The sequence below is a fragment of the Amaranthus tricolor genome, chromosome 3, assembly GCF_026212465.1.
Source record: "Amaranthus tricolor cultivar Red isolate AtriRed21 chromosome 3, ASM2621246v1, whole genome shotgun sequence".
NCBI classification, from domain to species: Eukaryota; Viridiplantae; Streptophyta; class Magnoliopsida; order Caryophyllales; family Amaranthaceae; genus Amaranthus; species Amaranthus tricolor.
This window is the reverse complement of record NC_080049.1, coordinates 5,384,889-5,456,977: the sequence shown is the minus strand read 5'-3', so window position 1 is coordinate 5,456,977 and position 72,089 is coordinate 5,384,889. Positions and strand designations below refer to the sequence as shown.

The 72,089-nt window shown below is 31.2% G+C and overlaps 4 protein-coding genes across 6 annotated transcripts; 1 reads left to right on the top strand and 3 right to left on the bottom strand.

The window, feature by feature from the left end:
• Positions 1-9,420: 9,420 nt before the first annotated feature.
• LOC130808746 (uncharacterized) lies at positions 9,421-11,060 on the bottom strand. Its single transcript, XM_057674225.1, has 3 exons — positions 10,659-11,060; positions 10,286-10,396; positions 9,421-9,801 (listed from the first exon to the last, which is right to left on the bottom strand). The coding sequence occupies exons 1-3, from the start codon at positions 10,983-10,985 to the stop codon at positions 9,676-9,678; spliced, it is 564 nt and encodes a 187-aa protein (XP_057530208.1). The 5' UTR covers positions 10,986-11,060; the 3' UTR covers positions 9,421-9,675.
• An 8,156-nt stretch (positions 11,061-19,216) lies between these two features.
• Positions 19,217-33,796, bottom strand: LOC130807846 (uncharacterized). Of its 3 annotated transcripts, XM_057673207.1 has the most exons (16): positions 33,474-33,796; positions 33,255-33,395; positions 31,207-31,298; positions 27,595-27,691; positions 26,638-26,681; positions 25,768-25,856; positions 24,581-24,672; positions 24,345-24,491; positions 21,790-21,937; positions 21,573-21,649; positions 21,124-21,195; positions 20,933-20,980; positions 20,717-20,847; positions 20,449-20,632; positions 20,032-20,242; positions 19,217-19,847 (listed from the first exon to the last, which is right to left on the bottom strand). In XM_057673207.1, exons 1-16 carry the CDS (start codon positions 33,573-33,575, stop codon positions 19,798-19,800), a joined length of 1,725 nt encoding a protein of 574 aa, XP_057529190.1. In that variant the 5' UTR covers positions 33,576-33,796; the 3' UTR covers positions 19,217-19,797. The 3 variants fall into 3 exon arrangements, with proteins under 3 accessions (XP_057529190.1, XP_057529191.1, XP_057529192.1); XM_057673208.1 differs by lacking the exon at positions 31,207-31,298 and having other exon boundaries at positions 33,307-33,395; XM_057673209.1 differs by lacking the exon at positions 31,207-31,298 and having other exon boundaries at positions 33,474-33,533.
• Positions 33,797-41,818: 8,022 nt separating this feature from the next.
• LOC130808191 (tryptophan synthase beta chain 1) lies at positions 41,819-47,110 on the top strand. Its single transcript, XM_057673661.1, has 5 exons — positions 41,819-42,306; positions 45,244-45,600; positions 45,698-46,140; positions 46,259-46,353; positions 46,789-47,110. The coding sequence occupies exons 1-5, from the start codon at positions 41,992-41,994 to the stop codon at positions 46,962-46,964; spliced, it is 1,386 nt and encodes a 461-aa protein (XP_057529644.1). The 5' UTR covers positions 41,819-41,991; the 3' UTR covers positions 46,965-47,110.
• Positions 47,111-56,601: 9,491 nt separating this feature from the next.
• On the bottom strand, positions 56,602-62,655 carry LOC130808147 (glucose-6-phosphate/phosphate translocator 2, chloroplastic-like). The gene is made up of 5 exons (XM_057673609.1): positions 61,901-62,655; positions 60,610-60,835; positions 59,597-59,819; positions 58,753-58,966; positions 56,602-57,090 (listed from the first exon to the last, which is right to left on the bottom strand). The coding sequence occupies exons 1-5, from the start codon at positions 62,414-62,416 to the stop codon at positions 57,079-57,081; spliced, it is 1,191 nt and encodes a 396-aa protein (XP_057529592.1). The 5' UTR covers positions 62,417-62,655; the 3' UTR covers positions 56,602-57,078.
• Between the last annotated feature and the right edge of the window lie 9,434 nt (positions 62,656-72,089).

The following is a 72,089-nucleotide window of genomic DNA, read 5'->3' as shown; positions in this document are numbered from 1 at the left end:
TAATGTAATTAAACATTTTATTGCAAGAAATATAAAAAGTACAATGTAAACCCATCCCATGCATGGTAACACGGTTAGATAAGTGTTAAGTAGCACGGAATTAAGGTTTAGGCAAAAAGTTTTTGATTAATTTTCAACATTAAAACTAACAACATTTTTGTTTGGTATGTTTACAAGAAGGTTTCAGTTAATGTAATTTAGTAATATAGAGATTGGAACTAAACAGAGTCCTTTCTGCCTAAGTTGTGTGTCTTGGCCATGGCTTTTCATGTCTATGCCTTCTTTTGTTTGTGGTGCAACATTCAGTCCATTTTCCTGCGCAGCAATTGTTAGAATATATAATAAATTATGAGGCTTCAACCATCAATTTAAACTTTTGGTCAAGTCGTTGGTTGTTTGACATCGTATCCTAAGCCAGCGTGACCTGAGGTCACGAGTTCCAATTTCAACCATCTTTCATAAAGTGGAATATTTAGCTCCAAGAATGAAAAAGGCATGTGCTGCATCCACACTTCTAACTCAAAAGTATCTTGTATGAGCGGATGTATTAAAATATATAACAAATCCTAAGACCTCAACCATTAGCTTAATCTTCTAGTTAAATTGGTTCCTTGACAAGAAATAAAGATATATGATGTTTTATTCAAACTTTTCATACCAAATAGGTGCATATGAACATTATGTCTATCGGATAGGCCGAACATTATTATCACTACATGTGTGTTGCAGTTGAACTAACTTGATTGTTATTTTTATATGTTATATGGTAATTACCTGGAGAAAACTGTTGCAGTTATCTTTGACTTCCTCTTGGAAGCACTTTGAATCATGCGCCTGTAATGTTACCATTTTGTCAATTATGCAACTTCATCGTAACTGTGCATTCTTCTGTTTTTTCATAGATTTATATAACAACACCAATATTTAAAATGAAGAATTAAGAGAAATAAAAATTGTTAAAATAATACTCCCTCCTATTCTCATTTGACTTTTCAGGGTTAAAGGTGGAACCCTAAGAGTAGAAAAGAGAGTAGTATTATGAGTTTTTAATATAAGGAAGGAAAATTCGTATGGATAATGGAGGGTATAATTGAAAATAGTATAAAACTACTAAGAGCATAAAAATCAAAAACCCATACCAAAAATAAAAATGAGACAATTAAGGTGACTTGACCATAAAAGAAAATAAGACACATATACTGAATAGGAGAGAGTAGTAGGTAACTGCGAGGGTTTTAATAATTGTATTTATTAGGCTGAACTTTAAAGTTAGTTTTTATCGAAGAGATTACTTGATCAATGACCTAAACAAAATGTATTTTTTTAAACGTTAATGATCATTTTAAAGAAAAAGAAAAAACTACATCTAAAAATAAATTTGAACAAATAAATTGTATTCTTCTCAAACTCACATCATCCCCTTTAATCTGCATTCATCAACATGATTTTCTATAACAATCCGAGAAAATGTGATTTTAGCGTTAGAATCACTTTTCACTACTTTCCACAAATTTCTAGCCCTTAGACTAGTCTTCATTTTGACACTTGAAAAATCATGATTCACTTTGTTAACAACAGAAATTATTGTAGAAAAGTAGAATATTATATTTTATATTTTATATTTTATATTATTTTGATTTAGTTTTCATAAGTTTAATACATCGTAATATTTTGTATTCTTATTAAATGGTCAAATTATGTATAAATAGAGGTGTTTTTCTCATTGATAAATCAATACAAACTAAGTATTCAGATCTTAGTCTTAATTTCTTCATGGTATTAGAGCTGATGGTGTTTTCCGGGGACCAGTGATCGGCCACGACGTTCATCATTTACCAGGAAATATCAAAAACCAAACTAAACTCGAAAAAAAAAAACAGATCAAAATCAAACCAAAACCAGAACAAAAATTAAACCAAACCCGAAAAAGATGATTTCCTTGGAACAAGTGTTCCAAAGCATCCAAACATATAGCTAAAAAATCCATACTTACCTATATGTTTCTGAAAATTTGAATCTTATAAATTACAACAAGTGGTGTAATGAAATTAAACAAGAAATAGCAAATCTATGGTAGCTCAATCATATTATTGTCGCCCCTCCAGAAAATAAAGATCATCAATGGATCCAAAACGATGCTCAAGTGATGTCATGGATATTTTACACCCTTGACACCACCATTATCAATGTTGTTCTTGACCATACTACTAGTGCCCATGCATTGTGGACATAGATTTTCACCTTTCTTGGGCCCGTCACTGACGAAAGGGGGAGTGAAAAAAGGGAAGAAAGCCGGTCAGAATAAGATAATTCGTCATTCCGGAAAATACTTGATGAGTTCAAAAACGAAAAAGTCGCCTCCAAAGCTCCGGTGAGTTACCAGAACGGTGGCATGACTGCGTTCGTCATTCCTCGTCAAGAAAACCGACAAACAACCCTTCAATTTCCAAAATCTACTTACCCAATTACCCAAAAATAAGCTTACCCAATTTTCTTTACCCATTTTCTCACCCTTTAAAATGTGGTTTTTTTTTATCCAAAACTCGAAAAGTTGAAAATTAATCATGACAAATTTGCCTCAAAAATTATCAAAATGTTATTTGTAAAATCAAAAGATCAACTAGCGGATTTTCTGTTCAAGGCAATTGGCTCAAAAACATTGAAGAATATTTTTGGCAAGTTCGGTCTCGGTGATCCCAAGACCAAACTTGAGGGAAAGTGTAGAAAAGTAGAGTATTAGTAGAATATTATATTTTATATTATTTTGATTTAGTTTCCATAATTTTAATATATCGTAATATTTTGTTTTCTTATTAGGTAGTCAAATTATGTATAAATAGAGGTGTTCCACTCATTGATAAATCAATACAAATCAAGTATTCAGATCTTAGTTTTAATTTCTTCAATTATATTCTGGTCGAAAGTTTGAGATGTTGAAGACTAAGAAGCCATGTGCATGAATTTTGATAAATTTGTCATTAAGTTTGTATAAAACACAATACCCTTATAAGAAGAGAGTTGACTGAATATAAACTCGATGAGATTTCATCTTTAAACCAATTAACATTAGGAAGAGTAGTCCATCAAGTATATATATATTAGTCAATCCTCTCTAATTTATTCAATATGGGATCACAAATGACCATGTGGTTATTTTCTAACAAATTTACTGTGTTTTTGATTTATTTGTGTGAATATATGCGAAGCTAAAGTCTAGAACGATGTATGCCTCATAATACCAATTGTTAATGAGAAGTGGAGACTAAAAGATGTTTATAAGAGAAGATGTTATATAAAATGATGAGTAGAAGATTTACTTTAATAATAGCCTTTCAAATTCCAATCCACCATATCAAAACTAGAAAACAACAAACACTACTCCCACCGTTATATTTTGATTTTTCACTTTGGGTTTTTCACACATACTTTGGGTTTTTCACTACTCCCACCGTTATATTGCTGACATATATTCAATGTCACTAAATATATATTACCAAAAGTTAATTTTGTTGTAGTTTATCGTGATAATGGTGCAACAAAAAATAATTTTTAAATTAAAATTATAATAAAAATAAATTTTAAATAAAATAAAAAAAATATAATCAAAAGAAATTATTATAAGTCTATGCTTTTAAGTCACAACAACTCAAATGCCCTATATAATTTTGGAAGTATTATCAGGAATAATACAATCTTTTGCTTATTTCCCTACAATAATACCAACTTTTATTAATCATGAATAATACCTACTTAAGGGGTGTTTTCCTAAAATATCCCTAACATGTTAAAAATCAAACTATAGGAGGTTATAAGACGAAAAATTGGTAAATTAGTTAATAAACTAAAATTGATATTATTCTAGGAAAAAACCCCTAAGTTGGTGTTATTCATAGTTAATTAAAAATTCGTATTATTATAGAGAAATTAATAAAGGGTTGTATTATTCGCGAAAAAATTTTTTCAATAATTTTTTATCCCCTACATAATGTTTTTTGGTGATGTTACCCTAAATTTTGGCGCCCTTGACTAAAATCCTAAATCCTAAATATAATGTAAAAGAAAATTAATTTTTATTTTGGTGGAAACAAGTACTGCTTTTCTAACATCACTATAAATTCAATTTCCACCTAGTTTTCCGGCCCTCCCCTTTGTTCATTTTCCGGCCCTCCCCTTTGTTCATTCCCTCATTCTATCGTAATGGAGTTTTGTTTTAATTAGAATAATATGTACCACTTTCCTCTTATAATTAATATCATTGGTTTAATTTTCATTTAACTTATTTCTTACCTTAGTCTATCTTTATAAAAGTAAAAAATAATTTGTGATAACTCTTACGGCTTGTTTGGATAAAAGGTATAAAATGATGGGAATAAAAATAATTTATAGTGTAAATTTTTATGATTTGTATTATGTCATTCTCATGGTAATAAAAATTTGATCATAATACAAGTTATTCTTTATAATTTTTCATTAATACCTAACTGTTTAAATGGTAATGTATTGAAATGAATTTATTGAAGAAAATAAGGTTGTGAAAGGAGTATAACCATGGTCATTAAACTTGTCAAGAAATATTTTACTAAATTAGTAAATTATACTAGTTTTTCATTCCCATTAATACTGTTTATTCTAATTAATACTAACGAATAAGCCGTTAGGTTTTTTCACTTACCTCGAAATCATGTCCATTGTACTTGTACTGCTCTATTGATTTCACGTACAAATGCTTTGATTTTTGATTAACCTATAAGGAACAGCTAAGGGAAAAAGTGAAAAACATACACAAAAAATTAAAAAAATAAAAATAAAAAATCATGAAATATAATTAATTAGTATAAAATTTTAGCCAAAAAGAAAACAATGATAAGAATAAAGTGGGTCATACATAATAAGGGCATTTTCCTGGAGAAGGTATAATACTTGTTGCAGTATCCATCAATTCATAATCAACAACTTCCATTGAAGAGGTTTCATCATCCACAGTGTCATCTTTGTTGGTTATGAAATCTTCAAGGTACAAACTCCAACTACTCTCCTTAGAAGATGAAGAAGAATAATTAGATTTATCATAATACAAAGATTTTATTTTCATTTTATTATTATTTGTGGAGCTCAATGAATCATCCATTTTTTCTATAAATGTATGATTCTTGCTGCTATACTGTTATATATATAGCTAGCACCACTACTATATTTATACTTGTCACTTACAAAAGAATAAGAAAAATGTTTGACTAGTAATTCTTCCGTTTAATAAAACATTAAAAACAATGAAATTTACATATAATTTTTTTCTTTTAGAGTATGTGCTGATCCAATTTAGACCGTTTTACAGTGAGATGGTTTCAATAAAGAATTAATATATTTTTTTATTGTTTCATAATATTTGTACTTTTTTCGTTTTTGGCAAAAAACAACTTAGTAATTCTCTATTTTACTCGTATTTTATTCTCACTCATCACATTATTACTTTTTCACCTAACATCTAAAGGGATAAAATAGACAAAAAAATGTATTAAACATGAACCCGTAGCCATCTCGTGTTTTTTTTGTAGTGCTTGTGCCGTCTTTGCAAGTAATTCAGATCGAAGAAAGTACTATTACTTTATTTCACAAAAAAAAAAAAAAATTTTTTTAAAAAATCTCATCCCATGAAAATGATACTTACTCCAACCCAAGACGCTAACCGAGACAAAAGGCAAATTTCTTGCTTAACTGTCTTAAAAACGTCAGAAACAGCTAGCTAGCTCCTGAGAGGTCTATTAATAAGTAGGTCACAAGAAGAAAATATAATTGTATACTGCTAAATATTAGGAGTAATAAGATATCATTAGAATAAGTAGTGGAATTTAATCTCAAGTTTGTTTAGATCATAATTTAGGTTATTTGATTAATTTAGTCTCCAGTTTGTTTAGATCATAATTTAGCTTATTTGATTTTAAAACTAATTATTAACATTGAATTACATGAAAGATAGAAAATAATTTTTATTATTTAATTATAAATATATAATTAATATTTCTTTTGTTCCATTGTACTTGCTACATTTAATTTTATACACAATTTAATACGTAATTTTGATCACTTATATATTAAATTATACACTTCTAAAAATTATAAAAAGCTAATATTATAAAAGTATACGATTATACGATTCAAACAAGATTGTACTTAATAATATTTTTACTTACACATTAACACTAATATATATAAAAAGCTTAAACAATAAATAATGTTAATAACGTGGGCAAACATGGAATTAGATTTGGTTTTCTACTCAATGTACATTCAGAATTTTCATTTGAAAAGTTAAATAGACCACTCAAACAATAAGGACAAATTTCAGTCAATAAGTGAAGTAAGATTTGCCAAATTTTTGTAGTATTTGGTTCATACCAAACTTTTACTGCCTGCACAAAAGCCAAAACTATGACTGAACTAGACATGAAGTCACTCCTATAGTTCTATACAATAGTACTCAATAGTTATGGAATATGATTATCTCATCACATATGATATTTTTTTTTCTAATTGTGGGATTATAATTTAAATAATTTTATACTTTTCCATTATATTATACTTATTACAGATGGTAACATTTTTCCACTAAATATGTCGCTATCAGTAATAAGTATTTCAAAACGAAACTAATACATTATTTGTGTTGTTGCCTTGTTTGTCATTAGGCATCGTAAAGTCTTATTTGAGTTGATAATTCAACTTGGACTTAACCCAAAATAAGTGGTTTTAGGTTGAGATTTTTTAACCTAATTAAAGCAATAGATCTATCTGACCCAATCTTTTTATTAAATGGGTTATATTAAAGTCAAAATTTTAAACTAAAACAAAACTGTATAATTCTTTTATTTAAACGAGTTAAATTTGAGTTAGATTAATATGTATTGGAAAAATTACTTAGAGTAATTTCAATCTTCTTAATTTTTTATTGACCATGAATGATTCTAATTTTCGGGCCACTTACACAATGATATTGTTGCTCAAATGGTGATGGTCTTTACAGATTAATTGCTAAAAAAGAAAATATAAATAAATTAAAAATTATTAAAAATTAAAAGTTGGAATAAAAAATAAACTTAGTTGGGTTCTCTTTTTATTTTTTTATAATTTAACTATATTTATTTAATTTTTTTTATTTTTTATGTGAAATAACTTGTATATGTAAGAGATTACTTTAGTATATTCTTAGCAAGCACCTTTTGTAATTGTGATTACTCATGTTTAATCAAAATTTAGGATTATTGTATAAAAATTAGTAAAAGGTTGAATTATTCTAGGTAATTTATTCACAAGTATAACTGAAATTTAATTTATATAATATTTATTTTATTTTTCATATTAAATACAAAATAAACAAATTATAAATGAAAAGTACATTATGATTGGACAAAGCACAAATGTCTGGTGTGATTATGAGAGTCATTTTTGATTGTTTAGTGAGTGTATCAAATTTTCTTTGTCGCTTTTGTTATTCGCACAACAACAAAGTATGAACAATTGAGAAATTAGATAAACAAGAAAACATGAAATTTAAAATATGGAAGACAAGCAAGCAAACAAAATATTATAATAAAATAAAAAATTAAAGGTTACTTAAGGATTTATAATGGAAACCCACACTTAAACCTCTTTTGTGACTCTCTTAAAACCCCTTTATTGAGCTCCTAAGAATGTCTCTATAGTGTGTTGAAATGAAAGTAATGCATATTTGTACCCATGAAATAAAAAATATTATAACAACTTGAATTTCATTTTCAAATGCTGAATTGATCTAAATATTATGTTTGAGAAATCTTAAATTTGAAAATGTGAAAATAAGTTAGCTCTGTAGAATTTTAATTAACAATATAAACTGGGCCAAATATCAAATTTGAAAATTCTAAGTATATAGGTGTCATTTACAAATCATAAATTTAAATACCAAAATTAAATTCCCTATTTTCAAATAAATTTTACGTTTTCAAACACTACCTAAATTCAATGCCGTGTGCAAAGCATGGTTGCTTGTTTAAGCATATACATAGCTCATTCAAGGAATAGAACTAAAGAAGTCTAGCAGATTAAGGTCGATCAGTAGCTGTGTTGGAAGACATGCTCGCCTGAGCAGGTGGTATACTTGCCTGAGCAGGTGCTGCTGATGACTTTCGGCCTTCCTCTTGCCCCTGCTGCTTGTGCCATGCATTGGCCTCATTTGAGCTTTGTTGATGATTGTCCGAGCATCATTGCCCAACACCTACGAAGCTACGATTAACACCAAACTACAACATAGCTCCAAATTACGACATAGCTCCAATGCATTGAGAACGCTACACACATGCTTCTATTTCAACATACTCGGAGTTGATTGTTGAGGCACACTCACACTTCCAAACTAGAAGACTAACCAAGTCGATACCATTCAATGTCACATGATTCGCTAATCTCCTCGCGAATTGCAAATGAAAAAAGCGAATTATGGTCGATTTTGGGCTATTCTCGGGCAAATTTGAGTGAATCGCGAGTTTAAAAAGCGAATTAGCTAGCGAATCATGTTACACTAATATCATCATCCAAACCTGTGATCAGCATGACCGATAACAATTGTTGCAGGGAGCAAGGAGGAGCAAAAAATGTATACCAAGATGCAGCACAACAAAAGATATATTTGTGCAACTTCAGACTGACTACTCCATTAACTATTACTTAGAATTACAAACATAATTTGTTTACTGAAGCTAAATCTGATTTACAAAGGAATCCATTCCAATAATGAAAACATTTTACAAAAGAATCGACAGAAGTGTTCCAATTTTCGATCGAGAATAAGTATCCCATATCACTGGCATGCCTCAATATGTGTGAAACACGAAGAATGTTCAGCAGGAATTCAAGCAGAGAAGGTCATGGTGATTGATCATCCTAGAGATGAAAGACAACGATCATAAAGCATTTGATAGCCCTAACATATTTCGAATCCTGTGTTGATTATACTCGTTACGTGGTAACGATTGTTACTCCACTGATACAAAATTCTCCATGGGATTCGACATTTTCTCTTATTAGTCTCGTAAACAGTAGCATCGATGTTATTGTGCACCGCATTGCTTATATCAGTTAATGCACATATGACATAGTCTACATATGCTGATATTCCATGGATTTCAGGCTCCAAGTCCAAAGAGGTTGCAATTTTTTTTGTTCAGCTTGGATATTGCTTGTAATTATGCTTGATTACAAGAACAATAACACCCACAAATCATTTTAGTGCTGCTGAGGCATAATAGTCGAGTTACAGAAACTTGCTTCCTTACCTCAACTAGTCGAATACCATTAGATCGCCAAGTCTATTTTAGACCCTTGGTAGTGACGTTTATCTCAACAACAACAATATCAAAACCTTAATCCTAAGGATCTGGATCGACTACATGAATGAATAGATCAACTTTAGTAGTTGCCCACACGAATTCTTTGTCCATAGACAAAAAAGCCGTCATCCCCCTTGAAATTGTGTGGACCGATATCAATATTGCATTAGATTAGTGTTGTTCCCATATCCTGATCAGTTATCAGTATGTAAATCTTTCCCTCTTCCATCTTTGTTCATGAGAAATATCCAATCCAGGGTAGAAAAGATATGGAAGGATTTTGAATAGGTGGGGTGGTAGTTAATAACCAAACCTAGAATAACAAAGAAACTGGGACTAAACACAGTCCCTTTTCCCTTAATCCTGCATTGTTGAATTCTTTCCCAATACAACTTGAATGTATTTGTTCTCCCGTCTGGTTGGAAGTATTTTGTTTCTCCTGAAAAAACCGATGCAAGAGAAATTTAGAACTTCAACTATCAGTTTAAGTTTATTGGATGCTACACAACAGAAGGTCACAGGTTCGAATCATATCCATCACTCATTTGAGAACGGAATAGTTCGCCTTATGTATGAGGCATCCACCCTTCTAACTTAAAGGGTTTTTGTTTGAGGGTGTAATAGAGTATATAACATATATTGAGGATTCAAACATCAATTTAAGATTTTGGTTCAATTGATTACTTGACATTATGACTTAGACAAATTATTGAATGAGACAGTCTCTATTGGCCGACCTCATGTACATTTAGTGTGCTAAAGTGATCACTTACAGCTTTAAACTGATCGATTAGAGAAATGGACTAATTATATGGACTCATCTTATGGTGAGACCATGAATCGGTTTCATACAAGACAAGTTGTATGACTTATTGATGTTGGCAAAGAAATTAGAAACAATTCCAGGACAGTTGTGTTTTCACCTGAGAAACCCAAGCATAGTCAAGCTTGTCTTGCTGCATAGATGGGAATACTTTCAAATCAGAGCTTATTATCTCTTGCATAGCCAAATACCATTGTTCCAACTCCTGAACCTAAAATGTAACACAAGTAATAAATGATGTCAAAATAGATAAGAATCTGTTGGGATGTCTTATCTCACATCGACATATTAAAAAAGGTGTGCACACTTTTCCCATTGCCATATGGTCTTAGGACGGTATATATATCCTTGGCTTATGAAGTGTATGCACCTCGTGTTTCCGATAATATGTTGGCATAGTGGCATTCACAATTAGTCCAGCCTAATTTAGCAGAATCAAATAGAACATAACATCCTCAATATACAATACATACCATAGAATTACAAACAGGAGAGGTTGCAGTATCCTCCAGCTCATGATCAATACAAGGAACTGTCATCTTTCTCCTTTTAGCACTCGATCTAGCTGTTTCGATGTGATCTTCGTTTTGATTCATCTTTTTTGCTCGACCATCAGGACCGGAATATATAGAGGAGATTTCAGAATCAGAACAACTGACAGTACCTTTCGAATTACTCGTAGCGACAGAGTTATCAAGATACAAAGACCAACTACTATCTTCAGAAGAAGACTCAAAATCGTTGTCTGAATAGAGAGTTTGGCGGATTTTGTGGTTGGTAGAGCTCATAGAATCATCCATAGAAACACCGAAGATATGAAAAAGCAGTTAGAAGATTTTGAAGTTTGATTATGAAGAGAACAAAAGGCTTAGAAGGTTTTCAAGTTTGGCTAAAATTGCAAAGGAATAAGTCTTTTATAGGAGGGGAAGAAAGATGATTAGGAGAAGAATAAGATAAAAGTTCTAACCCATCACACCAATTCAAGATCTTACATGGGAAGCATATTCTACAAAGCTACCTTAACCAATTGAAATATTTGGTCAAGATTGAATTATACTACTAATAAGCTTTCATGCTCTTAAGGAACATAAGAAACTGTCACACTATATTAGGGAAGTTCCTAGAAATTCCTCATTGTTTATAATTTTTCATGGTCATCAGGAACATTAGTTATTCTCATAGTTTTTTAGGGAAGTTCCTAGAAATATACCTCATTGTTCAATGTCGTTATGGTTTAAATCTTAGAATACTAAGAATTGTTAAAGTTAAAACAAGGGTCCATGAACTAATTGATAAAAAGAACAGAGGAACATAAAGATAATATAATAAACATGTAAAAACAATGAGGGTATTTCTGATTGACCGATGATAACAAGCTTTGTTTGCAGCTTCATATAACTAAAAAGTACACGAGATTTAATAAGTCCATTGTAATTTGAAACCAAAAAACTGTAAATATTTGAGTCCATCAAGAACAAACAAAAACAAACCAATTAATCCTATTATAAATTTGAGCATATAAATCATCAGGGTTCCCAAGGTCTATAAAGATCTATGATAGAGTATATGTTATATTGGATTTCAACCATCACCTTAAACTTTTGGTTGAATTAGTTTTTTAACATGGTATCAGAGCCTAGGTATTGATTCAAATCTCATTCACCCCTCCTTTCAAGTGGAATTATCATCGTCAAATTTAAGGAAGACTTGTGTTGCATCCACAATTTTAGCCTAAAAGGCTCAAGTTTGAGGAAGCATAATAAAATATATAACATATATTGAGATTTCAACCATCAATTTTAAAATTTTTGTTAAGTTGGTTTATTGGCAGTCCGTCTGCACTCTACAATTCTACAGAAAACTAGTTTGGCCTTGACATTTGAGGGTAACTTCATCAGGGCAAATTAACAAAAGGGTGGAATAGCTTGTTAACTTGTAGGTTATGTTTGAAAAATTATCATTATAGCTAGGCAATTAGGCATAAATGATATAAATTAGTTTATCAACACAGGGCATATTGGAGTGCATGAATCTTGTTTAGCTCTTTTGTTAATGAATTGTTTGTTTCATTTTCATATAAGATCCATCAGATTTCAGGCAGAAAAGTTCAACTTCATTCAAACAATAAGCTTATCATAAGCTTACAAGAAAATTCAAATATCCCATTTTGACTAACCCTATAAAAGAGCTTATATGAAAGCATTCAGAATGAGAACACAAGGATTTAAAGCACCTATCATCAGTCATGGAATACCATAAATAAATTAGGAATGATAGAAGATGACTCTGAACTTGTCCAACAAGGAACATCAACTATTTACTTGTTAACTTGACCATAATATTATAAGTAATCTTAATTTGACTCATTATACTTTGATTAATCTTTTCTAGACATGTTCTATTGTGGAATTATTATTGTATTGAGGATCGTTTCTGTGGATAGTTTTGAGGTGCAACCATCGAGGGTCTAGCTTATGATTGCGCTCAAATTGATTTAATCTTTTATAATTAAAAATTAGTATTTGCATAAGTAGCTTTTAGCATGGATCGAACTTGTAGCATTAGGTTTCTCAGTTAAGTGCATGACTACTGAACTACATAGTTGAAGAAAAAACAACCGAAACTTTACTTATATAAAAGCCCTAATTTAATTTTTTGCCTAGGACTAAAAAATTATCAAGAGCAATTTGTATTAATAGAGTATAGCCATAAGTGCTAAAATGCATAAAGTTATTGCGATAACGAATACGATGATATAAATACTCTTTAAGACGGTTCAAAATGCAATTTTTTAACACCATAATGCGAAGACATTGGTTCCTTTATGATTTATGCAGCGAATCTCGTACATGGAGTTTATATTTTTTTGACTCTTTAGTTTTATTTTTAATAGCTTTATATATTTTTCATAATACTTGCTACATTATATTTTTTTTATTTGTTTACAATAATTGATACATTAATGAAGTGAAATTAGTAATCCCTCTTTTTCTTTTCAAACGTCTTATTTGATTTTTGGATACTATTTATCATTCATTCTTAATTTGTATTTTATTGTTAATTTATAAGTTAAAACATAGTTAAATGAGATCTTATTTGATTTGTCCCAATATAAGGTTTATTGATATTTAGTTTTTATAATTTTTAATTATACACGATTAGAAATTTTAAAGATAATATTAGTGTATTGAGAAACATATTCAAAACAAATAAACATTTAAAAAAAAACACAAAGAGTATTATTTAAACATTGCAGGTAAAATAAAAGAGATGAAATGTGTGAGAGCCTGACAGGTGAAGTCCATGTGATTAATTATGTCCGTACAGATTGACGTACTAAATTTACTCTTTTCCGAATTTTCACATATTCAAATTGATTGATTAATTCACATATTGACAATAAATACAATAATATTTGGCTAAGTGAAAGGTGGTTGTTCATTATTTTATATCATCTCCCCACGTTTCTTTCCTCATTCTCAACTCTCCTACATGTCATCAATCTGCTCTTTATTCATTCTTTATAAATAGTCCAATTTATTTTTAAAAATTATCATAATTGTATATTATATATAATAATATAAAGATTAAAAACTATGAGGCCATTTAAAATTTAAATTGTGTGAATCAGAATAAAGAAAATGGTGAGATTTTTCTATAAATGGAAATTGTATACAAGATAAAAAAAAAGTGTAACGATCTCTTATGGAAATTGAAAAGTTTTTAATAATTATAAAAATTATTGTCCGTATTTGACTAGAAACAAGGTACCGCCTGATCCATCCCTCAACAAAACTATTATTGAGAAAAGTGGCAATATAACACACACTTTCTTCCTTTGTGTTGTTAGATGAGTAAAAATGACCAATCCAATCAAACAAATAATAATATCTCATAATCAAGCACAGTAAAGTAAAAATGCGGAAAGTAAAGTATACACGATATTTTACGTGGAAACCCAATGCGGGAAAAAACCACGGGACCATAAGTGGTACCAAACTCTTCCACTAATCACCAATAAAATTAATAGTACAACTAAAATCCTCTCTAGACAATACTAAGAGCAATACAAACACCAAACAACCCTAAAACATCACTCAAAAGTGGTAAAATAACAATTAGAGTAAATTATAACAAAATACAAATTACCCACTTACAATACACAAATCAACATTCCAACCGTTGAATATGTAGGTTGGATAGACGGAAACACCGTGTCAAAATTTGACGAAAAAAGGACCACGAATAACCTTCGATCGGATTGACGAAAACTTCCCGTGCATGTTTCTCTTTTTCTGCCGCCTCGCTCACTGTACCTTACTTTTTCTTATGTTTTGCGTGTCATATGTAAAACCCAAAAATAATTGCCTTTTTTTTGTTTTATTGTTTTTTCTTTTTTTTTTTTATTTTAATTAATATATTAGCCCATAAATAATATTAAAAGCCCATATTTAAATATACTAATTGGACTCTTCCTTCAAACGAGAGAAAATAACCCAACAACTATAAATACTGTCTGATCCATGCCATAACCTTACTTTAGGAAACTTCCCAAAATTCTCACCATATGATTCGATTAACATCAAATAATATAAATGAAAGTATAACGACTACACTAAAATATTAATATAAAATGATATATTAATATACTCTCTATTTCTTACAAAGTTCTCATTTGCTATTTTAGATTATTTTATTTATTGTTCTCACAAATAATTTTTCTATTAGTATCACAAATTTTAGACAAATATAACCTTATTTATCCTTATTTTAATATTTTAATAGTGCTTTTAGTCCTCACATTTCTTCCACTAATTAACTTCATTTTAACATATATTTCTTATGGTTTTTACATGTTTCCTACTAACTTTATAAAAAAAATTTTTTGTTAGTTGTGGTCCTCATATTTTTTTCCACTGACTTTCTTTAGATACTTTTATAATGTTTATAGTCCCCACTGTTCCTCTATCAAATTTATTATTCAATAAAATAATATATCCACTATCTAAAGATTCTATTTTTTCTTAATTTCCGTCAACTTTCCACAAACTTCATTAAGGAATGAAGAGAGTAACATATTATATAGTTTCAACCATCAGTTACCACTTTGAATCTCATGCACCTCTTATTAAAATATGGTATATGTAACGCCATAGAGTAAAAATAAGACTGCTTATCGCATCACATCGGTCGCTTTGTAACGGTTTTCCAAATAAGAGAACTGATATTTTCCGCGTTTTAAAGATGTATAAAAACGTGTGGACCATATTAAGGAATGTCTTATAGTCCAAAGAATTATCGCATGAGGGTGCGTCGTCATAGAGCATATAGCACAAATATCTTGAACTTTAGACTTAGAACCCGAACCCTAACTAAGAAGACCCATGCTCTAGATCCAACCTAGACTCATAGTGTCCATAAAAAAAAAAGAAACAGATGACTCTTAAATTAGGGTCCAAGACCCATGTTAATCCTCTATATGTGTTTTATATATTCACACTTTTAGCTGTAGACTTTCATGTAACGGAGCGTGTACCACGTGGCATATCTAAAACGTTTGACTATTATAGAAAACTATTGATTGAGTTGATTTCTCGATAAAAACAGTATAAATTAGCTTGTTCACACATAAGGGGGGAATATGATAGGAGACTAGGAGATATGTGGACATGTAGACGTAGTATTAGAAGAGTAGAAGATATCTTTGCATGTTGGAGGAAGTGACAAATAAGCTTAGAATAATTAGAATTGTGTTAATGGTTGTCAATAATCCACGACATTAACGAAGAAGTAAAAATGAGGTCCATACTATATCTCCATAGTGGCCTGCCAATCTCAAACTCTTCTATAGTGTAGTACTGCTACGTGCTGTCTTGTTTATCTTTGTAATACAACTGTTACTTTTTCTACAAGGAATGTTATGTTTTTATACTTTCTCTCATACATTATGCTTATTACTGATAGTGATATTTTTCCATATAACACATTATAATCGAGTGTAAGTATTTTAAAACAGAGAAAATATATTTATTATTTATTCTGTCCCTCTGAAATAACACCGTTTTACCTGAAACAAAAACTCTCATAATTTGGAGTTTAAGTGGTGCTATGTCACATGAAATGTTATGTTTTATGTATATCTATTAATCGCTTTGTCTCTCTAAAATAGAATTTTAAAAAGCTCTTAAAATATTAAGTTGAATGTGCTTTTGGACAGGGATAGAGAAAAGTCATGCTTCTTGCAAGCCATGACATCAACTATTCTTGGATAACATATTTACAATCCCCCACGTGCATTGCAAATGTTTGTGACACATCACATATGACAACAAATTGCATCATCGCCTGAAAAGAACATTCATTTTGTGAAAAACTTGAATCTTAGATAATACATTTACTTTCACCAAATTAAATTTTACACTATTTATCATTCTATAATAATTTAAGAGTAAGAAATTCTATAGGTAGGAGAAATGGAGGAATAATTTCCTGGTAAATGATGATAAGCATGGAAGGACAAAACTTTTCATCAGTGTGAATAAAACTGCTGTCAAAATCGTCGATTATGCAAGTTGCGGATCAAATCAGTTTCAGTAGGATTATTTTCAAATCGGATTATTTTCAGATTCGATCGGTGCCGGATTGGATCAATCGAGTCTAACCAGGTTTGGGTTGGTGCGATGGACCCAATATGCCAAAAATTCAAAAAAAATATATATTTTACAATCACTTTCTTTTCAAATATATGTATAATAATTTAATATTTTCAAAGAAAATAATTTTATATTTAAAAAGATCAATATAACTATTTTAAGGTTAAAATAAAAAAAAATGCTAACTTCAAATATAGAAACAAATTACTATATAAATATAATGGGTCCCAACTAAAACGATAATGTGGAACTGAAAATGATGACATGAAATTAAAATTAAAGACGTTGAATTGAAAGCGGGTAAAAACGGTCCTGTTCGAATATCGATCAAACTCGAATCAAGTTATTTTTTGGCTTACAACCTTACTGGTCAAAATTTTTAAGTTATGACCCACTAATTTCTGATTGAATTTCATATTGTCAATTAAGGATAAGATTAAATTTCACATGTGTAGGTTTAATTGTACTTTGTTTTTCTTATGGAATAGGGAAAGGGTGATGTATTTGAAATAACAAAATTATTATTGTACTTGCAATAATTATTCCTTATAAAATCTGAAATAACAATACGGATAATAATTAGCCTTATACTAACCAATCCTATAAAACATATATGATGTCATCTTTCTTGATGGAGCTCCCTTGAAGTGTAGTGACAAAGGAGATGTCACATGATTGATCAAATCGACAAATTTATTAGACGGATTTTTAAAACCTACAATCCTAAATCTAATCCAAAAAAACAACACTCATAAAGATGGAATACAAAGCCATCATAAAGATGAGAGGCTGGAAGCAAACAATGCCTACTTTATTCAACAAAAAAACTAAAAATAAAAACGACACACAAAAACAAATTAATAACCATCAACAATAAAGTTCATAATAGCGTTGTAAACAATGGAGGCTAAGTTTTTTTTTTTTTTTTTTTTTTTTTGCATAGGGGGAGAGAGAAAAGATAGGCTAGGGTTTCGATTTCTCACTTTCTTCTTTTTTTTACTTGTTCCCAAATTAAGTTTTTTAACTGTTATGTGAAAAAAAAATTATAAACAATCTTATGACATTTTATATATTGCGGCTATTATGTGAAAAAAATATAGTTATGTGCAATCTTATGTTATTCATGTCGTTGCATATTTTCATAAAATTAAATTTTTATGAATTTTAATTGTGTATAACTCTAGATATAAACAATTCGATAAATACGTTGGATTATGTAAAAAGGTGTTTGGATGCAGTAAAAAAAGGGAAAAAGTATATGTTAAAACAGTTAATTGTACTTCATTGAATTCATAGGAAAGGAAACAAAACTAAGGGCTCATACTATGTATAATTAACTCAAAAAACACGCATTTATTCATAATTATTATCATAAAAAATTAAGAAAAATTATTCAAAATAATCTGACTTTTTACTGATTTCTCTACCATAATTTCAACTTTGGATCAAACATGAATAATCTCAACTATCAGGGGTGTTTGCTAAGAATGAACTAAGTTAACCTATTACCTATAAAACAAGTCAATTTGCATAAAAAAAATAAAGAGATAAAAAAAAAAATAAATTATAAAAATTTGAAAAATCAAAAAAAGTCAAAAAATCAAGTTAGTTTATTTTTTGATTTTGTATTTTTAATATTTTTGATTTTTTATTTTATTTTTCTTTTTTTTTTGGCAGCAATTAACCTGCAAAAATCAATGTTCTTGGATATGACCTTAAAATTGAAATCATTTAAGGTTAATTAAAGATTAGGATTATTATAGGTAAATCAATAATATGTGTAATTATTCTAGTTAATTTTTCCGAAAAATTATGCTTCAATTTTGGTTACAATGACATTTGAATTTCAATTTTTCAAGAAATTATGGATGTTTTGTACTTCCTTCTATTCACCCTAATAGTCTCATTTGACTAAGCACATTTATTAATGCAATAATTTTATTATTAATATCTCTAAATATGCATAATTAAAAATTATAGAAAGTTATATTAATGATCTTTATATTGAAACGAATCTATTAAAATTTCACTTTACTATGTTATATCTTATATATTAAGAATAAAATACAAGTTAAAAGTGATTAATAAACAATTTTAAAAGTCAAATATAAAATCTTCACTTCACTATGTGCTTGAATAGAAGGAAGTATTAGTTTACAAATAAAGAAGGAAGATATGCGTAGAAGATCATAGGTTTTTTTTTTGTTGTGTATTTATACTAGAAAAAGCGGAATAAAGTATAATCTTTTTTTTTTTGACATTCTCTGACTTTAATTTATCTTAAAATATAGTATACCCCATATATTATATTATTATGATCAAGACGTAAGCATTTTTATAATTTTGTAAGGTTTTTATTTAGGTGGAAAATAGGATTATAATACAATAGCCAAGTGATCACCTTACGGTTTCCGTAAAAGAACCGACTCAACAAATAGTTTAAAATGATTATTAGAGTTTCATACTCTCACGCCTCCAACATGAGCCATGGATCATGGTTATGGTCATAAATACAGCATTCCGCACAAATACGAAACAAGCATTCTTCAAATTTGACACCGCACATTTCACTTATGAATTCATTCTTTATTGACAGTCTACACATTATTCCCAAAATCCTCGACATAATATGTGATATCTGTTATCTCGTCTCTTTAGAGTCTTGAGACAATGCTCAAAAACTGAAATACGAACAGCTTTGGATGATAAGTAACCTGTCTCTTCGGAGACATCTATAAAGTTGGAACGATGATAAGTAATCCAACTAACTTTTGTGCTAGGCTGACGAGACGGAACAAACATAGATGCTCCACTATGCTTCATATTAGAAGAAAGTTCAGACACAATAAGAAGCACTGATCTGCCATGAAAACATGCGTGTTCTTGATTCTACTCAGATGAGCAAGATTTCCAATTCAGGTATAAATATTCAAACGTGTTGCCGCAAAACTAGCACTAATCATTTGCTTGGAAGAATGTCTGAGAAGGCAAAATCATGAAATGGTGGGCCTGCCAGAGTACATTCCTTTGAGTCAGTCACTTACAGAAGTAACAGCGAAAAAAAAAAAAAAAGTCATTTCTCAGTTTGAATTGACATTTGTTCATTTGGTTTTGATACCAAATTTAAAAGTAAATTAGAACAGTAACAGTAAAGCACTATCAACGAAAACAAAATTTCGACAAATTCAATCACCTGCATGTCCAGCCAAGATATAAAATGGGACATGTGCAATCATTTTAGTCCCACCGTCACTCCAGTTGACTGTTCCAGGATACTTCTCTCCCTTGGGGTGTCGTGATGACACCCCCAACACAGACATACATATAGCGGGCTCATTAAGTAGACCCAAACAATCACGAGCCCTAGTCCAAACCCTTGAATCCGATAGCCGAGACCGAGCTACCTGAGATGTTATTTTCCATGCAACCCAGATGTTAAATTTCACTTGCCCACTATACTAATTAAAAAAATAAGCTATTGTCAGGTATTTAAACAAAACACTATATAGTGACAACAGATGATTTCAAAATCCTTAGAAGTCACAGTTAAAAGGAAACATGTTAATTAACAAATAGAGTATGGGCATCTAGAATATTAGAAACTTCTAACCTTTGCTAAAGATACACGCGCCCTAGGTAGTAATTCACGGTGGTAAGTAGCAAGCTTTGCAATAGCTGTTACGACAAAGCATAGAAGTCTAGACTGTGCTGCCCTCTCAGAGCCCGTGCTAGATATGCTTAGACTAGATGAGCGGCTGAAGCTCAGACTAGATTCTTGTCTTAAGCCAATACGGCTGCCAAAAGAAAGACAAAAAAGTAAGCAAACAATATTTCCAAACTATATCTTTCTCAAACAAGGAGAGCACGGTAGGACTTACCTACTAGATGAGAGATTCTCGTACAAAAGTAACTCCAAACTTTCAAAAAGTTCACGAGCAGCTTCTTTATGAGATTCACCACCCCCTCCATGCTCTCCAATAGCCCAACAAAGTTGTAAAGCCAACTCCGTCTACCACAGAAAATAATAAAAATGTCAGACGCATACAAATCAAATTACACATTCAAATGACAAGACAAAAACTAAATTGTTCAACCTTCTCTTGGCTATCATATGCTTCTCCAAGTCTATCTATAATGGGCTTCTGCAAAGTATTGTAGATCCATAATATCATCAGAAAACACAACTTAATATTGAGAAAGAATGGAAGGTAACATGAACAATAACTAGTCACAAAATTCAACTATGGCATGCTCATGAAAAATGACAGATTCAGGCAATATGTACCTTCAGAAGTGCAATAAAATTAGGCGATAGCTGAAATGAAGCAAGCATGAATTCCAGGAATCTTTTTCTGACCTGCATGAAATGTATACTTATTAATACACAGATAAAACAAAACAAAACAAAAAACGACAACATAGTCAAAGATCAAGAACTTATTTCAAAATTTATAAGGCATATATAATATAACAAGTTTTTCTTTACACTGCACTAAAAAAACCCAAAAAAAGGTAATTCTAGGAACAGAAATTCATAATGATGATAGAAGACAGGGTTTAGGTTACACGCATGTGAAATAGAATTAAACAATATGAAGTAGCATACTGCACTTTCATTTCAATGTTTACACAGTTTAACTAACTCACCAAAAAAAAACGTAGAAATAAAAGTTGAATACATTGAGTTTCTCATGTACAAGTTTCAGAAATACCAACAATTCAAATAAGCAATACCTCATAAGAGTAAATTTTGTCAGGAAAGATGACCGCATTTCTTAACATAAGCAGAGGGATCAGTGCACAGATCAAAGCTGTCAAACAAAAATGCAAAAGAGGTTCAGAAGCAGATTAGCCAAAGAATCACAAATATGATACTACTTCAATAACTAATAAGGTTTAATGAACTCAATAACAATTTTTAAGGAAAATGAATTTGGAAGGGGTCTCATACAATCATTGACATCACGCAATGCTATAGCAAAGTATACATCCAAAAGGTGAGGTGCGATCTTTAATGATTGTTTTAAACGATCAGACTGAGGAGCACTTTTAGCAGCCTCTATCGCTGAAGCAATAGCAGGTGATGTCCAATGACGCTCCTGAAAAGCACCTTCAGTTTTTATATCAAAATTGATAATCACAACCAACAATTAAAAAAATATTTGAAGTGCCACTGACAATCTGCCATGAATGATGCATCAGTCAAAAGTTTTAATCAACACCAATCTGACGCATGAATATGTATATTCACAAACACTTTCAAGAAAACTAAATGTTTTATAAAATCTGTAGGAAATCGATGGTGGCAAATGAAACTTGCTCCCAATTGTTGGCCTATCCTAGCCAGGTTTCATTATATTGTACATTATAAGCTAAAATATATTTACATGTTGTTTCTCTGATAAGACTACGACATTAGGGGTTGAAGAGAATTGCTTGGTATAGACCTAGTGAATGCCTAATATAGCATGCTTAAAGAAACACTGCCCCTAAACCACTATTTACTAACCCTAATAAATGATAACCACTCGATTTTTTAGGGTTATTTTTACTTCATTTTGAACGTCATAAGTACCTATGCACCGCTAGTAGGGATAGAGGAATCAACTAAAAGAAATTTTGAAAGGATCTTGATTATATTGTGTAAGACATACCGATGAATAAAAGAACCTCTATATTGGAGGTGATCTCAAATGGGCACGTAGGGGTATGTCGCAATGGCTATGAAAATGTCCGTGGAGATTTTGTCTATGGAAAAAAAGCCACCCAACACACTCCTTTTCCTAAATATTTTCATTCAAGCGAGACTAAAGGTAAAGAAAGCCAAAAAAAAATTTGGATTAAATGATAGAGATTAAAAGAGATTAATGCTAAAGTTTTCACCGAGAACATATTAAAGAAGTTGATTAAAAGATGACTTCAGATACGGAGGATATTAACCAAAGAGAAAACTTGCATCATTTAAATAGCTATGGATATTTTAGATGAATCAAGGGTAATTTCGTGATAAAAAAAGGATACAACTGGCCATGAGAAGCACAAGGAAGTTATCACGGAAGAGAAAAATATTATCTTGCATTAGGAAAATGCAAGCATGAAGAGAACTTGGCTAAATGTAAGGAAATTAAAACCAAGACAAACACATCAGTTTGTAAGGCAAAAATAAAGTCTATTAAAAAGTGTTCGACAAATTAAATTCTAAAGGAAAAAAAAAAAAATATATATATATATATATATATATATACATATATATACATATATATATATATACATATATATATACATATATATATATATATATACATATATATATACATATATATATATATATATATATATATATATACACATATATATATATATATATATATACACATATATATATATATATACATATATATATATATATATATATATATATATATATATATATATATATATATACATATATATATATATATATATATATATATATATATATATATATAATGGCAAAGAGGAGGCAAGCAAAAACTAATAACATAGGTGTAGTAAAGTGTAGTAGGAATAATGATAAGAATATTCAAGTTCAAGACGAAGAATCGATGGAAGGAGTATTTTGACGAGATATTTAATTGAGAACAAGGAAATGTTGTAGGGGACACAACAATCACTCTCTTCAATGAAAATAGAGAATTTATGCAAAGAATACAAAGATCAAAGGTGAAGGAGGCTATGTAGAATATAAAGCTAAAGATCGCGGTTGGGCCTAACGATATACCTATTGAGTTATGTAGATGCTTAGGAACGATTAGAGTAACTAGGCTATCTGATTTTAACAAGATTTTGTGGACAAACAAGATGTCTAATGGCTGGAGAAGAAGTACTCTAGTGCTCATTTACAAGAACAAAGGAGATGTCCAAGAATACTCCAATCCAACTTCAAGAAATAAAACTCATGAATCATACTATGAAGTTGAACCAACATATCAGAGAACCAATTTGAATTTATGCCAGGATGATCTATAATAAAAGCAATTCACCTTATAAGACAAATGATGGGCATACCTTGAGGATAGAAATTCGAAATAAAGATATAAAAAAGGATTTAGTGATATTAAGAAAAGATGAAAGAGAATCTTTTAAGATGGTTTGGGTAAGTGCAAAGACAAGGTATTAGTATACCGGTAAGAAAGATCGAAAGTTTGAGCTTAAGAGTCTTAAAAAGAAGCTAAGGAAGATAGAAGATGACATACAAAATAAGATGGTAGAAAGTCGGAATGAATAGAGAAGAAGAATCCGTGAGAACAACCATTGGAATTGGTATATTGGTTCATTTAGGCGACCTCCATCTTTTGGGATTAAGCCTCTGACATTGTTGTTGTGTGATCTTTACATCATTTAATCATCAAAATGTACGATAGCAAAACCATCATCATCAAGCTCCCAATTTATACTAGAAAAATAATTTGTCAAATGCTATATTCTACTCGATCCATGAAAATAAAACAATAGAAAGAAACATACCGCAATACCGTCATTCTCATCCTTAAGAACATCAAGGAAAGCTGGATCAGCAACATCAATAGTATTGTTGTCCTCAGATTCAGAGTCACCTTCTCCAACTGCAATCGTTGAGCCTGTGTAGGCCTCGTCCATTAGGGCAAGAAGCATCTGCATTCAGCAAAAGTTGTTTTTCAAAGTTGTTCAGACAGCAATTATATGGACTTTGATCAACCAAAGAGATCCAAAGCCATTCACACCTCAGGAGCTGTACTACTCTTGATTGAAGCAATGCTGCTACCAACAAGTGATCCAGAGCTCTTTTCCACCTTCTCCAGAGCAATAACCAGCACTATCACAATGTAATGATGATTAAGTACGTAACCAAAAGATATAAAAAAAACCACTTTGCAATTAGATGGGAACTCTATTTTGACTCAGATTAAAAGAAAAAAATCATAAAAAATACAAAAAATAAAAACTGAAAAAGAATCATATGCCAGCAATTATTTCTCTCATGCAAAGATTGTCACGCACGCAGCACCACCAACCCCCCCCCCCCCCCCAACACACACACACACATACACAAGACATGTCAAATTTTTATCAGACCCAAGAATCTCACCAAACCCAAAATGGCCGGTCTTGATTGACCTAACCAAGTTTTCATAGATTTGGTAAATTTTTGAGCTCAAAAGCAATGTTCTTTGAGTTAAAAACTACTATTTTTTTCGTCAATTTTAAGGATTTGGGTCAATAGATGACAATAAAGACTAAAATACTCTTTTGGAGCACTATTACAAAAGCTAATTTTCAAAATTTCCACTGAATTTTTTTGTTTCTTAGATGATGTTACAGTTAAGTCGTTGGGTCAAACCCAACCAACCAACCCAAAATCAACCCAATTGATTGTTGTGACACGTCTATGCTCCTCTAATCTCTCTATAGGTCTATCCAAAAGAAGCAAACCTTTCAACAACTATCATATGCTCCCTTTCTTCTACAATGGACTACATTTGGATTACAATATGCATACTAGACTTCAAAGAAAATGCAATGACAACAATGAACAGTTAAGGTTTCAGATTATGACTCCCCACCAAGACATTAAAACAATCTGATAAGATTAGGACCATTGCAATGGATTTTGGAAGACCAATCATCCTAGGTAAAAGTATTGCTGCCACGGGCCATGGCTGAGGTGGGACTGGGAGTAATAGGGAAGGAGAAACAAATCAAGGACTACTTATCACTTCAGAAGTTGAAGCACGAATGTGCAAGTACAATTAAAGATTGATATTCAAACATTATGAGACCAATCCATTTGAATTCTCTATGGCATCTTAATGACTATTGACAAAAACAATAACTACCAGAATGATTCTTTAAGCTTTATACTCATAAGTAACATTATTTTCCTTACAGTTAACCCCCTACAAAAACATACCGGGCAAGTCCAAAATAGCAGGGTATAAAGGCAAAAATGAACCAGGAGCCACTAGTGTAGGGAATATCTTCACAAATGATTTCTCTAACCTGCAAAAGAGAATTCACTAAAGATGTTCAAGAGGATTTCTCAGTTTGATCAGAGTAAAATATAAATCATACTTTGTAAACTACATTGGATACAACGGAAGTTAGTCACTGAGGTTTATATTTATTAGCATAAGAGCACCATACATCATATTTATATTTCCATCTATGCAACACATACACAATCAATGAGTCTCAGATGAAGTGCTTGAGTAAAATTATTCAAGCCCCAGATTCTTTGATACACATAGAAGAGGAGCTAAAACAGATACAATGGGGGTGGTAGAGATACTAGATAAAACTTACCTAGTACTTATGTCCATTTTAAGAAAGCCAAGTATGCATTGGCATTTTGCACTGAGATAGAGAAGAGTGAAATCAAGAAAAAGTAGGTAGGTGGGTTGGTGTGAGGATAACTTTAAAGAAAAAGTTGAGAAAAAACGTACAGGATAGTGAACTTATGCTCAAACAACAATGTCAAAGCCTTAATGGTAAATATATACTTCCATAAGATAAAGAAGTAATTGATCTTAAACACTAATAACAATCAGTAGTTACGGTGCCATAGATACTACATTAAGAATCCGAACTACTGTCACGTGATTCGCAAATCTCCTCGTGAATCAAAAAAAAAGGGAATTTTGGTGGTTTTTGTGCTATTTCGGCAATTTTGAGCGGATTGTAAATTCAAACGCGAATTAGCTAGCAAATTATGTTACACTGTTCTGAACACTAAAAGTATTCCATTTATTCAAAAGTATAAAGATTAGACAAAAGATCTTACTTCTCTCCATTCCATGCAATTAGCTTCAATAGCAAGGGGAAGAACTGCAAGTACCAGAAATAAAGAAAGTGTTCAATATGCTTTCCATATCCTTACTAACACTTAAAAAGTGTAAAGTCAACACATAAGTGTAATATACTATTAGGGCTAGGCAAAGATGAAATGGAGAAGACTATTATAGTATTTGACTTGAGCTTGAATACAGATAAAAGAGGATAACTTTTAGACTTTTTAAAGGTTTAATCTCTTTCAATTGAGCTAAAATCCCTAGAAGTTTCTCAATAATATGATGTCTTTCTCTTAAATCTACCCTTATTTACAGAATTTTCTCTTTTCAATTCCCTTACTTTTGTATACCATGATGCACCTAACTACTGAAGTCTCCTACAAACTTTTCTTTTAACAGATTAGCATTACCATATCTAAAATACTCCTACAACTATTTCATAACAAAAAGCCACATCAGAATCATAGGATGAAGATCTTAAAAATCCATTCAGAGATATGCATATAAAACGGTTCATAGCAAAAGACTCTAGAGTAGTGCATGTGAACAATGCAAACAGCAAACACAAGCAACCATAGTTTGTACATCTTTATTCGAATCACTAGGTGGTAAGCATAGATTTATAAGATGGTATGATGTGATAAGTAAAGACAGATAGAATTAAGGATTCTTAAATCTTAAATTTATGTTGTTCTTTGTTCACCATACAAGCGATTAATAGCATTTAGGTGCATGTGAACACTACTTACTTGAGCTCAATGTATGTCAACAAAGATAATAAACTCAGCAAGCAATCAAACAAAAGCCTGTCAGCTTAAGCATTCAAAGATAATAAAAATTCAAAGTAGCAACTCTAAAGTATCAGACATAAAAAAAATTTAAAAAAAAAAAACCAGATTATAAATTTATTTTTTCTTTCCTTTATAAAAGAATTGCAAATCAGAACACACCTGAGGCAACACGGTAGGAAATGAAGTCTGAAGCTTTTTCTTATTCCGATTTAGAAATTCAATTGTCGCCTCTGCAATGCTAGGATCAGCAAAATCACTGCAATGAACATTAAAATATTGATAACTGTATTAAGGTAATTATTTTATTCCAACAATACTCTAAAAATAAAAATAAAAAAGCCATGACTAGCATATAGGAAAAAGTGAAGCATCTGATTTTTTTCAAACTACCACTGGTTAACCAACACAAACTTCTCCAATTGGCTATGGAGGGCCAAAGATATTCAAACTTTGGTCAAGGAAGAGGATCCTTCGAAAATTCACAATGAGCTTCTTAACCCAACAAGGGTGAACATCTTAAACATCAACAAAACTAAGACATATGATATGCATATCGCCACCTTCGACATTATTTCAGAATTCACCCTGAAATAAATTAACTATATGGAAGGGTTCAGAGAGCATAAGACTTAAATAAATATACGGTTTTGTTAACAGTAGAGAAACAGCTTTTACAGTCAATGTGGATAATTTTGCAGTTGCATTAGCCAATTATTTGGTCGCCACAAGCTCAAAACCCTATACAATATGGTCACGATGTGGGATATTTTGCACTATGTCTTGCACAATTGGACCACAATCCAAACCAAATGTAATCAAAATATCATGATTGATTATCACCAACCCCACTTCAACATATCTTAATTCATATAAAACATCCAGCGATTATGTTGGTCAAATAAAAAATGGTCAAGAAAAAGAAATTAAAAAGATAAGCTATAAATCTATGATAATAATTAAGTAATATATAACACTTTTAGGGATTACATCTTGTTGGCGGTCTGATATGAATGGTAAAAGGAATTTTAAAATTATTTTATTAATTGTCCTTACCATATTCAAGTGTGGCTAATTCAACAAATCAAAATTAAAAGAGTTTTTATGTATGCATGAGAAAATAGTAATAGAGTAAGTAGGTGAAAAAGAAATGACATTCAAGGAGAAATAATATAGTAGTGCTCAAGACAAGATGGAAAGAGAAACAAAGTTGGTATAAATTATAATGACCGTGATTGATTATAAATATGAGGTACAATTGTACAAATGTGGAATAAATAAAAGAATTAAGCTTTTATGTGGAAGAGAAATACTGAATATCACTACAACATATGCGTCTCAAGTGGGAATACAGAGGAAGTAATAAAAAGAGAATATTCTGAAGATGATAGATGGTGTGATTCAAAGTATCTATATTAGTGGTGACGTGGTTGGCTGGTTGTGTTGGGCAGACAAAAATCATTATGATAATGTGCAATGACTTGATAATTCGGAATGATTTACGAACGGGTAATTAGGTAATTAATATGTTGGTGGTAACTTGAAAAATAAGTTAGTTTTAAGTGGTAGTTTTATTATAAATAAGGGGAATTAGAAAGTCATTATCATCAGAAAATTGTTAAGGAATTAGTAGGTGAGTTTTATACTCATTTTTAGGAGATCTCAAGCGTCTTGAATTGCTTGATCTATCTTTTTGTTATTTTATAATCTTCCTTTAGTCATCAATTTTATAGTACAATGTCTCTTTTGTCATTTTATTCTTTCAATTCTCAACTTACTGTTTTCCTTCAATTACTCAGTTCATAGCATAATGTTTATGAAGGCTTAGGATATGGTACAAGAAATGAGGGAGGGTCTATTATGGATATAGCACATGCATATGATTTGTTAACACTTAACATGTGACATAGAAAGCGTACAAAACAATTCGGTAGCTTGTAAAAGTAGAGTAAATGTTAAACAAACGAATCACTTCTAAATTGTAAAGTCACACCAGGTAAATGTATAGTCACCCAACATAACTTCTAGTACTTAATATTCATATGAAGTCAAACCCACGCATGAAAAGAATTTAAGACAAAGAAGAAACATATGCTGGGACCTAAAAGAAGGAAATGCAAAAAAAATAAATTAAATAAATAAAAATTATTGTTATATTCTAAGACGTTGATTGGACAAATGAGGAAGATGTGAACTGAACTAACTTGGACAGAGATAAAGAATTGTACCACTTGTTTTGATTGTCTACCATCCCTAGTAGTCATTCATATGAATTCTCCTACTCCGTTCCGTTTTCATTATCCAACATATCAAACCGTAAATGTTAACTTTTCATATTATTTTCCACTCTTTCCCTTCGGGTTATCTTTAGCTTTTCTCATCCTATTTTTAAATATTCCAAGAGTAAAGGCTAAAAAAAATTTACCTTTAGACTTCTTATACCATTAATATCTCGAAGTTCATATCCGTCAAAAATCGGTTAAGTTTGGCGAAGACAAAAGAGATATTCAACAATTCTCAATTCTACTACTATGATCTCACACATGCTTCTGTCAAAATAACATCACACAGAAAAGTTCTTCATCCTTAACTCTTGTTTACAAAAGCATTCGTAGGATATATACTTATAATCTACTATAAACAAAGAGAAAATAGTGACAACTATTCCACCCACACAATCTAATCTATCTCGTCCACTATACATTACCTTAAAGCAATAGTTCTATATGTTATCATCAAGGCTTCATATATTAAGCCATAGATCACTGCCTCACTGGTAGTTCCAATGAAATGGATTAAAAAGGTTGATTGGTTAATGATCACTTCATGTAACAAATTGTACTCAGCTACTAAGGGTTGTTCTTGCAAGCTCATGTTATGTTTATAAATTCAACGCAATTCAGGTGTATCCGTCACTTTCACTCTCACTCCCACTCCCACTCCCACAATTTCGTACATAATAACTCACATAAATCAAACTTAATTCTAATATGTTGAGAAAAACAAGCCCAAAATTTAGAAGCATTCCTTGTCCAGATAAAATAAAAATGCTAGCATTCATGACATAGCTCTAGTTTGTGTGGGTGGTGACTAGGGGTGTTCGATGGGCAGGATAAGGGCCGGACCGGGCTTAAGTAAATATGGGCCAAGCCAGGCTGGATAAATGCCCTTTAAAATTAATATGGGCTTTAAATGGGCCGGGCTTTCAAAGCCCAACCCAACCCATTTTTACTACTAAAAATTATTTTAATCCCCATTTATCAATTTATAACAATTAAATTATCATTTATAATACTTAAATTGAAAAAATATTAATAATTTTATTGACATTGTCATTTACAATATTTAAATTATACATTAATTATGCTATTTACAAAGGCCCGTTTTCGACCCTTATTGAGCTCTTTTATAACCCGTTTCATTTTCGTATAGCCCGTTTTCGGCCCGGACCATTTTTAGCCCGGCCCTTACAAAGCCCTTCTAAAAACAGGCCTGATAAGGGCTCAAAATGGGGGCCCGGCCCATTGAACACCCCTAGTGGTGACTGGTGAACAATAAATCAGAGACTAAAGCTTGCTGATAAAGTGATAATACATTTAGGTGAGTTCCATAACTTTATTTTCAAAGTAAGTCCTTTACTACGGATCATCCCAATTCGCATTTTAATTGAAAACCTTTCATATGTTAGAGGTTGAAATTAATATTACCAAGAAACATAGGGTCATAAAACATTAGTATTCATGAAAAAAAGATAAAGGAAAAAATTAGTATCACCGGCTCAAGCAAGCACGAAAGAACATTGTTAGGCTGGGATCAGCGTCATGAAGAACAGACTCTCCAAAGTCCAAGAAAAATTGGAGAATAGCCTATTAAGACGACCATTACAAAGAATTAGTATAGTTTCGGTATCAGCGTTCAATCAGTATATATTTACCATAAGATATAATCAACTATTAGTGGCCCTTTTATCAAGGTCTAGGCGTCTGTACCCCAAATGAGATTTGATTGAGCATGTTCAGCCAAAATACTAGTCTCGGTCTTTACTGACATTAAAATGAATCTTAATTCAAAATTTTCTATAATTTAAGTTGTAACGATGCTAATAGTATTTTTCCACCAGAGCCACCCAATGTCGCGCAAAAGTTAAATCTCGTCATTTCATAAATACCTCTCTAGTTGGGTTATGGCTATGTACATTTAAACTCATAACACATAGTTAATAATTGTGGATGTCGTCGTGATTGCAGTAATGAGTTATTACTCCATGATTCAAAAACATAGGGTTGATTAATAGGGTTTTGCTTAACACTTAGCTCAAAATATGTTATTAATTTGTCATTATTTCACTAACAGCCTCAATTTTATTCTATCGCTCAAAGCCAATCAAATTACATGTCTTCATTGGCCTCACAACCAAATATTGCACTACGGTTTCCCAGATTTTTCTTCAACAAAGATTCTCATACTTAAACTTTTTGAAATCCAAATTTATGCTACTTCTTGAATTCGGCTTAACTAGTTAGTGATACATCGTTTGATATAGGCAATAGATTTTCTCAACAAATCACAATGAAATCATTCACAAATCAAAATGGCTAATTTAATTAAAAAACTAATAATCAACATTATTTTACATGAAAATTTGATCCTCACAAAATTCCAGTCAACAATGTGTTGTTGAATAGACAAGAGAATTCACCCAAAAGACTAGCCTAGTAGGTGAGACCGTGAGAGAGCCCATTTTCTATATAACCCCACATTAGTTTCCCATACAATCGATGTGCGACAAAGACACATATCCTTGTAATGGCCTCAAATTCATTCTATTACATTTGAACCCCAATAAGTTCCAACGTCCTTGTTGGTCACGGCTGCCTTAACCCAGGTCACCACACCGTAGGCCACCACTGTGAGTCAACTCTGATACCATTGTTATAGAATAAACAAAAGCACTCACCCAAAAGACTAGCACAGTAGGTGAGAGAGCTCATTTACTCTATAAACCCCACATTAATTGCCTATACAATCGATGTGGAAAAAAGTCTCATAACCTTATAATGGCCTCAAATTCATTCTATTACACAATGAGATTAAAGATCAGCCTTCGCAATACTCATGTTAGAATATAATTTCACATAAGGCTAAATATACAAAAGAACTTGCAAGATATGTCTAGTCTTCAACAAAAATAACCAACAAGCATACAATTTTATAGACATTGAAAGTAGCATGTAGGACAACTCTATATATAACCCCCTCCCACCTACTTTGCAAAAACATTCAATTAAAAACATGAAAACATATTTTGTATCTTCCCCAATTTATCGTAAATTACCAAATTCAACTATATCCTAAACAACATTTTGACTTTCAAATTTCTATGGTGTTCTTCTTTTCTATTTCACTTTTCTTCATTCAAGAGGTAATTTACGATAGAAATTACCATAGAACTATCAAGAGGTAATGAAGAAAACGGTAGCAAAAAAACTCGTGAATAAAAAATCTAACTATGAAGTAAGGAAAAAAAAAAAGAAAAGAAAAGAAGATCAAATTGAAAGACAATTACATAAATAAACACTCATTCTATGTCTTCTTCCCCTAATTTAGCACAAAATTACAAAATTTTCAACTATCCCCTAAACAAATATTTCGACTTTCCAATTTCCATAATATTACTTTCTTTCTTTTTCACTTTTCTTCATCACTCAAAGTTCTCCAAATATACAATTCCCAACAATCACCATTCAAGAAAACATTAACAAAGAACGAATGAATAAAAAAATCAGAAACAAGACATAAAAAAGTCAAATTGAAACACAAACCAGCAAGAGAAATGCATGAGAAGAGGTCGATTGAGGAATAGAAGAAATCGACCGTTGGAATAGCCTGTTAATGGAGGGATATACTCTAGCAACTAAATCGTCGGAATTTTCAGATTTACAAAGTTCACAAATCTTCTTAACCTGTGGACAGAAGTTCATCCATCAAAAAATACATAGAATTGAATAAATAGCTTAAAATGAAAATTAAAGAAAACTGACCGATTGAAGAAGAGAAGGATCAGAAGCAGGAGGAGAAGAATCTCTAGCACTTGCTGAGAGTGTTCGGAGATAATGATCCCAGTTTTTGTCGGAATCCGCCATTTTTCTAACTTTTTCTCATCAAAGAAGATAGAGTTATGGTGTGTATTGATCCAACAAGTCTCGCTCTGGAAAAATTGGAAGCTTGTTTTATCGCCGGAAATTGAACAGGATTAGACGAGCAGGAGAAACACACTCAAGTTCTTGTCTATTACTAAATTGCATATATGTTGGGTTGTTTTTTCAGAAGTTGACAATAACAATTTACCTTTTATCTATTTGCAGTAAATAATCTCATATTTGGATTAATTTTTAATAAAAATTATTGTGAATAATTCAATTTGTTTTAATTACTTGCCAATAATTCCACTTTTTAAAAAAATTTTAATAATCCAACTTTTGCTTTCAGTTTGTTGCCAATGGACCCTTTAAAAAAATGACCTACTATATCATGTTATCTCTTATCTTCTTCCTTCTTTATAATAATCCAATCTATTTTCCATTACCTACCAATAATCTCACCTTTAAAATTTTGTTTAATAATTCAACCTTTACTTTTTGCTTGTTGCTAATGGATCCTTCAAGAAACTAAATGAAATTGCTATTACTTCCCAAGTTTATGAAGTGTCTTTACATACATATGCCATCAAATAGGAGTGTTCAAAAATCTGACCCGCTTGACCCGACCAGATGACCTACACCCAACGCGTTATATACTATCTTTATCAAGTTGAAATTTACACGTTAAAATATTATAAAAAATTAATAATAGTCGTAAGTTTTTCACTTATCTTCAAAGTAAAATAACCCTTTTAATCAGTGCCAAAGAGAAATTGAGTATTTTAAAAATTGTGGATTTTTTGATAATAATTGAAGAGAAAATGTGTTAAATTAAAATAGACTTATATGTATGGATGAGATATGTTGTATTATTATAAACTAGTGGCAAAGAGAAACTGAGTATTTAGCTTCTTGAAGGGTCCATTGGCAATAAAATGCAAACAAATGTTGGATTATTAAAAAAAAATTCAAAAGGTGGGATTATTGGCAAATAATGGAAAATAGGTTGGATTATTATAAAGAAGGAGAAGATGAGAGTTAACCTGATATAGCAAATCATTTTCTAAAGGGTCCATTGACAACAAATTGAAAACAAAGGTTAGATTATTACAAAATTTTCAAAAGGTGAGATTATTGACAAGTAATTGAAAATAAGTTGGATTATTCACAACAAATTTTCCTATTTTTTTATGATCTAATTTTTGACATAAAATTATTCACAACATATCATATTACTAATAATTAGTAATAACTAGTGTAGAAACTCGTGCAATGCACGAAGTTGTTAGTATTACTGTATATATAATTATAAATTTTAGATAGAGATACAGTTACAAATTATCAGTATAAAAGGTATAAAAATATATAGAGATTTTTTTGAATATATAGTGTTTTAAATGAAAAAAATTTGATTGTTAATATAAGTATTAATTAAAGCTTTTTAAGAAAAATCTGGGTAATCTTTCAATAACGTTATTATAATGATTTTTTGTCATTCTCAAAATAACTTTTGATTATCATGTATCTTTTGTTAGTTAATGAAATATTTTCGAAATTAAAATTTTAATGAAAAGACTTTGTTAAAAAAGCAAATATATATTCTAAGAAAATTTAATTAGAAATTTTATGCAGCTTTTAATTCAAAAATTAATATTTTAAAAAAATTTAACTGAACATATGAAATTGTATTATGCTACTAACATATTATAGGAACAAGTTGAAGTTGACTTTAGTAATAATTATTTCATATGGCAAATAATTATGAGAATGTCATGTGGATTTTTATAATCTTTTTATTAAATTGTATGATATGGTATGCTACAAGTAAACTAAGACAAAAATTAAATTATTCAAAACAACTAATAGAAAGTGTTGGATTTAGAAAATAAAACTATAGGTGAAATTATCCACAAGAAATATGTAAAATGTTGGATTATTAATATTAATTTTTTTTTTAATTGTCACTCTTTTATGCATTTTTTTCAAAATTTGTCATCGAGATTTTCGTAAAATACCAAACATTTTATTCGATGGGCCCAAGAGAGAGACCTTTGTTAAACAAGAAAAAAATTAAGGCAAGATTTAGGAAACTGATTGATTATCAGCCAGACAATGATATTAAGGAAATCTTTCCAGAAATCTCTTAGGATAATAAACAAACTGAGTTAAGGTTAAAGAACAGAATGGCTGGGTTCTCAAAAACTTGCATGTTGGTTTACAAGGTGTTGATGAAGAGGAAGATGTTGCTAGGCAGGGCACTAATCTGAAAGAAGAGATAAGTAGTGTTAAGAAAGAAATATTTGACATCAAGACTCAAATTAAGGTTATTTCTGAAAATATGCAGAAGATCCTTGAGACTGTACAAAGCTAGCTAGCATGTGGGTAAGGATTTATCCACTACTACATCCGAGAAGAAAACCACTTACCCTAGATTTTAAGATATGTATATCTATGCTTCAACAATTTGTCTTGCAAGTACAAATTTTATATGTTTTCATCAACATGCAAAATATGTTTTTGTTAAATGCAAGTGCAAAAACTCATGACTTTGAACATTTGATCGAACATGCATTGTTTTGTACTTTGGAGAAGAGTGATGAAGATGTGTCGAAATGCGTTGCTTTAAGGGGCAAATGAGGCTTTACTAAGGGGCAAACCATGCCTTGAACAAGTCAAGGCATGATATCTTAAGTCAACAGCACATAGCGGGTCTGGAACAGGGCTGCTCGAACGAGCAAAGGGCTGGTTCAAACAAGCAGCCTGTGTTGGAAATACTTCACATGTGAGACAAGATTTCACATCGATAAAATACTGGGTTGTTGACTTGCATATATATTGGGTGAGCTAACCTTTCTAATACCATATGGTTTTGGAAAACAATAAACCTCACCAAGTGTATGTGCAAGTCAAAGCTCTTGACCAGTGGGCTTGTGGGCCCGAGCCTATGGGTGTCCCGTGTCCACACGAGTGACTAGACTTGTTAAGAATCAAGTCTTGTCTCAGACTCTCAGTTGGAGCAAATATCATCTTTCTTAGACAAGGTCATGGGATCAAATCTCACTTTGCCCTCTTGTTCGTCTTAGCCTACCCCATAAAAAAAGTGGACTTGTTAAATTTTTGGAATATTGTGTGATTCTCATTTAAAAATCCCACATTTTGTTATTTCTAAGAAATTCGACCTTTATCAATCAATTAAGTATTTAATGAATTATACTTTTGATTTCATTTGAATATTAAATTAAATAATAATATTTGATTGAGTTATTTGATAGAATTATTAAATTTAATTATAGTGTTGATAATCTTTGTGGTTAGATGTCAAACATTCATATAGTTGAAGAGAAGAGTCACTGTGGTTACGATGTTGAATATGATCAGTGTTGAAGTGAATTTAATCCAAGTCGTTGTTTTGTGCATGTCCATTTTACGATAATGAAGCATTTAATTGTAGTTACTTGTGGTCAGTTGATCCAGATGACACAAAATGAGAAAAAAAAAAATCATAACAAAGATTGATGAAGAAAAATATTCAAACCCGATCCTTAAATTTCGCCACCCTTTTCATTTTATCGCCACCCTCCCTCCAAATGAAATTACGAATTTGCCCCTGATTTTTAAAAAATTACAATTTTGCCACTCGATTCAAATTTCTTATTTATAATAATAATAATAATAATAATAATAATAATAATAATAATAATAATAATAATTATTATTATTATTATTATTATTATTATTATTATTATTATTATTATTATTATATCAATAACAATAATAATAATAATAATTAACTTTTTTATATTCTTCAAAAAGAATATAAATAAAATTAATAATAATAATATTATTATTATTATTTTCCAAAAAGAAAAAAAAAATTGAGTCGCCCAAAATTGGACGATTGAACCGGGGTCCAGTCGCCCAGAACGGGGCGATTGAACCATGGTTCAGTCGCCCAGAACCGGGCGATTGAACCATGGTTCAGTCGCCCAGAACCGGGCGACTGGACCCCGGTTCTTTGGGCGACTCAATTTTTTTTTTTTTTTTTTGCTTTTTGGAAAATAATAATAATAATACTAATACTAATAATAATAACTTATAGATTAATATGGCCTATTAGCTCAGTTGGTTAGATTAAATAATGACTTGTGTAGGTCTCGAACCTGTGACCTTTATGTTATTAGTACAACGCTCTAACCAACTGAACTAATAGGCCACATTAATCTATAAATTATTATTATTAATATTAGTATTATTATTATTAGTATTATTATTATTATTTTCCAAAAAGCAAAAAAAAAAAAAAAAAATTGAGTCGCCCAAAATTGGGCGACTGAACCGGGGTCCAATCGCCCGGTTCTGGGCGAATGAACCATGGTTCAATCGCCCAATTTTGAGCGACTCAATTTTTTTTTTTTTTTAAATTATTAATTTTAATTTTATTATTGTTGTTGTTGTTATTATTATTATTATTATTATTATTATTATTATTATTATTATTATTATTATTACTGTTATTATTATTAATTTTATTTATATTCTTTTTTAAGAATATAAAAAGTTAATTATTATTATTATTATAAATAAAAAATTTTTAAGGAGTGGCAATTTTGTAATTTTTTAAACTTCAGAGGCAAATACGTAATTTCGTGAGAAGGAGGGGTGGCGATAAAATGAAAAGGATGGCGAAATTTAATAACTCCCTATTCAAAGTGAGAAAGATAGCTTGAAGAAGTAGTTGAATAAAGTTTTGACCATGCACATGAGTGAAGAAATGGAGATGATCATCAGAAAAATCAAAAAGTAATGTCAGATAGTGTATTAGGTTTTATTGATGAATAAAAAAGTTATATTGAATTGTTTTACTTTATTGAGGAATACAAATTCTTCGTTCATAGGTACATTATCCTTATAAAATATCATTATTAGACTCCAATTAGCTTTATCGTGCGTACATATTTTTATTCATCACATGTACTTTTTCTACGTACAACTCTAAAGAAGAAATTGGCTTATACTTTGAATGCTCCCATATAACCTCTAATGTCTCATCATCATTAACGAGATATGTTAAGAATTGTCCATTCATCCATATTTAAACTCAAATTAACACTATTACTTGTTGAGTCAATACCAATTCTTGAGCATATATGAAGTTTTGATATATCTAATATCATGTTCAAATTGCATACAAATAGTTTGTGTTTATCACTAACATACTCAACATCCCTAATACTTGTTTGAATTTCTTCATTCTAAAACATAATATAGCGTCGCACACGAAAAGATGATATTTTTTATAAAAGAACACATCACATTCAACAAATATCAACTTTATGACATGAACAAGATATTAGGTATAAGTACATATACAATCACCATCAACTTCAAATTAAAATTTATACATTATACTAAAATAAAATACGGATGACATAAGTAAACTCAAAAAGTGATGAGTTGTCAACTTCTTAAGAGATGTTTTCCCTTCATTTATCAAAGGTGATGTCAAAATTTGCTAATAAAGTGTGTGAAAAATATGTGACTTATCATTATATTAGCTTTCATTATATTTGAGTGAGTTTTATGTGACTTTTCATTGTTCAATACACAATAATAATTTGCTAGCTTTCATTTTGGAAACAAAAAAAATTTGTTCTCTATAATAATAATTTGCTAGCTTTCATTTTGGAAACAAAAAATAATAATTTGTCACTTACAATCTTATAGTGATCAATAAAATTTATATAATATTAAAAATAACATTATTTAACATCATACATAACTTATAAAAAAGTATTTTTAAAATCAAAAATAAATTAAATATTAGCTATTATATACTATTAATAATACATTGAAAATCAATATCTAATATTTACAATTTATTTTCTATTTTTTTAAAATAATGAAAAATAATAAAATGAAAAAAAAACGTGCATCGCACAGAGGGATTATCTAATAAGTAACTAAACCCAAAATCAATCTCATTAACATGCAAATTTACCATCAATAATTATTATTCTAAATTTAATTTGAATCAAATAGTTTAAAACTACTTTCTCCTATTCACTATTATTATCTCATTTGATTTTGGCACATTTATAAATACCTTATTTTAATCTTAAATATCTCTAATCGTGCTCGAATAACAATTATAAAAAGTTGATATTAATAAAATTTACATTAAGACGAATCAAACAAGATCTCACTTGACTGTTTAAATTTATAGATTAAGAACAAAGCACATATTAAGAGTGATTAATAAATAGTATTAAAAATCAAATGGGACAATAATAGTAAATAGGAAGGAGTAATAAATAAGTGCTTTCCAAATGGGATTGAACAAGTGAGCTGTAAATTTGTGACCTACATTTGAAGGATCAAAGACATTACAAATAAGCTCTAAAATTATTAAAAAAAAAAACACTATAATAAATGTAAATTAAGTATAAGTAAATTGAAGGAAGGAGATGAGAAATCAAGGTGCTAAGTTGTTTTAATGGATATTTTTAAAAGGGAAATTCATACTTTATTTTGTGAGTTAGGGTTAAAGAGATGATGAAATTGGGGGGAATTTGTCTCAGCTTATAGCTCGATTCTGTTTGTTATTAGCAACAGCGAATAAATGATAGTTGGTTAAACAAAGTCAAGTCCTCGTTCGTTATAAGTCTGTGACTAATAACGACCAAGGAATCGACCTTATTTGACCAATACTCTATTTTCACTGTTAGACACAACAAACAAAGAGATCTTAACTTTTTTTTCTTTTCACCACAACCCTATTTTTGTTTGGTTTTATTTACAGTGAATAGAGTCAAAACACAACATTTTAAAAAAAGTTGATCAACCTAAATAACCCAAAAAGAAAAAATGAATAAACAATCACATGTACCAATAAAGCCACAAAAGGCTAAATCCATTAAAACCACCAAAATACCCTTATGACATAACATTTTACCAATCTAATATTACTCTATAACTTAAAATACGTATAAACAGATCGACTATTTGAAAAATATCTATTACAACTTTGAGATAATATCTAAATTCTTCTTCCATTAAAGGAAATTTAATCTCATTTCATATCCAAAAAAAGTCAATACATACTTTAGTATTTTATTTTCAAATTTTAACATGTTAAGGTTTTAAAATTATATATAATTATCCATTGGTATATGGTAGTTGGAGTAGTATAGGAATAAGCAAGTTGCTTATATATAATTGCACTCCTACCAGCTACAACTTCAAGAATTGACTAATATTCAAAGATGCTGGTTTTAGTAGAAGCAGGCAAAGGATTTAGTCAGATAAGTTCACCACCATAATTGAATATTAATTTGCCTTTGTAGACCAATGCTTACTATCTACTCTTAGCAGTTTTTTTATGACTTTTAATTCTCTCTATTTTAATATTCACTTTTTGATTTGATTTTGGACTTGAGTAAAACCATGGAGGCGAAAAATCAATTATTTGTGTTGTACTCCATCTCCCAATTAGATTTTTTTTTTATTGAAACTTTAATTCCATATTTGAAATCTATATTTTATTTGTCGTTTTCTAATTAAAAAATGAAGTCATTCAAGATGAATTTAATAAGATTACATTTAATGATGTAATTATAACTACTAATTTCAAGCCAGTAAAATATTAAATTTAAACTTGAATATGAGTCAAAATTGAACTAATTTGATGTCTACCTTGTATATGATTTTTCAAATAATTAGTACTCAAAGTAAACAAAAAATCTTTAATTTTAGAAGAAAATGATATTAATATATAGTACTTAGACTATATACAAAAGTTATAATTTAAAAATATCAAGCATGAATTACATCAATTAGTACAAAAAAAAAAAAAAAGGTTAGATGTAGCTACATGCAATTACAAACAATAAAAAGTGCTTTAAACGAATTAAAAGTATAATTGTAGAAATTTTATATATTACCTCCGTTTTGAAATACTTGCTACACAAGTATATTTGATATTGTTCATTATTCAGTTTATTTTATATATTGCAGCTAATGTGTAAGAAAAAATATAGTTAACTGTAATCTTATTTGACTCGTCTAATCGTGTGTTTTGATAGTATCAAAATTTTATAATCTGTAATTATATATAATCAAGATATAAATGATTAAAATGATGCATTTTAATGAAATAAAAAAAGTATTAAAAAAATGGAATTATTATTGAGCAAGAGAGTAAATGTAAATTTTTAAAAATTTTAATTTTCCAAATAAATTTGTGGGATAATGCTTAACTTAGTTGTCGGTGCGTCACCAAATTGACCATGTATAAAATAAGTATCTCATATTTTGGAATATAAAAGGAAAGCAAGCAATTGTATAATTTTGTAGCAATCCACATTTGAAAACAATCTGTGTATCTTTCTTCTTTCCTTTGCAGAAAATTGAGCAGTGAATAATGGCGTTAGCAAATTCTACAGCAACTCTCTCAACTCCTCTCTCTAAACCATACCAACCATTAACACCACTCATCAATTCTTCTTCTTCTCTTAATCTCCCTTCCAAATCCCCTAAATTCTCCTCTATTTTCTGTGTTATGGCTCCTGATACAGCTTCTGCTCAAGAGAACAAAGATTTGGGGGTTATTCAAAGACCTGATTCTTTTGGGAGGTTTGGTAAGTTTGGTGGAAAGTATGTTCCTGAAACTTTGATGTATGCCCTTTCTGAGCTTGAATCTGCTTTTCGCAAATTCTCCCATGATTCTGATTTTCAGGTTTGTTTTTTTGTTTAATTAGTTGGTTTTGACTTACTAGTAATTGTTTTTCTGATGATTTTGGTTGGATATTATTGATTTGTTCATGATAAGGATATACAGCGTGAAAACTGCTACTGAATTGATGGCGATTTCGCTCTATTTGTCTTTTCATATACAGCTTAATTTTTTTTTTTATTATTTGATTGATTGCTCTATTGTATTTTGATGGATTTGGATGGATACTATTGTTTTGTTAATGATCATGATATTCACATGAAAAGGGCTGTTGGATTAATGATGATTTTGCTCTTTCTGAATTATAATATACATAAAATGATAATTTAAGCCAATACAAAAATTAAATTTACCTTAATGCCAAATAATTTGTATCTGAAAATTGCTAATTTGCATAGAAATTGAGAGCTGAGTGTTTTTTTTCTTTCTGGCTAACAATGCATGAAAAAGTGAAAAAGAAAGAAAATGATGATGTGATGTATCGATTGTGGAATTTTTTTTGGGAAAATCTTGGTTGAAAGTAAATAATTTTGGTTCAAAAATTTGTTGGTTTTTGTGGTTGATGTTACTTTTGTGATTATTGATATTAAGTGACTTCTATCTAATTTTTGTGGTTATAAGCTAATTCCATCGTAGCCATTTCAAGGACAAAGGAAAGGGACTTAATTTGCCATGTGCTTTTTTGAATAACTCTTTGTAGGGTTCATTAACAACTTTCTATTTGATTGAATAATTGAGAAGTTGTTTCCCCCAAAAAAAAAGGTGAATAAAGCCCCTTATACAATTATTGCGTGATTCTAATCTTAATAGTGTATTGGGAATCTCTTTTTATAGGATATATATCTAGAGAAGTCAAACTGTAAAAAAATTAGTGTTTGATTTTCATTAGACATCATTGTGGAAATCAATGGGAATAGGAGCATCACATCATTTATTTTCTTAATTTCCATAGTTTTCAATAATTTTAGAAGGGAAGCACATTTACATATGTAAATGAATTATTTTCTACTTATAGTACAATATGAAGCAATAAAAATGATATTTTCTTCTAACATGAGAATATAAGATCACTTCAATAGAAATTTCTTGAGGACAGTGATTATGAGAGCAGGCCTCTAGTGCGTTTTTAGTTGAACCTCTTGGAATATGTTATTGTTGTGATCAGCCTCCCTAGCAAAGGGAAGTCCTGAAAACTATGATAAGGAGAAAGGGATTTGGAAATGAAAGGTGATTGGTGCTGGTTAGCTTTATTTTGCAGTATTAAGTCTTTCTTGAATTGAATTGGTATATATGCTGATCTATTGAAGTACTAATATGTGCGAATTCTTGTTTCGGTGTTTTTTGTCCTCTTTCCTTCCATTTTATTTTAAATTGAGAGCTCGAATTTAAGAGTTTTGGTGCGTAGGTTGCTTTTGTCAAACTTTCACAAGTTTTTCCTTTGTAGATTTATGAGGATGGGAAAGAATACCCATAGCTTTACAGAATTAGTGATCATGCAATAGTGGTTGAATTAGTTGTAGGCTAACAATCCCTTTGTGAGTAGTTGGCAATTTGGAATGGCAAGGTGAAATTTGGTGATGTGATGTATCAATTCTGGAGTTTTGTGGAGAATCCGACTTGAAGTCATGTTTAAATTTTGGCTCAAAATTTTTGGGTAGGGATGTTATTTTGTGGTTGGTTTTACGTTTGTACTTAATGTAGTGACATCTATCACATTTTGTGGTCATAATCTTATTGCATAAGAGCTATTTCAAGGACAAATGAAAAGGACGTAATTTACCATGTGACCCTTTTTGTAAGGTACTTCAGCAACTTCCTATTTTCAATGTAGGAAGACGTCGTTTTGCCAAACAGAAAGGTGACTCAAGCAATAAGAAAACCCGTTTTATAAAAACAACTGAGGCAAAATGTAATTAATACTTCACTTGTATTTATCCAATTTTTCTTTTCCATACTTTTCCTATCCAACAACCAAACATGCGAAAACTAAGGATTTCTCATGTTTGCACAATTTTACTTGGGCTCTTTCAAATTTAGTCACCTAGTCTTAGCACACTGCAAAGCACTTTTACATGTCTCACTGAATTATATTCTTGTTATATTGAAAATTTTTAGTACAATAATAAGCAATAAGAATCATATTTTTTTTTAACATGGGACCACTTTGGGAAATTGACATTTTTTTGAGGACATTTTGTCATTAGAGCAGACCATTAGCACGTTTTTATTTGAAACTCTTAGATTACATTTATTGCTGTGGCCAGACTCCCCTGCAAAGGGGAAGTCTTGTAATTTGTGACACGGAGCAAGTACATTCGGAAATACAGGGTGAACAGTGATGGTTTGCTTTGTATTGTGGCATTAAGCCTTTATTTGATTGGCTTGATATATATGCTGTTCAATTGAAGTTTGTAATGATTCTTGTTTGAGTTTCTTCCTCTGTTTCGTTCGATTAATTTAATACGAGGGCCTTTAATTTGAGAGATTCAATGCATAGATTACTTCTGTCTTTTTTAGGAAAACTTTTTACCTTTGTAGGTTCACGAGGATGTGAAGGAATAACAATTGCCTAATGGTATGGGAGTTTATGCAATAGGGGATGAGATGTTTTATAGGCTAATAGTCCCTTCTTGAGTGAGTGATAAAGTTAAAATTCAAAGTGATTATTCAGCTTCTTGTTACTACATTTCAATACCCCAATACACCATTAAGTGGCCCCCACTTAGGTGGGGTTTGAGGGATTTGTATGTACGCAACCTTACCCTAACAAAAATTGCCCCTTGGTAGCACACATCTTCACATATATAAGAAATGCACATGAAGATGGTAATGGAAGTATCATGTTCAATAAATAAATGTTAAATGTTAAATGTCATTTACCTACTTACCTAACACTCATATCAGCTTTTTCATGATGATATAAATTGTATCTTGTTGCAGAATGAGCTCGATGGGATATTGAAAGATTACGTGGGAAGAGAAACTCCTCTATACTTTGCAGAAAGACTTACTGAGCATTACAAGTCTGTTAATGGTCAAGGGCCTGATATTTACCTTAAGAGAGAAGATTTGAATCACACTGGTGCTCACAAAATCAACAATGCTGTTGGCCAAGTTTTGCTTGCCAAGAAATTAGGAAAAACACGTATCATTGCTGAAACTGGAGCTGGTCAACACGGAGTTGCAACTGCAACTGTGTGTGCTAGATTTGGTTTGGGATGTATTGTTTACATGGGAGCACAAGATATGGAAAGACAAGCTTTGAATGTTTTCAGAATGCGTCTTCTTGGTGCTGAGGTATGTTGATATATTACTGCAACGATATTGTGATTTCTTTTACCTCTGAATTGAAAGCTCATAGTCTTTCCAAAAATTTCTTCTTATCTGATGTTAGGTTAGAGCCGTCCATTCCGGCACAGCCACCCTGAAGGATGCCACATCTGAAGCTATAAGAGATTGGGTCACTAATGTGGAGACGACGCACTATATTTTGGGGTCTGTTGCTGGCCCACATCCATACCCCATGATGGTCAGGGATTTCCATGCTGTAATTGGAAAAGAAACTAGGAAACAAGCATTGGAGAAATGGGATGGCAAGCCAGATGTACTGGTTGCATGTGTTGGAGGAGGCTCAAATGCCATGGGGCTCTTCCATGAGTTTGTTGAGGATGAAGATGTTAGGTTGATTGGTGTTGAGGCTGCGGGTTTCGGCGTAGATAGTGGGAAGCATGCAGCTACTTTGACTAAAGGGGAGGTTGGAGTTCTGCATGGAGCAATGAGCTACCTGTTGCAAGATGATGACGGACAGATAATAGAGCCTCATTCAATTAGTGCAGGGTATGTTCCTTTTGCTTTTCAATGAATTGTTTCATCTATTATGAATTATAATTTTGCTGTTGTTGTTAATCTTAGTATCTCTATAAATATCTGTTATATATTGTTCCCCACCATGCAGCTTGGACTATCCTGGAGTTGGACCTGAGCATAGCTTTTTGAAAGATTTGGGTCGTGCTGAATATGTCAGTGTAACTGATGATGAGGCTCTGGAAGGTAATGCCTATAAATTATGTGAAATATGTCTGCTTACCAGATTCTGTATGCTTCAGTTTTTGTCCATTTTGTTGTATTAGTATATGACCGTACTCTGTACCATTTTCCATTTCCCGTAAGAGGACTAAGTTTTGTTGGTTGAACTTAACAATATCGTTTACCAACTTGCATTGCTTCAGGGCCTCGGTCAAGATCAAAAACTCCAAACAAAAGTCCAAACAAGATAATGGCTAGTATACTCCTTATATCTGCTGATATCTTGTTTGGGCATTGCTTTTGTTGTCGAGTACACAAAGCTTGATATGTTGTATTTGAATGACGTCATCTATAGCTGTAGAGAGCTCTTCATTTACTGCTATTGACCTGCATAAGGAAGCGCTGTGATTTGTACATCGATAATCTAATTTGAACTCCTTAATTGTTTGTGATATTCAGCGTTCAAGAGACTATCTCGACTGGAAGGCATTATCCCTGCTCTAGAAACGTCTCATGCGCTAGCTTATCTGGAGAAACTTTGTCCGACTCTTCCAAACGGCACTAAGGTGGTTGTGAATTGCAGTGGCAGGGGAGACAAGGATGTACACACAGCAATTAAGCATTTGAAGATGTGATTTTGAAGGATTTTTATTCAAATAAACAAATAAAACATCTTGAATAATGTCGTTGGTATTCTAGTTGTCTCTGTTGTAGACCAAGTCTATTTCCATACAAACTTCCTTCCAATTGGGAATTAAAAGACAATTTTGTACTATACAAACTTTCATTTTTAACCCACAGCTTTCAATGTAAAATCTTCAAAGACCAAAAGAAACAAATATACTTAAAATGGTTGCAAATATCCATTGCATTTCTAAAAAGTATTGTTTTGAATTTATTACATTTATAAGAAGAATCACATCAAAATTTTCAATATATAAATAATTTACAAACTACAACATTTAAGTTAAATGTTTGCCAATTACAATTTCAATTTATTCAGTGAATTACATCTACTGCCAACAATTTCAATCTAGGTCATCGGGTTTCAGTAAAATGACATGCTAATGACCCTTCACTTTTGATTATTTTATGGAAAATTTCACATGGTTTATACATTTTTTTTCATACATTATTAAGCAAAAGATAAATAAATAGGTAACTTTTTTGGAGCAAATCTTTTTTAGCAGGAAAATACTTGCTTTTATTATTAGATTATCTCTAATTTTGCTTGAAGTAAATATGTATTAGTATTAGTGCTTGACTACTTACCTTTTTAACTTTATAATGCTAACAATTTGAATGAAAACAAAATTATTACAATATTTATGGGCGTTAATTAATTAAACGGTGAATTAAATATTAAATTGGTGAATTAAACGTTAAAATTGTGAATTAAACAAAAACTGGATGCTACTATATGGAAAAAACTTACAAAATGATGAATTTAACGGAATTTAACAAGAACTTAACGGAAAATGCTACGGCAATTAGTTTGTGCATAAACTGGATGCTATCATGTGAAATTTTCTTAAAAAAGTACTACCACTGACATTTAATGAAAACTGGATGCTAGGATGCTACCATGTGGAATTTCCCTTATTTTATTTATCAAAAAAAATAAAACTCGGCCATCACCCCTACCCTCCCATACACACCCTCTCTCTGCAACCCACCTTTCAGAAGCTCTCTTCTCTCTCATTTAAGCTCTCACTATTGTCATTTATAGAGGTGTGCAACGATGGGCCTCCGGGTCCGACCCTTTATTAGACGGGATTTTAACGGGTCGAGCCTTCAATGGGTCGGGCTTTTGAAGGGCCAACTTTTGAAAAAGTGAAAAAAATAAGACATTTGAACAACTTATTTCCCAAAATAAGCTTCGTGAAAATTTATTTCCCAAAATAAGCGTTCGTACATCCAGACCGCAGCTTTGGGTAAGTCGCTGTTAGTAACAACGAAAGAAGGAAAAAAAAATTGGCTAAGTCGCTGTTAGTAACAGTCAAATCCTTCAGTCGCTGTTACTAACAACGACTTAGGTGCTTTAATTTTTTTTTTTTTACGAAGTAAAGTAGCCGTTGTTAATTAGAAAAATAGCCGTTAGGAACTTGAAAAAAGCCGTTATAATGATGTTCTATAAATAGCTCCTTCATCTCCCATCTTTCATTATATCAATTCTACATCATTCTTCTCCTCTTAATTTCTAAAGGTAACATTATGTATTATGTTAGTTTTACTTTTAATTTTTAAATGTTAATATAATTTTTGAAAGTTCATTTACGTTACTATATTATATGTATTATGTAGATGTCAAAGGAGTATTGTATTGAAGAGCTTTGTGATTGTGGTTATGAAGTTGAGATTAATACAGATTGGAGCAACTTTGATCCAGGGCGTGAATTTGTTGCTTACCCTTTCTACTTGGTTGACGGATTAGGATGCACATACTTTAGATGGATTGCTCCGGAGGGTACGAAATGGCAGAAAGAGTTAATAATACGGCTTGAAAAGGAAAAAAAAGAGCTCAAAGATGAGGTATTTAATCTAAAGAGACAAATGGATGATATGGCGCATAGGAAAGAAGAGACTGAAAGGATTATGAGAAAGTTTAAGAAGCCTTGTTAGTTAGCGATGGTAGTTTAACTTAACGAATGAAGTATGTAATTTGATATGAATTTGTTGAACATGATTGCAATTGTGTTGAATGTCCGATAGCAACATCCCTATTTGAATATGATTGGTTGTTTGTTTTTGATTAAATTCATACTACATTCTTGGCGGAATGATTCATCGCCGAAATGTCTGAGTACTTAACATCAAGGCAACGATAATAAACGTTTGCTAATACGATTAAAATATATACATGTACACATATATTACAAAGTATACACAAAAGTCAATATGTTACAAATTCTGAATATGTACAAGTGTTGAATATATACAAAATGTCACTAATCTTCAAAATATACAAAAACAATTGTAACGCTAATCCTCCTCCTGTACCCTGTCTAATTGTGACGGTTTACGACGCCTCCTACGATAGTAAGATGCAGTCGCATGACGCTCGGGTAGAGGAGGGGATTGATAGTGTGATGATGTGGCACCCTGTGAGGACCCGGCACCGTAGTCCGGGCACGTTAAGTCAACCTCCTCAAGATGAACGTCGGGGTGATGGGGAGATGACTCATACTCGTACGTAGTGGTGTGCGGCGCAGTCACTTCCGGAATAAAGTGTTGAAACTGCGTGCCTAAGAGTATGCCTTGGGCAATCTCCCGTACGGGCTCCTCTTGGGAGGAGCTGATGACTGATGCAATGCCCTGTGCCTGCAGTAAGACTTAATTATTAATGAAATGTTTAAAGTGTAAGTTGTATGGATAATAATCAATGTTGAAGAATACTTACAAAGTGTGTCATCGTCCGTGCTGCGGGATTGTACTGGGATGCCGCCAAGATACCTCGTGGTGTCATCCATCGACGAGTAATGGAGAGGAACCACGGCATGTAATCCGCCGTAGTAGGTGCGCCTGCAGCGTTGATCGGCGCACCTTGGGCCAGCAGCTCTAGCCTGTGCTCCCAACGAGCGACATGGCGCCAGTTGACCTCTAGCCAGTTCTTGGGTTCGCGACCCTTGCGAGAGTGGTGGAGCTCTGCTTCTGTGTCACATGGATGCGGGATGCCCTGTACCATCCCAAATTGGCGCAGTACGCGCTCAGGTAGATGCACTTCGACTATGTCGAAGCAGATCAGAGGTACAGATGCTCTCCACGCCCCTGAGAATATGCCCGAGTGCTGAGGCAATGCAGCGTATGCCTCAGGGGGGTAAGGGTCCCATAGAAACTAAACGTGATTTGAAGTCTCAGTTCGGTACTCAACGTTCCTACGAATATGATACAATCTAACAGCGTCCAACAACGCATCCTTGTTATCAAACATCATACCCTTTTGAAATTCTCCTTCGTCGGTGTAGGTTGTATCACAATCCCAAGACCTCCAAGAATTGTCCTCAATGTGTTCATCTAGAGGGGGAACCAGTGCATAGGGTGTAGGGGCAACGATTGTTGGAATGTTTCCTAAATTCATGTCATTAGCTAGAGCCTCCTCGTCAACACCCACATCATCCTCAGAAGGAGCTTCAACGAATTCATTACTCTCACTAATAACATCATCCCAAGGCTCATTTGTATCTTTTAAGTTACAAGTATCATCATTTGTGACTTGAAATTGACTTTGATTGGGTTCATTAGAAGGATAAGAGGAAGATGGCATAAAGGGATTTTGGGTTTCTTGGGTAGGGAAGGGCGTATGAGAAGGAGCAGAAGGAGTTAAATTCATGAATGCATTTGTTTCCACAACATTGATATCTTCATTCCCTAGGGGTACCTCTTCTACATATAACTCTAAAGAAGGACTAGGGGTAGACCTTGAATACTCCCACATTGCATCTATAGCTTCCTCATCCTCAACCGGAAAAGCTAACAAATCTCCACTAAGATTGTACTTAAAACTTAAATTGACAGTACTTCTTGTAGTGTCAATACCAATCCTAGAGCATATAAAATGTTTAAATTCATTCAAATCCATGTATGAATTGCATGCAAACAGTTTACGTCTTCCCCCAACATACTTAACATTGTTACTCGTTGATTGTATTGAACCATTCCAAAAGCATACAACAGTCACACGAAATGAATTCATTTCTACAACAACACAATACAAAATCAACATCACCATCGTGTTCATAAATATATTACCACTACACATTTTACATTCAACAACAAATTCTCGAACAAACTATTAATTATGAAGATCAAGGCAAATAATAACTACATTTGACATATTCGTAGAGCTTAATTCTAAATGACCACTATACATGACATACATTTTAAAATCAACTCCAAATAGAAAAATTTAAAATTGAACAACAATTAGTTAATTCGTACTTGAAACAATTGCAACAATTCAACAACAAGTTGAACAACAACACCAAATAAAAACGTACCTCAATAAACTGTAGATGAACAACAATTAGTAAATTGCAAGTATATGAACCTACATTAATGGAAAAGTTCATTAAAATTCACTAAACTCTAATTTTCCAAAAATTGAAAAAAATCAGAAAAAAATACCTTACTTCGATGTAGGAAGATTATACAACAAATTAGTGGTACCAACTTCGACTTTGATGAATTTAGTTGAAAGATTGAATGTGATTTTAATGGAGGTTAAACGAGGGAGAAGAAAGTGAAAAACGCGAACTGAAATGAAGAAGAAGCAGAAACTGGAAAAGTAAAATGACTTAAGTCGCTGTTAGTAACAGCGACTTAAGTCTTTTAATTTTTTTTTCCTTCTCTCGCTGTTACTAACAGCGACTTATCCAAAGCATTGGTCTGGATGTACGGACGCTTGTTTTGGGAAATAAGTTTTCACGGAGCTTATTTTTAGAATTAAGTTGTTAAATAATCTTATTTTTTTCAAATTTTCCCAACTTTTATTATATATGGAGCGGGCTTTTCACAGGCCCTACACGGGCTTTACTCATTTGGAGTTTTACTCTACGTGATTAATTGAATTAATAGTTAGATGATTCATAATTACTCTTCTGAAATTTCACTTAAACTAGTCAATCCTGAAGTATGCTCAACATAGTCTTTTTCTCAATGACCTTTTTTCGTCTTTGTATAATTCATTTAGTTGTCCTGGAATCTGCACAATTGTTAGTTCGATATTGTAGAATGAACTAAAGCAATCTCTAGACAGACCACAAATTTGTAAAGGTTTGAGGCTCCATGTAGAATCATGCTACTATAAGGCATAATAGATCTCAATCAAAATGGTGATGCAAGAAAAATTAAAGAATTAGGATAAAAGGGTCGGATCGGGTCAGGGCGGGCCATTAAGTCCAGCATGTTTAAAGCCCGTTTCATATTTGTTAGATCCGGCCAGGCCCGACCCATTGAAAGTAGAGCCCTATCCGACCCATTGCACTGGTCTAATCATTTATAGCTACTCATATCTCTCTTTGCTTTCATTCCTTTTTCACGGCGTAAATTTTAATAGTTTAGTGATTGTAATTCGAAAAAAAAAATTAGGTTGTAGTTCTCAAAAAATAACTTGAAAATCGTAGTTCGCAAATTGTTCTAGCAAAATTTAATAGGATACATGAGTATATTTTATATATTCCATTCAATTCACTCTCATTTAGTTTTTGTACATTTATCAATGCATTAATTCAATCACGAAAATTTCATTGGCATTTGTGCATGACTTAAAATAATAAAAAATTAAGATTAATAAAATATACGTTGAGATAAATTAAACAAAATTTCATTTGCCTATGTTTTAATTTTAAATAAAAATTAGTTAAGTATATTAACTGAGAATGGTCGTTACATATTGTAAAAAAAAATGAATCAAAAGTGAATAAGTTATACGAGAGGACTTTAAAACTTACACATTGATTAGTTTTGAATTTTTGAAATAGATAAAGAGAAATTATCAAAAAAAAAAACGCATACATTAAACTATGTTTCAACTTATTTCAAAAAATAAGCGTGAAATTCCCAAGCCTGAGGGTCGGATTATACTCACAGTTACTAACTGCGAACAATTGTTTTACTCTAAAAAAGGCCAAAGCTTAGTTCGCAATTAGAAACTGCGAACAACTCATTTGACTTTTTTTGATCAAAATACTTGTTCGCAGTTACTAACTGCGAACACAATCGAGGCTAAATACAACAGCAGCTCATCCTTCCTCATTTTCCCAAATGCTGAAAAATAAAAACCCTAATAAACTTTCGACATATCCCTCCTTAAAACCTCCATTAAACTAACTTAAATCCTTAAATTCTTACTTTTCTCTTTCAATTTAGCACTTCCACTTTAGTTTGTGACAGCCTAGGTGTGACGATTTTGTGAATTTTTTTTTTTTTTTTGAAATTTAGGGTTTATTGAAGTTTTTAAATGTTTATTGAAATGTAGGTCATAAATTCTCAAATATATACTCTTGTAGGTCATCAACAACTAATTAAGGTAAGAATTAAGTGTTTTAATTATTTTATCGTATTGGTTTTTGAAGTATGCTTGTTGATGGTGATAATGCACTAGTTTATATGACAATGTTATATAATTCTCAAATATATGTTATTGATATTGTTATAATTGTTTAAATGACAATGTTATATAATTCTCAAATAACATTATTGTTGTTATAATTGTTAAAATGACATTCTTATAGTTGTCATATAATTCTCAAATATATGTTATTGTTGTTGTTAGGGTTTTAACATATAGTTTATATGTTATTGTCTAAATGACATTGTCATAATTGTTATATAAATCTCAAATATATTTTTCAAAGATTTTATTGGCATGAAGTTGATGATGATGTTGATTGTGTTTGTATTCATGTAGAAATGGCATCATTTCGTGTTACTATAGTATGTTTTTGGAATGGTTCTATTCGAGAAAGTAGTGGCAAAGCTCATTATGTTGGGGGTAGACGTAGGATGTTTGCATGCAACTCGAACATGGATTTGAATGAGTTTAAACGTTTTATATATTCTAAGATTGGATTGGACTCCACTAGAAGTATCGTAAATATAAGCTTTAAATATGACATGAGTGGAGAATTACTAACCTTTCCTGTTGAGGATAATGAGGCTATAGATGCTATGTGGGAGCATTCAAAGTCTAGCCAAATACCCTCTTTGGAGTTATACGTAGAAGAAGTACCCTTAGGGAATGTAATTGCTTCGAATCCTTCTCCTACGCCTATGCCTATATCAACTCAAAAAACTCAAAATCCCTTTGTTCCTTCCCCATCTTGTACTCCTTCCCAACCCCCTCTGAATCAAGTTTCAAGTGATACAGTGGTTAACTTAGAAGGAAGATGAGATGGGACCGTGGGATGATGGTAATGATAATGAACTTGTTGACGATCCTTCTGAGGATAATGTGGATGTCGATGAGGATGCCCTAGCAAATGACATGACCATAGGCAACATTCCTACAATCGTTGCTCCTACACCCTATGCCCTATGTCCACCTCTAAACGAGTATGAGGAGGACAACTCCTAGAGGACTTTGGCTTTTGATACTACTTACACCGAAGAAGGGGAGTTGGAGAAGGGTATGATGTTCGATAGTAAGGATGCTTCGCTGGAAGCTATAAGAGTGTATCATATTCGTAGAGTTGTGGAGTATAGAACGGAGACTTCAAACCAAATCGTCCTTACCTTGAAGTGTAAGCGGGGTTGTTCGCGGAGACTTAGGGCTACGCTCGATTCATATTCATCTTCATAGCGTATTGTTACGTACAATGGTAAGCATGGGTCTTGTGTTTTGGGTAGTGACATTGTCTCGGCTGGACACATTCACTTGACATCTTCTGTCATTAGCAATGTTATTAGAAACTATGTTGCTGGTACGGGAGATTGCCCAAGGGATGCTCCTCGGCACACAATTCCAACACTTCATTCCTGAAGTTGCTGAGGAGGCGTCACCTGCTAGCGGTGATGTGCATGTCTCGTATCCTCCTCATGACGTTCATTTGGAGGAGATGGACATGTCATACCCCGTTGATGGTGTGGGCACATCGCAGGCTGGGCCATCCCAGCCATCACAGTATCAGTCCCCTCTACTCCCCGAGCGTCATGCAAACACCTCTTACTATCGTAGGAGGCGTAGAAGGCCATCTCAATTATATAGGGTCGACGAGGATGATGAGCGTTAAAGTAGTTTGTGGTTTGCTTGACTTATGTATATATTTCATATTTGTATATATTAAACATTTGTATATATTTTGGTGTATATATATGTTCATTTAGTTTATTATATTATCTATACTTTGACTTGTGAATGCTCGAACTATTGGCGATGAATCATTGCGCCTGGATCATACATTGACTTTTAGTAGTATAAGAGTATATATTGCAAATATATCAACCAAAACCAATGTCAAAATTAGGGAGAATGATGCCGAAAATTCAACATAATTTCATTAATAACGATTACAAATACATAGCTCATTCATGAAATACAACCATTATAACCTAAGATTACTTCTTAAACTTTTTCAATATCCTCTCGGTTTCTTCACTCCTACATGCCTAATCAATTGCTTCTCTTCTCAAGTTATCTATCTCGTTTCTAAGCTCCTCATTCTCTTTATCGAGCTTAATAATGATGTTTTTTTTCCATTCCATGCTCTCTAGATCAACCCACCGAGAGTAGGTGCATCCCAATCCTTCATCTTGGAAAAGTGGACAAGCAACATATTGACGACCAGGATCAAAAACGCTCCAATCCCGACCGTATTCGACTTTATGACCACAATCACAATGCTCTTCCATAAAATGAAGCTTTGAAATGTACTAATGAAATAACATAAGGACTTCAATTAGAATTATTAATTAAATTCAATAATATCATTAGCAACATAAACATAAATTCACTAAAAACCTTAAACAACCAAAATAAAAGGAATAGAAAAGTACCTTAACTTCAAAACAATTTTGACGAGACTTTGCCAGAATTTTGATGGAATGAAATGAGTTATCATGTTTAAGTATTTATAGAACATTTGTTAAACGGCTAGTTTGAATACTTAACGGCTATATTGAACAAACACCAAATGGAAAAAGTACTAAATTAGTCAAGCATCTGTTCGCAGTTTGACCCTGTTTGACTAGGGATTCCTTTGTTTGCAGTTACTAACTACGAATATTCCCTTAACCTTTTTTAACCAACTTGCTTCGTTTGCATTTTATAACTGTAAACTACTCCAGACCACAGCTCTGGGAGTTGAGGCACTTATTTTTTTTTAAATAAGTTAAACCATTATATGCTTTTTTTTGAATAATTTCTCTTATCTATTTCAAAATTTCATTAGCTTTCTTGTTTAATTTGTGCCTATTTCTTCATCCAAAAGGGAAACTATTGTTTGAGACTCGGGCATTTGATTAGTGAGAATAAAATGGTACACGATCAAGCAAGAAGAAAAAGATGGATTTAAAATTTTTTAAAAAATATTACCAAAATTAATTCTAGTCTCAACTTAAAAATAAATATTATTTTTTAGAAAAGATTATGAGTTTTATTCTCATTTAACCCTTTTTTTTCCCTATGTCTACCCTATAATTTAAAAAAAAAAGTTATGAATTGATAAGACACCTAAAAAGACTAAGTTTAGCAAAATGAAAACAACAGAAGAAGCACACATAGATCAAAAAAATAGCATTTTGTCAAGAAAAATAAAATCTAAAGAATCAACAATATACTAAAATGAAATCTTTTGATAGAGTATATAGTAGATTCAAATAGACATGCTGAGTATTAGTATATCCTTAGAAAAGACACATGAACAGAGCAAAATTTACTTGGAAAGTAGGAATATGCATATAAATGAGTACAAAAGTAGAATACACACATTTTGCACCAAAAGACAAAGAAGATGTTTTTATTTAGAAGTTGATGGATATCCTTTAAATGGGCTGCATAAAAGCAGATAAAATTTCATCTACTTGGTCCCCATGCTCAAGGGATTCATGGAAATGTCTTCTTTACTTGTGTGATTATTTATCTATCTACACTAAAACCAGCCATGCTACACTCCAACCTTATCAAAATCCAGTGGTCGTAAAAATACTCGGAGAAATTCTTCGATTTTCATTCCCTCCACAGAAATCGCCCTTAGAAACTCATCGAACAAGCTCTATATCCCACTCGATTCTGGTATAGCAATTAGCATGTCTTCATTGTTTAGCCTGTAGGAAAGCATAAAGGTTTAAGTTATGTGTTCAAAAAAGGGGGAGCAAAATCAAACAGTTCAAGTTACCCTTATGTGTCGAGCTCGAACGCAAAACGCTGATGCATATAAGCATGTAAAGAAATAATTTTTCTGCTATGCATACAGCTCCTGCCTATTTTGACTCAGGTAAATTCTATAATCAAAATATTACAATGGTATTTTCCACATCCTTAACTTCAACAAATATATTTCGGCTTTAAATCTACCTCAAGCAATTCGATTGGTAAATTATATTTAAAACTTCTGCTTTCTACAATTCTGTTTTCAAACGAACTCACATGTCTTGATGTGTTTTCCATTAATTTTGCAGTTAAATGCACATGGGATAACTCGGTTAATTTTGTTCAGTCTAAACATCTCTACTAACCAATCTATAGAGGTGTTCATTAGGCTCATTGGATCGATTTCGAGTCAGGGGTTTCGATTCGGTCTAAAATCAAATTTTGTGTCTACATTAGTTTATACATAATTGTAAATCCATTTTCAAGTCGGGTCAAATCGATTTCGATTAAAAGGTCGGGTAAATATCGAGTCATCATGTCTGTCTTGAACACCTCTAAATAAGACATAATGATCCGGTGTAAGTACTTTATTTTCTTATTTTCCTTGGCTACTCCAACTTCATCATTCATCTTGACAAGAATCAAGTTCGATGATTTAAAACACCCTTGAACACCATTGCTTTAGGCCAAAGCTCTATCAAAGTTACACTCCACCCTCTACCTCGTACTATACACGAACCAAGATAGTCTTCTTCACTCTCTCCAGAACCCCTAAAACATTCAAAATTTACGTCTTTTGTCCGTCTAATCATTACGACTTCTCAATTCCTTCTTCATTAGGCTATTAGTTTCACTGGATAAACATCAACTAGTGAACTGGATTACAAACAACTTGAGAGTCGGTCATGCCCGAAATCAGATGAATGATTTCAAAAACATTTGGGCTGCTAGACGGAATGGTTTGTGAAAATCAAGCTTGGGATCCTTAAATGCAGAGAAAAAGAAACATTGTTTTAGTGTTCAAAAAAAATCTGATGTTGGCCTCTACACTTCTACCCAAGCAAAATAATCAAGGAAGGTAAGCAAAAAAAACTAACTTAACAAAATTAGGACAGAACATGGGAAACCATACCAAATATCACTGCGAATTAGGTAAAACACTTCTTTTACACAGCATCCAAAGGTGCCCTTAAAATTTTCAGTGCAACTATTGCTAAAGCAATTTTAAAAGACGGATGGTAAACCTTCGATTTTAGTAATTTCATGTTATGGCTTATGTGAGGTGGGTGCACACTATAAGTCGGATGGCTAAACATGTAAAGAAGCAGGAACAACAGGTGCGACTAATTTTAAGAGTGAATAAGTATATAAAAACAAAATTTCATATTGTATTAAGAAAGTGACTACAATCTTATGGATAAGTCAATTAGTATATAAAAACTAAAATTTCCGGATAGAGTAAATCAACTTGCACAAGGATAAAAGAAACCCGTCTAAGTAACAAGAAAGTAGTAAATCAGAATTTTTAAGACAGCTTGAATAAACAACAGAAAACCATCGTCATCATAGATAATACAAACATAATGGCATGCTAATTAAGAAACACAGATACTTACTTGAGAATATAAGAAGGTCCCAAAAATGGCGATGGCAGCTCCAAGTGCATTTACAGGCTGGACAGGGGTTCGGAATATAATGATAGAGGCGACAATGACAGAGATACGTTTCATCGTATTCCCGACACTAAATGTCAAAGGAGAGATTTCATCCAACGACATGTAAGAAACTTGGTTATAAAGGTGGTAAAACACACTTTGTGCAGCCACCCACCTATAGCACAAACACTAGAATTAGTTTTACTATTTCAAAATTTAGATCCAACATAGAATATTATTTTGCTATTGCATGACATTTTTGTGCAAATATTGAAGGAGAAATCAAATTTTTAGGTTGCTGTGCTTTAAAATATAAAAGGTTTTATGAATCAAGATTGCAACTCAGATAACTTCACTTTACACCTAAAGCTCTCGTCATTTGGGCATTTTATGTTTGATTTTATGATGCAGTCTTAAACAAAAATTTCCAGGTCGAGACTCGAGATACAAACTTTATAATGATAGCCACTCTGAGGTTAACGTCATATGAGTAGGCTAAACTCGATAGATATTAGAGATATTTCAGAACAATTCCATCCATCTTCTGGGCATTTCACCAAAAGTTTATAGAACAAACTCGAACGAGTGAAAAATCCACAAACTTTTGTAAAAACTAAATTCTATATCCAAATCCACATGGGCTTACAGCAACCGATCTAATATCAAATCAGTCTATTCTGATAAGCAACTAGATTGAGATGCACAGAAACCTTGTTCCAAGTAAAGGAAGATCAATAGGACAAAACTCAGATGCAGCTGGAACCCAAGGTCCCAAACAAATCAAAACAGCAGCAAGTATAATTACCAAATGAAGTTGGGTCCAATTTGAGAAACAGCGTTCTCCCATCCAGCTGCCCACAACTGAGGACCCTCCACAGCGATGGCAAATGGGGTGAGAAGTATAAGTGAAAGTATCGACAAACAAGCATAGTAGTTCATTCCACTGACGGATTTCCCTTTCATGCCTTTCTTTGAAAATATATTACGGAAAACAAAAGCCAAATTTGATATCATCGCTCCCATAAAACCTGAATGTCGTAAAAAAAACACACTTCTCTTAGAAACGAGAAAGCAAGTTAAATGTTTCTTGCGTAGTTGCGTGCAAGAAGTTCGCTTTGCCAATTTTCTAGGAGCCACTCAAGCTTCCTCTCTCTAGTAAGCAAGCACTACAGAGCATATTTGTTTTTAAGAGACAGAAAGATGTTACTTTAGGTTTGAATGAAGACACAGAGCAGTGCAGTTTAGAAGAACAAAGGATAAAGAAATAAGCAAATCGAACAGCTTATATCTTAGAAATAAATCAATTACTTATGTAACGGACAAAGAGAAAGACCAGAAGCCAAATTCCCCGCTATATACAACAGCAATTGAAGAGTGGCATCGACAATGCCGGCTTCCGAATATTTTCTCGATGGATTCGGAATTTACTGAAGTAAGCGATTTAAACAATAGTCTAAAATTTCATATTTCACATTAAAAATTACAAATTAACAATTCGAGCAACTTAAAGAGCAATTACAATAACCAAAGAAATATAATTTCATACTTCAAATGAAAAATAACAACCTAATAATTAATAACCCTAATTCTTAAATTGGCCATAATTTTACACAAATATCAGGTTCAATAATTAAAAAGCTTGTACATGTTATTTTGAGTTGAAATTTTTAAACTTTTAATTAATTAAATAACCAAAAATTTGGCAAGTGAATTCAATTAATTGATATGATTTGAACAACAATGATTTAAGACTCATGTTTAGGACTTAGGTTAGAAAGCAATTGACCCTCAAGCATAAAATTTTTCTTCTTCCCTTACCGATCATGTTGAAGTTAAGTTCAGTGACAGCTGCAAGTGCACAACCTCCAATGATGGGGATCAATGACAAGTACACCCCAGTTGGAAATGACTCGCCCAAAAGAAGACTAGAGACCAACACACTAAAAGCAGGTTCACCACTCTTAATAATGTGTGTAAATGAAACCGCAACCTTTGACATGCTAACGGTGGCGGCGACATGCCCAATTGTATGTGCCACAGCAACCTACCAACATCAAAAATTTATGAAGACAACAAAACTAAAGAACTGTGGTCCAAACTATATAACAAAAACAAATCAGGGAAGTTCTACAACCAATAAGACAAAATTAAATAAATTTCTTTTCCGTAAAATGCTATCAGATTGATATTTCAACATTTACAGACAAATCATTCAAAAAACTACACAAGGATAGCTACTTGTAAACTAACAAAATTTAAACAACTCGACTTCAGACACCTTTTAAGGCAACTACTTACAACAATTCCTATTACAAATATATGATTCCAATATAATGAAAGCAAGTGAGCTTCTTCTCTCTACTAAGGCAAATACCATTCTGAATTTGTCACAAAAGTAACAATTTTCTATATCACAATACTTGATATCCTTGTAAGTTGCAACTGTTATAAATTTCTTCCAAAACTACAAACTAATTGAGTATCCATCCAATAGAGGCGGAGCTATTAGTGGGTGAACAGCAGCCACAACCCACCCTCAGAAATCCAAATCTGGTATTCATTCATCAATGTAATAAAACTGCTAAAATACCCTACAATCATGCCAATTTTAGGCCCTCTAGCCCAAAAATCTTTTTTAACCTTAATAGTCCTTCAGTCCCAAAGAATATGGTCCAAAACATTTTTATTCATACTAGTCTATTATTTAAACTAAAATCTACCCTTATGAGAGCCAGTCTTTTAGTGAGACATCTCAAAACAAAAAGTACAAATGCTAATAATTGTATTTGGTGGCTTATTCAGCCATGTATAGATATTGTCATAACTTGTGTTCAATTAAAGAGGAACATATTTTTGGGACAAGGCTACTATCAAAACTTAGGACCCCTCACTAAAGTCCTGGCTTTCTCTATGGGGCATCCAATAATAGAAGTACTTACTATTTTCTGATATGAAACTTTGCAAAACTAAAAATTAAGAGCTATTCATTCACATGACACAACATACCAAAAACAATTTCAATTTTCAACAACAAATTCAATAATTCAAATAAATAACAATATTTTAAAAAGGGAAAAAAAAAAAAAAAAAAAAAAAAAAAAACACTTACAGGAAGAAGGGCCTTCCAGAAATCAAGATCAGTTGCAGGTGCCTCAGCAACCTTAGTAGCCCAAGACACCAACATGATCAGAGAACCCATAGCAAGGGACAAAGTAGAAGTTAACCATGGAAAAGGAAATGCATTTAAAACCTTTTTATTGTAAATATTAAACACCACATTCAAACCCCACCATGTTGCAAAATAAATTCCAATCTTAATCTTTCTAGCAGTTTCCCCAGGAATTTCTAGGGTTTCATTGTCAATGGGTTGTAACCCATCAGCCTCATAAGCTTCACATTTGATCAGATTTTGTCTTTCTCTTAAAAACCCATTATTATTTGTTGAAAGGCACAAACCTTTAACATCGAAATTTGAGATATGAAGAGGTTTGGGGATCAAAATATTGGATTTTCGACAAATTATAGGGGAAAAACAAGCAAATTTTGATGTGGGTAATTGAGATTTCTGACACAAAACATCAGAATTTGTGAAGGAAATTGTGGGGTGCTTCAAAGTAGTAATCATGATGCCTTTCAAATATCACAACTTAAAAAAAAATTAAAGATCAAAATTTTTATGATCATAAACTCAACAAAACTAAAGAGAAAAAATTTGACACAATTTGGAGAGTTGGTGGCTGAATAGAAGGAAGAGAATCGATACCTTCTAACTTTATAGAAAAAATTAACTACTTTTATTTAAAAGGCAAATAGATAAATGTTTCTTCATTAAGAGCTAGAATGACAAAAATAATAACAATATAATAAACTTTTTTCAATCACTAACAATATAATTAAGAGGTTTGAGAATTCGATTTTATGTCTATTGTTTTCTTATGATAAGGTTTTGAAATTGTCAATTTTCCTTGATCTATTTTAGGAGCTAAAATGGTAAAAATAAACTTTTGTCAAACACAAACAATATAATTAAGAGGTTTGAGAATCGAGTCTTATGTCTATTGTTTTCTTATGATAAGGTTTTGAAATTGTCAATTTTCCTTGATCTATTTTAGGAGCTAGAATGGTAAAAATAAACTTTTGTCAAACACAAACAATATAATTAAGAGGTTTGAAAATCGAGTCTTATGTCTATTGTTTTCTTATGATAAGGTTTTGAAATTGTCAATTTTCCTTGATCTATTTTAGGAGCTAGAATGGTAAAAATAAACTTTTGTCAAACACAAACAATATAATTAAGAGGTTTGAGAATCGAGTCTTATGTCTATTGTTTTCTTATGATAAGGTTTTGAAATTGTCAATTTTCCTTGATCTATTTTAGGAGCTAGAATGGTAAAAATAAACTTTTGTCAAACACAAACAATATAATTAAGAGGTTTGAAAATCGAGTCTTATGTCTATTGTTTTCTTATGATAAGGTTTTGAAATTGTCAATTTTCCTTGATCTATTTTAGGAGCTAGAATGGTAAAAATAAACTTTTGTCAAACACAAACAATATAATTAAGAGGTTTGAGAATCGAGTCTTATGTCTATTGTTTTCTTATGATAAGGTCTTAAAATTGACAATTTTCCTTGATCTATCTTAGGAGCTAGAATGATAAAAGTAATAACAATATAATAAATTTTTGTCAAACACAAACAATATAATTAAGAGGATTGAGAATCGGGTCTTACATATTTTCTTATAATAAAGTCTTGAAGTTGACAATTTTCCTTGATCTATCCTATAAAAAAAAACTAAAAACTAAAAAATAAAAAGCTTACTCTTGATATTGTGATCAAGAGTGAAAACATACGATGGTTAGGACTTAGGAGTAGGTGTCAAAGGGGCAGGTTGTAACGAAGTTTGAGTAAAACTTGGTGAAGGTCCAAAGAGAGGTGCTAGAGTTTGTCGACTAGCTTATGGGTTTTTTTTTAAAAAAAAAAATTTATAATCATAATTTATAAATCACCATAAAAAAGATAAAAAAAATAATAGTAAAATAAACAAAACTAAAAAAGATAAATTAAAATAGCAAAACATGCATTCTATTAAAGTCTACCACATAAGCGTGATTTCTTAACTTTACAAATCACCGTAAATTATTTACTAAAATCTCCTCTTTTTTAAATTATATAGGATAGGATATAAGATGTTTCACAAATAACTAATAATAGATGATTATAATGACTAATTTAATTAGTTAATTTTAAACCTGTTATGAAGAACAATTATTTTCAAAGTGGCATATTCATAAAAATGAGTTATATCAATCTACTAATTTATCAAATACTAGCACTAAATTATTTAACTATTCAACTATCTATTTGTATCAAAATAACCTGACATTAACCAAGACCTATTATACCAAACAGCTCTGCTAATTATTTTTTTAAATTGTTAGATATACTTTTAATTTTTATTGAACATAGACTTGTACTCCTACTTCTATTAGTAAATATACTTCTCTATATTTTATTACATATTTATTTTTCGTTTACTTGTTTTTTCGTCTTTCTATGAAAGTTTATATAATAATTCAAAAAGAAAAGGGAAATTTTAGGTGATTGATTGTTGGTTATTGACTAGATGACTTGATGTACATACCGAAATCTGATTTTGGGTCCCACCATCCTGACAAGTAGAAGTATCAAACCTAAACTAGTAATGTGACCACCTGAGAACCCCTCAGGGAGAAGGAACCGTAGTTATTCCTATGAACAGAAAAAAAATTAAAAGATAAAGATTTCCTCGGAAGTCCCAACTCCCTGAGAAAGACACCATGACTCCTTGAAGAGCCAATATAATCACTCAACTAAGTCCTAGGGTGATAGGACCCGCAGGAGTGGTGAAGTCATCCTGAAAAGACCTTACCCAAGAGCGAAAAGACCAGTACCTAGAGAGAGCCACGACGAAAATGATGACGTGTCATTTGATAGTTGTAGTCACATGCTAAAAGTTGTCATACTCGCATAAAGCAAGACACCACCCCTACCTCGTATTCTGCCACAACAAACACACTAAAGGACAAAAAACGAGACATGAAGTGAGAATCAACCAACTAGTAATCCTCACGTATGCACCGAGAACATTCCACACCTTTTTGCTAGTCCCAAGAAAGATCTCATCAAGGTAAAAAGTCTAAATTGCCATTAAGGTATTGAAAGCTCCTCCTCACACCCACTACTATAAATACACAGTGCCATGCACTACCAACGGTTGTATAACTCTTAGCAATTTGAGCATTCTTAATATTCAAGCATTCTAAGCTATTTTGGTATTCATTAAAAAAGGATCTCACATCCATTAAAAAAAGCCCTAAGTCTTCTTCTCTAGAGCAAAAGGCTTTTAAGCACTCTAAGAGAAAGGTTAGGCGACCCATCTCAAATACATACTAACTTTATCATCGGAAGAGGCCCCCGGAGAACCCCTCTCTAGCCCTCATTTGTTTTTTTGTGCAGGATAAGGCACAAGCATTCTATACTGCAACTTGGGATCTTCACCAGCAGTTTATATCTATTGTGGACTCTAAAAGACATTCTCTATAATTTTATTGAGCGTGTCGATTGTTCAATTTTCAGCAGGAACAATTGGTTTGTTTGATTAGCTAGTAGCATTAGCCAAATTATTATTAGTTATCAATTCAAGTGTAAGAGTCGATCATTAATTAGATATTTGGTAAAAATATAATTATTGATTGTTAACTGTTTATTAAAAGAAAAAAAAATAAAACAATAGCTAATAAAAAATTAATTTGAGTAACTTTTATTAATTTTAAACTAAAAGAACAGCTAAAATATCATTTTAGAAACACCATCCAAATTTTTTATAGTACTTCTAGTAACTAATGTAAGTATGAAAGAGAGTAGAAAAGCATACGATGTCCTTAATTAAAGGTGCAAAAGTCAGCAATTTCAATGTAGTGCTTGACCTTCAAGGAGCATGAAAAGGCACTTTATAAACAGCGCCAGGCATGTCAAGTGGCACAATTTTACGGTTGTCCGTTGTTCTAAGGACTTGCAACTAATATAAATTTCACAAAATTATAAAATAGTGAGATTATTTAAATTATTTGGATAATATTGAACCTATTTAGTAAAATGACTGTTTAATTAATTGAAACTATTGTTTTAAATGTTAGTTAAAGTTAGTTGTTTAAGTTAATTAAGAAAATATTTGACAAAAATTATATATATATATATATATATATATATATATATATATATATATATATGAGGATGTGAGCTTATTTAGATGAATATTTTTAAATTTTAATAAGAGCAATTCAGTTAATCTTAATCATTTAATTTTTATATCACCGTGATATAATTGATATCTATGAATTTGGTGGAATATATTTAGTGACATTTAGTTTAAATAAAAATAGGTTCAACCAGTGTGTCGTTTCCTATCACTACAATATAATATACTTTTGGTGGAATATATTTGGTGACATTAATTTAAATGTCACTACTTTAAATTTCTAATGGTATATGTAGTGTATTCAGTGACATATATTAAATATTTTAGCAGCATAATAAAAAAATCATATTAAAGCATTTCTCGACATAGGATCTAGTAACATTTATCATAAATGTCACTATAGATTATAGTTTCAATTACATATGTCATTTAAGGCAAAAAAAAAAGTGTTACTAAATCATTTTATAGTGAAACTTAAAAAAACCAATAATTATTACACTAAAATATAAATCAGTGAAATTTTTTTGAATGTCACTAAATCTTATGCCGCGAAGTTAATTTTGTTGTAGTGTATTTTTCTTTACTTTTTTTATGTCAGTAAAACCCTCAAATTTAACGGCGAATAAATTTTATGTGTTAAGTGATTGCCATTTGCAAAAGAATACATATAGTTTTTTCAAGAAAGTGCTTATAAATTTTTTTCAAATGTTATACACGGTTTATTTCTTATAATTTCTCTTTTAAATTACTGTATATACACAGTCAATTGTTCTGGATGAACTGAAAATCAGTTTTGTCTCGGTTTGAGCAAAAATTATTTTCTCCAAACTAGGCTTTCGGTTTAATTCTGGCCAAGCATTTCTCCTTCACTCAACATACCATATGATAAAAAAAATTAATAATTATTTTGGAAGAACCTAATTAAAATTAGGGAAATTTGTAAAGAAACATCTTTTAAAACCCCTTTTTTATAAAGAAACACCTTTTATAATTTTTTTTGTAAAAAAACACCTTTTAAGAGAACTTTTTTTTTAAAAAAAAACCTTAAATCAGTTTCCGGTGACTTTTGTCAACTTTCCGGCGTTGACTTTTGAATTCAAATGACATAGTCAACGCCGGAAAGTTGACAAAAGTCACCGGAAATTGATTTAAGGTGTTTTTTTTTAAAAAAAGTTTCTTAAAAAGTATTTTTTACAAAAAAAATAATAAAAAGTATTTCTTTACAAAAAAGAAATTTTAAAAGGTGTTTCTTTGCAAATTTTCCTTAAAATTAAATACTAAATGGTCTTCTGTACGGTGCATCGGTACCACATTAGTAAAAGTAAAGTAATGATTTGTTAGAATTTAGAAGAGCAATAAAGTATATAATTGAACCAGCGCATCGGCATATTAATCTTACGTAAACAAAAATGAGAATATATTATGACCAAAATTTAGTACTTGTATAATTTATTTTGATCATGTATTGCGGACGTTTTTTCATCTATCTATTGGATAAATAACTTATTATTAATATGCATTAATAAATAGTGAAATTCATCTTACGAATAATAAATACCTTTCCGTTCCCATAAGGACTAATCACGATAAGTGAAAAAATTAAAAATTTTAGATGGTAAGATATTATTTTATTGAATGATAAAGTTAATGAAAAATTATGGGGATCACAAACATTAAAAATGTTAAAATAAATTCAGTGGTAAACATATGAAGACCATAAACATTACAAAAACGTTAACATAATGTTAATACAAAATACGTGGAGACCATAAGTATTAAAATATATTAAAATTAGTGTAACTAAGGCTATTTATGTTCAAATAATGTGATGTAAATAGAAGAACTCTTTTGATGAACAACAAATAAAACTGCCTAAAATAAAAAATAAATATAATAATAATATAGGGAGTATGTTTTATTTTTATATTAGTAGTGTATCTATAGTGGAAAATTAAAACACAATATACAATGATATATTTCATTACTAACATTAATTAAGTTATATGCATTAATACCCATATATAAGTTGTCTCACAATAGAAAATGATATTCCTCCAATTCTTTTATTTTAAGTTGTCACATTTAGTTTATTGACGCTATTTATCGATCACTCTTAATATGTGTTTCATTATTCATCTAGATGTCAAAATATAGTCAAGTGGGATTTTGTTTGATTCGTCTCAATGTAAATTTTATTAGTATGAAACTTTATAATTTTAAATTATGCACAGTTAGAGATATTATTGAATTAGTGCATTAGATTGTATGTCAAAATTAAATGGAATAACTTAAAAGAATTAGAGGGTTTATTAGAGTATAAACTGTATAAATATACATCTTGTAAACTCTTAGTGTAATTTTTTATCAGTTTGAAAAATCGTCTCTTTGAGAGACGCCTCTCAGACTTGGCCCATTAAAACTTAGTGTCTATTTATATTATGCTTAATGTCTATTTAGATTATTTTTAATGTCTATTTATTCTATCCTTAATACATATTTATAATATCTTAAATGTCTATTTATATTATTTTTAATGCCTACTTATAATATTTCAAAAAATATAGTTAAAAATTTATGATTTTTTATACCCACATTATTGTGTGTCAGCCCACCATCCTTATCTTTGTGTAAATTATTCACGCATGCATCTTTGCATCATCCATTGGTGTACAGTCTATTTTGAAAAAGTTTTCAACATACAACTAAAAGATTAGGAATTCAAGGTGTTCATTTGAATTATTAGTTTGATTTTAAGTTAGATATTTTGAGCTCAGGTTAAATTCAAATTTTATGCTTATATTGGTTATTAAATCAATGTAAATCTAATTTTAAACTCAAATTAAAATTAAATTTACTTAGAAAAAGTCGGATAAATATTATATTATCGAGTCTGTTTGGCAGTTATACAAATAACCATACAAACTGGATTTTATCTGTTTATTCTATCACATTTGGAACCTATCAAATTACAATCCACCTTATTTTACATTTCCTATGATTAAAGTTGGACATTTTTACATGTCTACTCAACAATTGTATCTGTGTTTGGGTAGTCTTGAGTATATGACTCCAGAAACAAGTTGATTCATAATATAGAGAGAAAATTTTCATTCTAAAATAATGGTAAAACTGTCTTAATTCTTTTACAGGTAACAAATGTGGATTAAGAGAACATGTTAGAAGCCTGGCAACACTAGACTTCTTGGTTTGCTTGGAGTCTGATGTGTTTATGATAACTCATGGGGGAAATTTGATTAAGCTCATTAATTAGGAAATTTTGAAATAAATAAGATTAATTATGAATAAAATAAAATAAAATAAGAGTGAAATGAACTTATTTTCATTTATAAGCGCCTACAACCCCAGAGCTCAGGTTCGGCACTGCTATTAACTGCGAACAGAGGGTAACTAGTCAAAAAAAGTCAAATGCCTGTTCCCACTTACTAAGTGTGAACAGAGGAGAACCTGGTCAAACAGAGTCAACCCTCTGTTCGCAGTTAGTAATTACGAACAAAGGGTTGACCCTGTTTGACGAGGTTCTCCTCTGTTCACACTTAGTAGGTGGGAACAGCCTGTTTGACTTTTATAACTTGTTCAACCCTCTGTTCGCAGTTAGTAACTGTGAACAGTGCCGAACTTGAGCTCTAAAGCAGTAGACACTTATAAATGAAAATAAGTTCATTTCATTTATAAATGAAAATAAGTTCATTTCACTCTTATTTTATGCATTTTTTGATAATTATTTTATCTATTTCAAATTTTCATTAATTAGCGGCCATATAGGTGATACATGGGCCATATTTAAAGTCCATTAAAGCAGACCATTTGGGGACCTTACATGGGCTAGACTATCTTTGAAGAAGATGTTGTGAGTTCTGACCCACCAAACAAGAACGGATTTATCAGAAACGGTCTCTTTCAAGAATTTATTTAACAGTTGGTTTTGGACGAGATCGTCTTAATATGAGACGGATAGTCCAATTGGCCCAATTATAATTTTTCTCAATATGCCCTCAGTACTTGATCTATTTAATGTCATAATTGATACATTTAAGATTAAAATTGAATTTTTTTATAAGTTATAACTGATCATAATTAATCACTTTAAGTTCTGAATTGATCATTGTTAGATCAAAATTGAAATTTTTAATAGCAAAGAAGCCTTGAACGCTTGACCATTTCCAAGAGCATTCATTGAATCAATTGACAAACATATTTTGAAATCTAAACTTTCTCCACCTTCACATCCAAGGTAAGCAAACATTACACCTACAACTTTATTTTCAAGTCCATTATTAACAAAAACTATTAAGAAAAGAGCAATATCACTATTATTAATTGGTGATTAAAGAGTACAAGTACTCTTATGTTCCATTAAAACCATTATGTATGTATTAAATAAGTGTACTTGTATGTACAATGTTTTTACATTATTATTGATATAGTTTGTTGTGAAATTCATCCATAAAATGATAGAATAATAATACCATTTTAAACTTCGTTTTGAAATTGTGAAAATAGCACCATATTTAGGTAGATTTTGATCAATTTCACGTCAAAATTAATCACTTATAGGTCCCAATTGAAATTTTTTATTTTAATTGATCTGTTAAAGTTTTACTTTACGTTGAAATTGATACCTTTAAGGTCAAAATTGATATCTTTAAGGTCAAAATTGATAAATAATGGAAAAAACGAGAAAAAGCGTGTGATGCTATTACACGTGCAAATTGGACCGGCCCAAATTGACGGTATAATAATGAGACTGTCTCGTCCAATTTTTTGTGTTTATTTAATTATAATCTGTGGAAAAACTCTTAACTCTTTGCATGTGTCAAGCATAAAGAAGAGTGCAATAATACCCTACTGTTGATGGTTATTTATTGGTTATTTATTTTAATATGTAATAATACCATGTCTAATAAATACTCCTCGCTTAAAACGTGTCATTTGAGTTTATATCATTTTTGGATGGTCAAATAATATCATATGTGAAAGAGAAAGAGTGTTGAATAGAAAATCTCTGATAAACATTCGACATAAATGATCCGAATTAAAATCCGTTTATGAGAACATTTTGACAAGTCTAGTTAAAAAAAATACTCAATTCTGACGGATTTTTTTCCAAACTTATTCCTGACTAGTTTATACCCAACTCAATACATGGAAACGATCAGATACAGATGACACAACTGTGATGGAACATTTTACGATAACAAATGAGTTGTCATGACTTTTACGATCACTGTCGCCAATTTTCAAATTCACGACTGACTTTACGACAAATTAAAACATAAGTGGTCCGTAACTAAAATTGTCTGTTTCCATTTCTCATTCTTAAGTCTTAAATATCATCCTCATTGAGTCATTTCTAATTTCTCAAATCTAATCTATTATGAAAAGAAAAAATAATGAGCAACAAACAAGAGAAATATCTAATGACTACAATAACACTAGTTTTGTTGTATTAAAAATATTGGTGAGTTTTATAAATATATTTTGTATATTAAAAAACTAGATTTTAAGACCAATCAAACAAAATTTCATAAAATTATAATATTTCTTATGCATGAATCAAAATAACTGGAACGAGATTGAAGATAAAAAAGGACCATTATTTTTCGAATGTACTCTCACCTTTTCTTAATGAAGTTCCATAAGAAATGTTCACTGGAATTAAGAAAAATTAAATCTTTTAGATAGTAGATGTATTATTTTATTAAATAATAAATTTGATAGAGAAAAAGTAGGGCCATAAACATTAAAAACATTTTAAAACAAAGTTAGTGGAAAAAAAAATAGAGACCATAACTAATAAATAAAATATTTTTATAGAGTTAGTGAGAAATATGTGGAAACCGTACAAAATATAAAAATGTTAAATTAAAGTTAATAGGAGACATATAAGTGCTATAAATATTATTTAAATATTAAAAATAACGATGAATAAGGTTATTTTTAAATTATATATATATATATATATATATATATATATTAGAATCAAATAACAAGGATTTCAAAATGAGAAGGGTGAGAAGGATTTTTATTTGATTTTGT

What these genes read in the sequence shown, in the direction of transcription:
- LOC130808147 (XM_057673609.1), bottom strand. Translation starts at nt 62,416, where the DNA reads ATGATTACTACTTTGAAGCACCCCACAATTTCCTTCACAAATTCTGAT. An exon ending in TCTGGAAGGCCCTTCTTCCT is followed by an intron (nt 60,836 to 61,900) that starts GTAAGTGTTTTT and finishes TGATGTTGGTAG; the next exon opens with GTTGCTGTGGCACATACAAT. An exon ending in ACTTAACTTCAACATGATCG is followed by an intron (nt 59,820 to 60,609) that starts GTAAGGGAAGAA and finishes TACGACATTCAG; the next exon opens with GTTTTATGGGAGCGATGATA.
- LOC130807846 (XM_057673207.1), bottom strand. Translation starts at nt 33,575, where the DNA reads ATGGCGGATTCCGACAAAAACTGGGATCATTATCTCCGAACACTCTCA. An exon ending in TTCCTACCGTGTTGCCTCAG is followed by an intron (nt 26,682 to 27,594) that starts GTGTGTTCTGAT and finishes TGGTACTTGCAG; the next exon opens with TTCTTCCCCTTGCTATTGAA. An exon ending in GAGAATCTCTCATCTAGTAG is followed by an intron (nt 20,633 to 20,716) that starts GTAAGTCCTACC and finishes TTCTTTTGGCAG; the next exon opens with CCGTATTGGCTTAAGACAAG.
- LOC130808191 (XM_057673661.1), top strand. Translation starts at nt 41,992, where the DNA reads ATGGCGTTAGCAAATTCTACAGCAACTCTCTCAACTCCTCTCTCTAAA. An exon ending in CCCATGATTCTGATTTTCAG is followed by an intron (nt 42,307 to 45,243) that starts GTTTGTTTTTTT and finishes ATCTTGTTGCAG; the next exon opens with AATGAGCTCGATGGGATATT. An exon ending in CCTCATTCAATTAGTGCAGG is followed by an intron (nt 46,141 to 46,258) that starts GTATGTTCCTTT and finishes CCCACCATGCAG; the next exon opens with CTTGGACTATCCTGGAGTTG.
- LOC130808746 (XM_057674225.1), bottom strand. Translation starts at nt 10,985, where the DNA reads ATGGATGATTCTATGAGCTCTACCAACCACAAAATCCGCCAAACTCTC. An exon ending in CTCCTGTTTGTAATTCTATG is followed by an intron (nt 10,397 to 10,658) that starts GTATGTATTGTA and finishes GTTACATTTTAG; the next exon opens with GTTCAGGAGTTGGAACAATG. An exon ending in ACTATGCTTGGGTTTCTCAG is followed by an intron (nt 9,802 to 10,285) that starts GTGAAAACACAA and finishes CGGTTTTTTCAG; the next exon opens with GAGAAACAAAATACTTCCAA.